At 37.8% G+C, this 72089-nt stretch overlaps 4 protein-coding genes and 1 pseudogene across 5 annotated transcripts; all 5 read right to left on the bottom strand.

Moving 5' to 3' along the window:
- Positions 1-1857: 1857 nt before the first annotated feature.
- LOC308260084 (clathrin interactor 1-like) lies at positions 1858-3687 on the bottom strand (annotated as a pseudogene). The gene has a single exon. The product of its transcript is annotated as a clathrin interactor 1-like (transcript).
- A 10961-nt stretch (positions 3688-14648) lies between these two features.
- LOC308265408 (olfactory receptor 5G9) lies at positions 14649-15593 on the bottom strand (the record flags this gene model as incomplete). The annotated part of the gene is made up of 1 exon (XM_080699088.1): positions 14649-15593. One exon carries the CDS (start codon positions 15591-15593, stop codon positions 14649-14651), a length of 945 nt encoding a protein of 314 aa, XP_080555214.1.
- An 8592-nt stretch (positions 15594-24185) lies between these two features.
- LOC308265397 (olfactory receptor 5G25-like) lies at positions 24186-25130 on the bottom strand (the record flags this gene model as incomplete). The annotated part of the gene is made up of 1 exon (XM_080699077.1): positions 24186-25130. One exon carries the CDS (start codon positions 25128-25130, stop codon positions 24186-24188), a length of 945 nt encoding a protein of 314 aa, XP_080555203.1.
- An 11572-nt stretch (positions 25131-36702) lies between these two features.
- On the bottom strand, positions 36703-37647 carry LOC308265375 (olfactory receptor 5G25-like; the record flags this gene model as incomplete). The annotated part of the gene is made up of 1 exon (XM_080699039.1): positions 36703-37647. One exon carries the CDS (start codon positions 37645-37647, stop codon positions 36703-36705), a length of 945 nt encoding a protein of 314 aa, XP_080555165.1.
- Positions 37648-53906: 16259 nt separating this feature from the next.
- Positions 53907-54851, bottom strand: LOC308265382 (olfactory receptor 5G3-like; the record flags this gene model as incomplete). The annotated part of the gene is made up of 1 exon (XM_080699050.1): positions 53907-54851. The coding sequence occupies one exon, from the start codon at positions 54849-54851 to the stop codon at positions 53907-53909; it is 945 nt and encodes a 314-aa protein (XP_080555176.1).
- Positions 54852-72089: the final 17238 nt, after the last annotated feature.

Below are 72089 nucleotides of genomic sequence, written 5' to 3' on the forward strand. Positions count from 1 at the left end.
AGCTGTTCCAGGGTTCCGGTGTGCCCCTGGCGACCCCTGCCCAGCACCCAGGGTCTTACTGGGCCTGGTTTCTCCAGGGTTCTGGCATGCTACGCGCGGTCCGGCCCGGGGCCCAGAGTCCCGCGACCCGGGCCCCGGCTGTTCCGGCCTCCAGCGTGCCCCGGACGACCCCTGCCCGGAATCCAGGGTCTTACTGGGCCCGCTTTCCCCAGGGGTCTCGGACTCTTGAATTTTTAAAGGCTTCTTCTCGTTACCCCATTTGTGGTCTATTCTTAACTGGGAAAGATGATTCTAACTGTCTCACACAAAGTGTTCTTGCTTGGCCTCCTGAAACACTAGATATTTCACTTTTAAAACCAGCCATAGCTAATTGGGTGATGTGTTCATGTATGCCTACACAAGTCTTTTATCCCATTAAGATGTATGACTACAATGCACCAATAAAAATGTGTGTGTGTTTATTTTTTATTTTTAATATATTTTTATTGGTGTATTATAGTCAAACATCTCAATGGCATACAAGACTGTGAGGATATACAAACACACATCACCCAATTAGCCTTTATCCAATTTCCATCCCATTCCCTCCCCCTCCCTCGATCCCATGCTTGATTTAGTAATTAACTTTGATATATTTGTTTAAGTACACCATGTGCTTTAAAGAGATTCCATCTTCCCCCATCCCATCCCTGCTGATAGGTCATGTTAATTGCTCCTCTATAGAGCCCTTTCTTCATCTAGATTTACTCCTATTACCCATTTCTTCCTAGATTTTGCATATTAGGGAAAGCATCTGATTTTTTATTTTCTGTGCTATTTCTCTGTGTATGCCACAATGCAGGTTCCGATCTCACACTTGAAAGCCCCAGCACTGACCTGGCCACCCAGCAGACTCTGATCCCAGCCTTGGAGGCCCCAGCACTGGCCTTGCCTTAAGGCAGGGTCCTATCCTCGCCTCGCTGGCTCCAGCAAGCAGGCTCCTCACCACATGGCAGGCTCCAATCTCAGCCTTGCTGACCCCAGCACTGGCCTTGACACATGTCAGGCTCCAATCCCAGCCTCAGAGGCCCCAGCACTTATCTTGTCTCATGGCAGGCTCAATCCCGGCCTCGCTGGCCCTGGCACCAGCCTCACCCCTCAGGAGGCTCTAGTCCCAGCCTCGGAGGCCCAAGCACCGGCCTTGCCTCATGGCAGGCTCCGATCCCAGCTTCACTGGCCCCGGCACCAGCCTTGCCTTAAGGCAGGCTCCTATCCCGGCCTCACTGGCCCCAGCACAGGCCTCACCGCATGGCAAGCTCTGAATCCAGCCTCACTGGCCCTGGCACCAGCCTCGCCACCTGACAGGCTCCTACCCTGGCCTCAGAGGCCCAGGCACTGGCCTTGCTGTACATCGGGCTCTGGTCTCTGTCACTATGAGCAGGTCATCTACAGATGTTCCCTTTTTTCTTCCTTTTTTTTTGGTGGTACTGGGGAGTACCATAGCCTACCTCTGATAACATATGCTGGACACCTAGAACTCATGACAGTGGGAACAACTTGTCTTAGCTCTGTTTTAGGTTTATTGTTAATATTTGCATTGGAAAAGCCTGTGGAGAATCAGTTGCCTTTAGGATTCTTTTAATTGTGATTGTCTGAGTCTTTGTAGAATTTTTTGTTAGCTTGGTCATTAATAACATAAGTCTCAAGTACCTTTTTGGTAACAAGGCCAATTCAAAAAATTACCAAATACCCATACCTATTACTGTTCCCCAGAAGGAGATACTGCGTGCCAGTTACTGGGAATGTTGGCCATGCAGCATTCCTGCTAAAATGAGCCTTGCTCAATTTTAGACTGGGAAGAAGGCTCAGCAGTTTGGCCTACATAGTTCCAGAAGCCATGGCCATGTTGGGCATGTCCATCCCCATCACACCTGTCAAGCCCATCTCAGCAGTGGACATCCCTATGTTCATGTTCATGCCCAGCATGTTCTGGTTCATCATCGGAGCATTTCCAAGAGGGGCCATTACTATGGTGCCCGTCATCACACCAGGCATGCTCATAGGCAGGGGTCCCTTCACCCAAGGGTTAGCTTGTGGCTGGGTGGGAAGCATGTTTGGTGGAGAATTGAGGTTCATAGCTCCAAAACTTTGAGTCATCCCATTTAGAGGCTGCTGCATATTCTGTTGTTAAATCATGGTATTAAGCAATGGCTATTGGGGTTTAGAAAGCTGAATACCAGGTAGTAAGTTTTCTAGGCTGATGTTCACACTGGTTCACACAAGTCAAGGGCAGGTTTTTGCTGACTGACTTCTGGACCATATCTGTATTCTGTGATTTCAACATGGGCAAATCCTGTCAGTCCTACAGTGTTAGTGCTCTCATAGAGAAATTCATACTCTGGGAAGATGCCATGGCTGTTTGAGATGAGATGAGCCCATAAGATCAAAGAGACCTGTAGAATTTGAGGCAGCTGGAGGTGTGCCTAAAACTGGCTGTGAGCTGATGATGAGATGCACTTCTGGCTGGGACATACCAGTGAAGAGCTGGCCACTGGCAGCCATGGTGCCTCCTGACTGCGCTTGGTTGAAGGCAGTCCAGTCACCAAAGTCTTTTTTCCCACCTGTGGTTGCTGCTTGGGAAAAGAAACACAGCCTGATCCAACACCTCCTTCTCCTGTTGACTGGCTGATACCATCAAACGGATCCACAAGATCACCAGACGACTTGCTGCTGGGCACTGAAGGCTTAACCGAGGTGTATGGGTTGAGGCATTCTGCTCAGGATTTGCTTTGGCCCTGTGTAATCAGTGGCTTTGGAAGGATTTGCCATGTGGGTGTGTCTAGTTGTGGTGGTCTCTGTGGCCTGTGCGATGTGGATATGCTTTGTCATCACGGTCTCCTCTTCATCTTTGAATTCACCTTTGGGAGATCTGCCTCTTTTCCTTACTTTTCCTCATCACTGTCACTGCATCTTTCTGGGGAGGCTTCTCTGTCTTTCCTCCGGAACTTTCTGATGATGTCATAGATCGTGGATCCAATTTTATCACTCAGTTTACCCAATTTATCACTGAATGGGAACGCACTCTTGTTTTATCCCACTCTTCATCCCATTTTTATTTGGGCTCAGGATCATATCCTTCACTGTATCTAAGTCCTCCAACACTGTCTGAGGAAACCCCAACATATTTGTCTTTGTTCTTCTTTGCTTTCTTTTGTTCTTCAGGAAGCCTGTCATCATCCTAGGCAAATTCAATAATTTCTTCACTTTCTGGCAGATATGTATACATTAATCCTTGCCATGCTCATCTACAAAGTGGTAATTTTCCAGGGATAGCAAATCACAAATGTATTCTCTGGCACTGATAACTACACGCTCTGATCCATTTCTTAGGAGGTAAGCTAGGAACAGCAATGACTTATAAACTCTTCTCCAATTCTATTTTCTGTCTTTTAACATTCGAGACCAAAGCATGTTCATAAATTCTGGAAATTGTTCATACATAAATGTAGCCTTCACAATCTCCCCCATGAGTTGTCTAGAAGGTCCCCAAGGATCATCATCCTAGAATTTAGACTCAATCTCTGAATAATTTATACCCACATTGATGACTTTGTCCACCAGCTCCCACACCTTCCACATGTCAACATCTTGCCCTGCAGTCCAGGCTTCCTCCTCTCTGTCCAGTTCCCCATGGATCCCAGAATTCATCAGCACCAGGGCAGGTCCAGGCTGGAGTTTCCACCATCTACCCTGAATTCTTCAAGTCAGCTCTTCTCACTGCTTCTTTTCAATATAGTACTTGAGACCCTAGCCAGAGCAATAAGGCAAGAAAAGGAAACCAAAGGAGTACAAATAGGAAAAGAAGAACTCAAACTTATCCCTATTTGCAGATGACATGATACTACTTAGAAGACCCAACAAATTCAACCAAAAGGCATATACACTGATCAGCAAAGTGTCTGGATACAAAATCAATCTTAAAAAATCAGCTTCCCTGCCGGGCGTGGTGTCATACACTTGTAATCCCCGCACTTGGGAGGTGGAGACAGGAGGATCGCGCAGGTTCAAAGCCAGCCATGCTGGCTTAAGAGACCCTGTTTCCAAATAAAAATATAAAATAGGTCTGGGAGTGTAGCCCAGAGGTAGAAGGGATTCCAGGAACGCCAGTACCACAAAAAAAATCAGCTTCCCTGTATTACAACCATAAACCCACTGAAAAAGAAATCCAAGAAACATTTCCACTCAGGATATTTCACACACAAAAAAATTAAAATACATTGGAATGAACTTAACCAAGGAGGTAAACAACCTCTACAAAGAAAATTATAAAACACTGAAAAAAGAAATTGAAGAAGACCTTAGAAGATGGAAAGAGTGTCCATGTTCTTGGATAGGCAGAATAAATATTATCAAAGTGGCCATCTTTCCAAAAAAAGTGACCTACAGATTCAATGCAATACCCATTAAATTACATAGGTTATTCCTCACAAATGTAGAAAAGTCAGTCTTTAAATTCATTTGGAACAACAACAAAAAAAAAAAAAAAAACAGAATAGCCAAAGTAGTTCTCAGCAACAAGAACCATGTAGGAGGCATCACAATAACTAACTTTAAACTATACCATAAAGCCATAGTAATAAAAACAGTATGGAACTGGCTTAAAAACAGACACATAGACCAATGAAACAGAACAGAAGACTCAGAAACAAATTTATATACTAACAGCCAATTGATTTTCAACAAAGAGGCCAAAAACATATGCTGGAAAAAAGATAGATTCTTCAATAAATAATTGGCAAAACTGGTTAACCGTATGCATAAAATGGAAATAAACTGCACTTTCTCACCCTGCATAAGGGTCAATTCAAGATGAATCGAAGACATGGAAATCAGACCAGAGACCTTGCAGCTTCTTGAAAGTGGCATAGGTACAACACTTTAACACATAGATTCTGGTAAAAACTCTCAGCAAGACCCCAAAGGCACAAGAAATTAAAAGGCAGATTGAGATGTGGGATTGCATGAAGAGCTTCTGTGAAGCAAAGGAGACTATTAAGAACCTCAACAGAGAGCCAAGAGAATGGGAGAAGATTTTTACTATACTCCTCTGATAGAGGACTAATATCTAGAATATACAGAAAACTGAAGAATCTCAGCACAAACAAAACAAGTAACACAATAAAAAATGGGCAAGTGAACTGAATAGACACTTCACAAAAGAAGAAATTCAAATGGCCAATAAATATATGAAAAAAATCTCAACATCATTAGCAATCAGAGAGATGCAATCAAAGCTACCTTGAGACTTCACCTAAAATAATTTTTAAATGCAAAAACTCTCATAAGAAAAAAATCCCATAAGAAAAAATTGCATAAGACTTTGAGTCACCAATAGTACACTGACAGCTCCTTAGCCTCACAGAGGGAGCACTGACCTAAACCAATTGTTCTTGACCTGACAGTGTAACAGACTCTCCTTTGGAGCTTCGGGCCCTATTCTAAGATAATACACCAAAAATCTAGTAAAACACAGGTGATTCCAGTCAAAGTTACAGTCATAAACCCTGGCCGAGCCTCCCAGTGCTTTTCTACACCTTCAAGTTCTCACCCTCTCACTCCAGCTCAGGTTTAACATGGCAAGCCAAATGGGGCCAGGAAGAGCCTTTTGAGCACAGGATGATATGTTCATAGTTCATCTCAATGCCTTCATCTTCAAGACCTCACAAGTCCCACCACAAGCTCCTTCTCCACCACTATCTCTCATCCCTTTGTACCTGCTGCAGTTCTGTCTCATGGGGCTACTCATTATTCCCTCCTCTCAACCTCTGATCATGTTATTACATCTAAGTGGGACCAGTCAAAATGGAACCTAGTCTACAGGGTAGCTCATACCCGACCCTTCATATACAAAGCCTTTCCCCCCTGATATCCATAGTCCAATGCAGTATCTCCTTCTAAATTTTGAATGTGGTGAGCTCACATGGTGAACTTATCAGTGCTATCTTCTACTACAGTAATTCTGTGGAGTCTTACTATCTCTTGTAAGAGTTTGACCATAGATGGAGTTCAAAACTTAGATAGAAGATATTAAATTACTGTATTTGATAACCTCATATAAAATTCTTTCATTAAGAAATTACATTTTAATGGAAAACTAATTCTAAATATATGTAAAACATTTCACGAGGAAATATATCAAGAAATTTTTCAGAAATAATAAGTGTAGCACAAAAGACCCAAGACACTAAATAATGCATTCTATATAAGTAAGTTTTAGAGAAGGTGATGCTGGCACCAAGAAACTGAAGATATACAATTGATGTTATAATGCTATATGTGTCTAAATAACAGTATATGTGGCAAAGGAAGAGGTTTGAGAAACGGAAAGAGTTTTAAAAGCAAGACTCATTTTACATCTGTTCACCATTTCCTCCCATATAGCGCCATGCAAATCACTGCACTTTTATGAGCCTCTGGAGTTCTTTTATGACCATAATTCCCATTTTGCAGTCATCTTGAAATAAAGTTATCTTTACAAAGGTTATATTATCTGTCACTTAAGAGTTTTATAACATTATCTGTTTTTAAGGAGTGTCCCAGGAGCTCAATTGATATTAGCATTTTTAATTTACCACTATTAGTATTAGAGAAACACTAAGTACCAAGAGTAAGGAGGTTAGCCTTTAGTTGTTTAATAATTTATATTAAGGTAAAATATAAATATAAAATCATAGATAAATGAAAATATTTGCCAAATATTCTAATCTATGTATGGTCAACATGCAAAGATGAAAATACTAATGAAAAATTCTGTTTATTTTGAAAATAACAAAGGACATACTAGAAAAATGTTTGCAGCTAATATTAAAAGGCCTTTTAATGTTTTTTGTGTTGATGATGTAAGAATTATAATATTTGCAAAGTTAATAGCTCTGAACTAGGAGTTTCTAGAATATGTGATACAGTTCTGTTATGTGCCACTGGGAAATTATTTTCTCTTTATGACTTAGTTTCACAATACAAGCAATATGAATGTTAAAAGTAGATCAATGATTTTCAGTGTTTGTGTGCCATGAATTTTAGCAAATCTGATAAAATAAAAAAAACTCTGATACTTCTCTGTGGAATAAATGCGCATAGCCGCAAACACATACTTATCTAAAATTCATTCTTAGACTTTAAAAGCGTTTAGCAAGGCTACTGGTTTAACAATCCTTCAATTGCTAAAGGAAACATTAGCAAACAATATTGTTCGGGATGAGCTGTTGCTGCCATCTAGTGGTCATACGTAGTCACAACTCACAAAGAAACCGTTCTCTCTCCAGGAATACTGCCTACCTTTTATTTGAACGGATCCTATTTTCCCTAGACCATTTTAACAGATAACTAGAGTCAGAGAAGAAATGAAAATATATTTTATTAACAATGTAAATTTTTGTGTATAAGTCATAAAACAAAGCTTAACCTTTAATATTCTGGAATAGGACTAATAGTCAAAGTTAGGTTTGTAAAAATTCAGGATATAAGATCATTTTGAGGTAATGTCTATTAACAGAGAAATTAAAGAAAAACAAATAGGACCTAAGGACTAACTCTTTAAAACTGGCACCTGAAAAAAACTAAAGCCTGATGTGCTCAATTGAGTTTTGTAAACTACTACTAAACACCTACTCTGCCAGACACTATGCTAGACGCTCATGAAAACAAAGCAGAATCTCCTCAAGACAACCAGCAATGGTAATAAATAATTCCCCTATTTTTATCTAGTAAAACGTTGTGAATTTTAATCAGTAGCAGATGATGACCATAACAATGATCATACAAATTTTAGATTAAATCATATAGATAACAATAATAACAGAAACATCATGCCTACCTTAATACCTTATTTAATTTTGTTTATAAAATAATGTCCTTCAATTAACAATTTTATTAACAATTTTGCTTAAATTATCTGTAATTTTAAGTATGGTTCTTACTTTGAATTTTCTAATATGTAACCTCAGAAGGATAACCTGAAAATAACTGTGTTATTTAAATATCTAAATTTCCTCTCTCTCTTTCATCTAAAATTATTGAAAGTGGATTTTAATAGATTATCTCTCACATCGGTAATGAATAGGAAAGTGAAATAGGGTCTCTCTCAAAGCACAAAAATAATATTTGATGCAGGAGAGGAAGGCAGTCAGAGAACACCAACATGCTGAGCACACTATCAGATCTGTGCTAGTGGCCAGTCAAAAGCAGGATTTGTTTCTCTTTAAGGGTACTAAACATGCCAGACATGGTGTCACACACCTATAATTCCAGTACTTGAACGGCTGAGACAGGAGGAACACAGTTTCATGGCCAGGTTCAGCAACTTAGTTAGACCCCCAGAAAATTTCATGAGACCCTGTTTCAAAATAAAAGATAAAATAAGGTTTGGGGTGTGACTCAGAGGTAGAATACTCCTGGGTTTAATCCCCAGTGCCAAAGAAAAAGGTATAAAAGAGTATCAGAGAAGAAACTTCTAACTTCAGTATCTTACTTTTATTCTATTTCAATATAATGAGGCTGAAAGACCAGGCCAATAGTCTTTCCAAGGTGATATATAGATGCACTTCTCCCGACCCTACCTCCAACACAGAAATTTTAATTGGGTTTGCCTGTATGCAAAAGAAAACCTAAAATAAGAGAAACTAAGCAAGTGATTTTCTTAAGACAAATTTGAGACTAGACAACATTGGGCTGATATGGCTGATACACAGTGCGAGGACTGTTTCTTCATGGTACAAGATGACTGGTCAAGTTCTAGCCATAAGTCTGCATTTGGGGTCACAGAAAGGAGACAGGTGGCAAGGGAAAAAAAAACTCTCATTTGAATATCTAAGGAGACAGCTGAGTGTGGTGTAACCCTAGTACTTGGGAAGGTTGAGACAAGGAGAATCTCAGATTCAGGACCAGCCTCAGCAACAATTGTTTGTTTCAAAATAATTAAAATATAAAAAGGTCTCAGGTATATAGCTTGGAGGTAGGATGCCTCTGGGTTCAATTCCCTGTATGAGAAGAAAGGAAGAAAGGAAGAAAGGAAGGAAGGAAGGAAGGAAGGAAGGAAGGAAGGGAGGGAGGAAGGGAGGGAGAAAGGAAATTTAAGAATTTCCAGAAGTGTCTCTCACATCTTTCATCTAAAAGTCTCTCCATCATTATGTAATTTCTTGGCAACAGCCATCTAGAGGAGAGGTTGAACACAGTAGTCTTTTATTTTGGTTGTTATATATTCAGCTAAAAATGGGACAAGAGAAGAAAGTAAGATGGAATTCTTCTGTAATAGTTTATGCCACAGAGTGAAGCATAATTTATGTGGCCTCTTCCCTTCTCGGTCATTATTTTCCTAGTTGATTTTACTAACATGATGGTATTTGTATAAAACCCTACAGGGACCTGAGTTAGAATCCCCCGCAACTCTGTGTTAGCTGCTTAATCCTGCTACCATTCAAGATGTACTCCACATTTTTTTTTTCTGTACTAGGGATGGAAGCCAGGGACATTCTACCTCAGAGCTACACCCTCAGCCCTGTTTTTTATGCTTTATTTTGAAACAGGATCTTATTGTGGTCAGACATCTTAATGAGGTATAAGAGGTGGAGACATACATGCGCCCATCACTCACCAATTCCCGCCCCATTCCCTCCCCCCCCCCTTCTCGTGTTTGGCTTAGTGGTTGACTTTGATGTGTTTGTGAGTCCACATCATTAGGCTCTTCTCTTTTGTCTGAGTCCTGGTTTCTGGCTGACCTGCCTTTATTTACACACCCCTCCCCCTACACGAAGGAAGGAACTTGGCCTTTTTGTTCACTGCTTAAAACATAGGATGAGGATTCATCGCGTACAAATTTATTAACATAATAAAAAAATTGGGGGCAACTAAGTCACCCTGAGAAGACTATTTAATAGACAATTTATTTTAAAATGCTTCAATTCGTGATTTGACTTAAAACAGGTTAAAATATCTGATATAAAATCTTGCTAGAAAAATATATTGTATGCATGCACATAGAAAAATATAAGAACATGAGCACAGTCTAAGAATCTGCGGCCTGTGTTATCTGTCTCATGACTACAGATCACCATGGATGCCAAGGTCCAGGGCTCCAGGCGCAGGCTGTAAGACTGTGACAGGGATGAGTCACACTGAGACTCAGTAACACCCTGGCCTGACCTGGAGGTACCTAACCTCCTCTTGCCTGGTCTGAGGTGTACAGAATCACTTCACTCATCCCAGCACAAATGTGGGGCTCATAGAGGCCCCTTTGAAACCCAGGCTGAAACATCTCTGTAGATCCCAATAACTTGCATGGAAATATAACATGGTTGGATGCTGATTAGACAACTTAGGTAAAAGAATTTTTGTTTTGTTTTTTCTTGTGTTTTGTGTATGTGCATGTGTGATTTTAAAGTTGCTGTTTTTCCTAGTTCAAAATCATAGAAAAATCTACCCAATTTATGAGTATATCCTATAGCATTAAATTTAGAAATGAGAAATTCTACTGCCAAACATTTATGCAGAGATGGGGGAAGTTCACAGAGCAGGGAATGCTCCGGTACTTTCCTTGGGTGCAGAGATCCAGTGATGGACCCAGGAGGAAATTTGTGTGGCTCAGACATGAAGAAGTACAACCTCCTGGAACCAGAATCTGACTTCTCAAGCATGAGGTCTTGTACTTTCTTTTTTCGCACTAGGAATTGGTTCTGTGGGCATTGTACTTCTGAGCTATACCCTCACTCCATTTTTTTATTTTAAAATAAGATCTTGCTAAGTTTCTGAGGCTCTCACCTCAAACCCGAGATCCTCCTGTCTCAGCACCTTCCAAGTACTGGGATTAGAGGCATGAGCCACAACACCCAGAAGAACTTTTATTTTATCTTATCCAGAAAAAAAGGGAGCAGAGACTGCAGCCAAAACGGTAGAAATGAAAGTCCTGATTCGCCATCTACTCCTCTGTTGTTAATTCAGAAGTTTTGACCTAGAATCATAGAAATATTTCAGTATCATTGACTTTGCCTGAAATATCTTTTTCTCCTATTTCCTACACTGACTACGAATTTGAGTCCTTTCCTTTGTAGATAACTCTACAAGTTATAGGACTCACTATCAGAGACATCAAAAAACAGAACACTGGCTCTTTGTTAGAGAGAACCAAGAAAATTCACTGCACATAATTGAAAGATGAAGTAACTATTTGCTTTAGAATAGATATTACATATCATAAAAGCAAGAGAAGGAAGTCATGCCTTCCAGCAGCAGCAGCAGCAATTCTCACAATGGTAATTAAGAAGTACATAAAGGCCTGGCACAGTGGTATACACCTGTAATCCCAGTACTTGGGAAGCTGAGACAGGAGGCTTGCAGGTTGGATGCAATAACTTAGTGAGATCCTGTTTCAAAATAAAAAATAAAATAGGGCTAAGATGTAGCTCAGAAGTAGAATTCCTCTGGGTTTAACATCCAGTGCCACAAAAAATAGATTAAATTAAATAAAAATATAAAGTATATCTCAGCCATAAAAAATAGATTAAATTAAATAAAAATATAAAGTATATCTCAGCCATAAAGAAGAACAAAATTATTACATCTACAGAAAAATGAAAGGAACTCGAGAATTTTAGGCTAAGTGAGATTAGCCAGTCACAGAAAATGAAGGATCATGGTTTTATTCTCATATGTAGAAGCTACAGAGAAATTTAAAAATAAAAAGGACTGCAGGTAAATGAGAGATACCAGTAGAACAGTTGGAAGGGATTGAGGGAGGGAGGGAGGAAGGAGGAAAGGGAGTCCTGATGAAGGAAACAGTTCACATGATGCTATGTTCATAGATGAAATTGTAAATAACAATTTTAATAATATGGGGAGGAAGAAGGAGCTGGATGGGCTGCAGAGGGAACACACCAAGTGCTGTGTGCACGTATGTTCCTGTGCCTCTCAACCCCATTATAGTGTACAACTACAATGCACAATTACAGTGCACCAATAAAAGCACATCAGAAAACAAAATAGCTAGATGGTAAGGCCGCTGAAGTTTACAGGCAACTCCAGATTAACTCTACAACTAAACAATAACAACCTCGTGGTGAGGGCATAAAAAATCTCTTTGTTACTTTAGTATTTTATGCAATTTAAAGTACCTTAGTAAAATAGTGTTAAGCACCAATGTTGAATGGGGTGTTGCAATATTCAATGGTGAACTGTTGGTATATTTAGTAGAAACAACAATAAAGAAGAACTGGAAATCTACAGCTATCATGAAAGATGATGATCGCAAACTCTAAGCATAGAGCTCTCCCACCACAGTAATAAACTATCTGAGTGGCAAGGTGATGACATAAAGCACTGGATGCCAGTGGATATATTGGTATATATCATGAATGACAAGAGGACCCCATCAGCCACAAAAATCCAAAGAACCTCTGCTCTCGGGCATAGCCCACATCTTGATAATCTTCCTTTTAGCAAAATAAATAAATAAGTAAAAAGTCACCACATTTCACTATGAGAAGTATACACATGCTCATAGATTTCTCACCCTATCCTCCACTTAATTGTTTCAAAAATAACTAATATCAATTAAATGGAATAACTTCCTGAACCGCAACATGAATCCTCTGGGCACTATTTCTTTCTCTGTGTTTTTCTAGCTCATGACTCGGTCCTTCTCTCTTTTTTTTTTTAATTTTTTAATTATTATTTTATTTATTTATTATTTTTTTTTTGGTGGTACTGGGGTTCCTGGAAGCCCTTCTACCTCCGGGCTACACTCCCAGACCTATTTTGACATTTTTATTTGGAAACAGGGTCTCCTAAGCCAGCGCGCGTGGCTGGCTTCGAACCTGCGCGATCCTCCTGTCTCCGCCTCCCAAGCGCGGGGATTACAAGCGTGCACCACCACGCCCGGCTGGTCCTTCTCTCTTGAACAATTGCAATATGAAGACATGGTCGTCCCTCATCTATGTATTGTCTTCACATGTCTCGGACCCCAGTTTCCTGCGCAGCCTGGTCAATCCCTCTGAGTTCAACCCATTCTAGTATAAGTCCCTGGACAGTGCTACTTTTAGAATAAATGCAGTATTCAAAGAAGGTTCGACTATTCCCAGAGGAAAATAAGAATCCTAACAGTTATTCCATTCGTGTAGCCTAAGAAAACAACCTCATTATGCAATCCGTATGAGCAAGAACTTTAGCTAAATATACACCCTAGGTTTTGTTTATTACTATTTAGACATTTATCTCCTTGCCTTTTTTCCTCCCTCCCATGTAGATTTTAACATAATGTAGAAAAAAGTTGTACATTTTTATATCATGCCCAACTATCAAGCAATAATAAACCTACAACCTCAGTTTTACCAAGCAAATACTTTTCAAACATTAATTTATCTTCCCTGAAAATATTTGTAATACACCTTGAATTCTTCAAAACATTTTCAAAGAGGGTAGAAACATGTTAAAAATGTAATTAAATGCCATCTCCCCTATTGCATTTTAAAACAACAAAACCACAAAAAAATACTAATATGAAGATAGGCTATAAGCTTCCTGTTATAATTTTTCTCTGACTTAACACCCATTGCCTCTAAAATTATTAGAATTTTCTCATTTTATTTCACTCAGTTTTTCACTTTATTCTTAATTTCTATAGTAAGCTATGCTTGTTTATTTTTTATTTAAAAGAACTAGAAAAAAACTAAATATTCATACAATAAAGTAATAGTTGGAAGAACACAGATAAACATCTGAAAAGAATTACCCGGATTCGCCTCTGGGTAGAAGACTAAAATTACAGGGTTTTTATTTTTAGAGTTGTTCCACTGTTGTTCCTCTATATTTTCTTTTATTTCTACAATGAGCATGTCTTTTTAATTTTAGAAGATAAGTATAAGTAAAACAGACATAAATTTAAAAGAATATGAGAAATTTCTTTAGCTAAAAAAATCATGTGTTGAGCTAAGTAACCTGTTTTGTTTGATATTTTCAACCCTGTTTTATTTGATATTTTCATTCTTTTCCCATAGGAATGGGAAGTATACATGTTGCGGCAAAGCATCATAGCCGGTGTGGACATTATTCCATCTAACAGTAAAACAGTGTTAGTAGCTACGCAGTCTTTACACGCATTCTATTTTATCATATTTCCAGCAACGAAGATAATCTGAGGGAAGGAGAAATATTCTGACCCTGTGAAATACTGGGGATTTTCATCATATATATGAACATGGTAAAATGGAGCTTTAAAAGTAGGTGGTAAAATAAAAATTATATGGAAGGATAGAAATATAATACCCCCCCAATTCTATAAATGCCCTTCCAGTCTTAAAATGGTTTAACATCTTGGAATGGTGTCCAGTAAGTAGTCTGCCATGTTTGAAAGCTTTTCCTTTTCCCTATCTCATTTCTGGTGGGAATTCTTTTTTTTTTTAATTTATTTATTTTTTTAGTACTGGGGATGGAGCCCAGGGGCATTCTACCTCTGAGCTACATCCCCAGCCTTATTTTTTTATTCTTTATTTTGAAACAGGGTTTTACCGAGTTACAAAGGGCCTCACTAAGTAGCTGAGGCTGGCCTCGAACAGCGATCCTCCTGCCTCAGCCTCCCAAAGGCTGGGATTACAAGCGTGTGCCACCACGCCCAGCAGAATTCAATTTTTGATGAACGACTTCCCCTTGGTGATCATCCTACCCATGGCAGCTTTCACTTCTTTATTTCTCAAGCTGTAGATAAGGGGGTTTAACATGGGGATCACTGCTGTATAGAACACAGACACCACCTTATTGAGGTCCAGAGAAGAGATGGCACTTGGCCTCACGTAGATGAAGAAGAGAGTCCCGTACAAAATGGAAACCGCTGTCAGGTGAGAAGAGCAGGTGGAGAAGGCTTTGCGTCTCCCATCAGCGGAGCGGATCCTCAGGATGGCAACAAGGATGTAAAAATAGGAGATTATAATGGTCAGGCTACTGACGACCAGTACAGCTCCAGCCACAATGAAAACTAGTAATTTATTGATCCGAATGTCAGCACATACAAGAGAGAGAATGGGAGACATATCGCAGAAGAAATGATTGATGATGTTGGAGCGACAGAAAGGAAGTCGGAAAGCAGCTGTCGTGTGGGTCATGGTGTTCATGAAACCAGCAGCATAGGGTCCGGCCACCAGCTGCATGCAGAGTCTCTGTGACATGGCGACTGAATACAGTAGGGGGTTACAGATGGCCACATAGCGGTCGTATGCCATGGATGCCAAAAGAAGACACTCGATGGCCACGAAGAAGCCAAAGAACCACTGCTGCAAGGCACATCCCAGGAAGGAGATGGCTTTCCTTTCAGCAAAGAAGTCAGTGAGCATCTTGGGACCCACCACTGAGGAGAAGCAGATGTCCACAAAAGACAGGTGGCTGAGAAAAAAGTACATGGGCGTGTGAAGGCGGGAATCGACACGGATGAGAATGATCATGCCCAAGTTTCCTGTCATAGTGACCAGGTAAAAGAGCAGAAAGAGCAAGAACAAGAAGACCTGCAGCTGAGGATGGTACTGTAAGCCCAGGAAAATAAATTCCGTGATTCTTGTAGAGTTGTCATCAGCCATCAGTTGACAGTGGTCTCTACTGTGAGGAAAACAAGCATTGATAATGCGTATAATCTTCTAAAATGATAATGTCTACGATGTACAGTTACAATGCATGTGTAAAATTATATTGAAAATGATAAAATAAAATTATAATATGATGCCTGGGAAAAGAGATTACAAGTAGAAATTACTTAGGAAGATTATTTTATTAAAGCCTAAATAAAATGTTAACAGATGAAATAAAACACTCATAAGTGTTTTAAAAAGAAAATTGAGATTTAACTATATACACTAAAAGAAAAAGCACTGCTATTATTTAGCAAAATGTTTAAGGAATTTGATATAATACTGTTTTTAGAAAACATTTTCAAGCTAAAATAAAAACTAATTTAATGAAAATATTTTTCCAGTAAATATGTGTGTGCAGTGGTAAAACTTTAGAAATAGACATCATATAACAGAAACCATACAACAATGCCCATAACTTATGTGTTTAGCATTCACTAAGAGCTCGTAAAATTCTAAAACCTAAAAAATTAATTATGAGACTTATAGAGAAACTTTAAAAAAATTCTCATTATTTGTATACAGCATAGTTATCCACCCAGGAACCCTAAAGGAATCAAGTAAGACATTTATTTATTTATTTATTTATTTATTTATTTATTTATTTATTTATTGTTGATGGTACTGGGGTTCCTGGAAGCCCTTTTACCTCCCGGCTACACTCCCAGACCTATTTTATATTTTGGAAACAGGGTCTCTTATGCCAGCGCGGCTGGCTTCAAACCTGCTCGCTCCTCCTGTCTCCGCCTCCCAAGAGCGGGGATTACAAGCGTGCGCCACCACGCCCGGAAATTGTTCTCTATTTTGAAACAGGGTTTCAAAGTCACTAACGCCGGCCTGGAACCTGCCATCCTCCTGTCTCCGCCTCCCAAGCGCGGGGATGACAAGCGTGCGCCACCGCTCCCGGTAAGTAAGACATATTTTTAGAGAAAGAAAATAGTTCAACAACATAATAGATCAATATGAAAAATAAAAAATAACTACATGTTATAATAGGAAAATCAAATATCATTTTAATTGATAAAATAAGCACAAATAAGCCTAACAGGAAATCTTTAAGATTTGTGTGAATCAAAATATAAATATGGAACTTTTACTGGAACCAAAGAAATAAGAAGCTAAGTGGAAAAATACATCTTAATGAATCAAAAGTCTCAGTTATAAAGTAGAATTTCCACAAAAGCGGAAACCGCCCAAAATTACAGTAATATTCAATTTGTGCCTCGGAAATCCACAAAGTGTTAAGAAGCGTGAGAAACTCAAAACCTTGATGAGGTGGTGAGGAAAAGCGGAGAAAACTTACACATCAGGGGCGGGGCCCTCTGCGTGGCAATCTGCTATTAATTATTATTTACTTTTTAATGAACATATCGAATGACTGGTGAAAGTTCGCCACTTAACCTCTGCCCTGAGGAGACAGAGAGAGGAATCAACGACACCCAGGTGGCCACTATGGGTGCACACTTGTCATCCCAGCATTTGGAAGGCTGAGACAGGAGGCTGGAGGTTTGTGGGCAGCCTCAGCTATCGAGTGAGGCCCTCTGCAACTCAGTGAGACCCTGTTTCAAAATAAAGAATGAAAAAGAAGGCTGGGAGCATAGCTCGGAGGTAGAATGCCCCTGGGTTCCATCCCCTGTACTGCCAAAGAAATAATGAAAAACTGGACAACGTGAAGATATTCTCCAAAAGAGTAAAAGGCAAAGAAACCTCAGTATCATCACATTTAAAGACACTACATGGAAACATAAAATAAGGCAGTTTTAGGTGCACAAAACATAATTATTTTTCTGAGACATATGAAATTAGGAACATTTTTAAAACCTCTAATTATTCTTTAATTATTTAAATTTGAACAAATAGGCCGGGCGTGGGGGCGCACGCTTTTAATCCCAGCATTCCGAAGGCTGAGACCGCAGGATCCCGGTTCGCGACAGCCTCAGCTATTTAGTGAGGCCCTCCGTAACTCAGTGAGACCCTGTTTCAAAATAAAGAATTAAAAATAGGGCTGGGGCCGGGGGTGTAGCTCAGAAGTAGAATGCCTCTGGGTTCCATCCTCAGTACTGGGTAAAAAAAAAAAAAAAAAAAAAAAAAAAAAAGAAAAAAAAAAACTGTTAAGAGGTAGAAAGTCAGGAACAATTGTAAAACTACGCATCTAGAGATTCAGATTTCTAGAAGTGTAAAGAGATTTCTAGAAGTATAAAGAAGTCTAAGAAGCCTCATCCTTTAAGAAAACTGAATCCCCAAACTGTCTAATGAAAGACCAGAGAAATGTTGGAAAATTTTAAAATTATTTTCTATCAACGTGATGCCCAGGTAATGTGAGACAAAGAATAAAAAATGTGTGTTATTTGATGAAGGAGATAGTCTGAATAATGCTATATTCATATGTGAAAGTGTCTCTCTCTCTCTCTCTCTCTCTCTCTCTCTCTCTCTCTCTCTCTGCCAAAGAGGAGATTTTACTGATGATTTGCTTATAAACAAGGACAGCTCAGGGGTCATGTCAGCACTGTGATTACAATTTAAACAAATATAAATGAGTCTTGCATCAGTTTGACTCATCTTTATATAGTCCATATAGCACATATTCCTTGAATATACACAAAAAAGTTGTATACTTTAACCTCACTCTGATGTATAATTACAACACATCGCTAAGAGTATAAAAATAAGAACTGTTCAGTATTTAGGACTTACCAGAATTTGCCTGAGTTTCTTTAAAAAATAGTCAGCATATCTGATATCCATACAAGCCCAAGTAAGATACATCAGGTTATCCTAATTTTACAGAGTAGGCAAGTGAAAACTGGTGTATCTGAGTCCCAAAGCTAGGATTTCTAGAGAGCTATGCGGTTGACACTGCACTGTCTGGGGTCAGAGCCTCTAGTCTTTCGTCAATACCATTCCCCCAGAATGAAACCTCTGATCTCTCTCCTCCCCATTCTATAGGGGGGGGTCGATGTTTGCCCAAATACAAGAGCTGTCAAACGTCTGCAAAGTCTGCTCTCATTTTCAGGTCCCTCATTATCTGGCACACCTGAGGACTTGAGTGTGATGATGCTGACCGGATGCAGGATGCTCATGGCACCACATCTGGAATGGGAGTCCCAACCACTGCTCTGCGCATTCCCTCAGTAGCAGTTTAAGGAAGACTGAAGTTCTCTGTGCTTGAAGATAGATGCGACTTGGTCCTAACCTCTCCGTGCACCTTTCGGAAGTTCACAGTACTTCTTGCTAGATTTTAATACAGTATTCAATCCACTTGTGATCTGATGATAAGATCCCTCTGTGTCACCTTTTACATGTTAGTTGTTTTTGTTTTCCTATACACCTACTTAATTCATTTTGAACTTCTCCCAGCATATACAGGGAGACAGAAATGGATTGATTTTAAAGATGACATAAACCTACTTTCTAACAGCCCCTTTGTTCTTTGCAGATGACAAAAAGAACTAAAATTAAAGGGGAGCATAAACTGTACTGCTTTTCAGCGCACGGTCCATCCTCCAGCCTACCTGTGCCAATGCACAGGGAAGGTTGGACTTTCCAGTAGTTATTCCAGTTTTATTCTTAATCTGTTTCCCAAGAAACTAGTAGGATTCCACTCTGGGGAAAATTAAGTGCCTGCCTCATTTGCCTTAAAGTTCTCAGGAGCAGTTACATCATTTTTTATTCTGAGAGAACATATGTCCCCAAAGTATGTCATGCCTTGGGAATTATACTGATGGGAGAGAAGTTGATTAAAGTGTTCTTACTGCCTTTAAATTCTGTAAGAAAAAAAAAAACTCCACTGGGATCAATGTATTTGTTTTCTGTGTTTGACTGAGATATATCCTTTTTCTTTACCTACTTCTTGGACAAGTAAATATTCAAAAAGCGAAGTTTTGTATAATGATGTTAACAAACATTGAGTTTCCCCAAAAGAAGTACCATAAATTTCCTGCAAGTGTCAGCAGTATGTCACCATGGAGGATCACAAAGACAGTTTGGACTCTTATGCCCCAGATGTTTTCTGTCCATTAGAACTCTGAAACAAACAAACAAAAATGAATGTAGACAGAGACATTTACCCAGGTGGGGGTTACCTTGTAACACTGAGGATAAGTGAAATCAACTCTAATTCTACTGCCATTTCCAACATTTGCCTTTAAAAATCGCCATCCATTTATACATGGCTATTCAGTAAGGTTGGCAGAATTTTCTAAAACGTTTCTGCAAAAATGCCCTAAACTAATGCCTAGGACCTGTGGACATGACTGTGTATTGCTCACATGATAACGTTGTTTGGTAGAGTTAGCTGTGAAAGAGGAAGGTTACTAGAGTGGGTACAGAGGTTACTCCAGCAGACAGCAGAAGGAGAAGTCAGCGAGGCCTGCAGGGTGAGAAGGTCCAGATGGGTGTGTCACTGCTAGTCTGAGAATGGAAGGACACAGAACAAGACACTTGTGGGAGTCTTGGTATCTGGAGAGGCCCCCTCGTGGACAGACAGTAAAGAACAGGCACCCCCCCACCACAAGGAGCTGGGCTTCCACAACCATCCAACTGAGCGTAAAGATGTACGCCTCTACAAGGTGTTCAGAAAGGAATCCAGACCCCTCAAAATGATAATTTCAGTGTTGTAAGACCCTGAGCAAAAAATCCAGCCATGAGCTACCAAGGACTTCTGGCCACTGAGACTGTAAGGTAGCAAACTTATGTTGTTTTAAGCACTGGGTTTGTGGTGATTTTTTATGCAACAGAGACTATACTCCGCACATTAATCCTCAAAATAAACATAATAGTGTTTTACTTGTAGATTTATCATGGATATCAGAGATAAGTCTGTGAAGCACAGACTATCTAGTGTGATGCTTTGGAGATGTTCAGTCAACGTTAGTTCTTAGTTGTATTCAACAAACAGAAATGGGTTTACTGATTACCAAAATAGAGTAATTTAAGAATGACTTTGGCCTTTTGCTAGGCCTGGTAGCACACCTCTGTACTTCCAGGACTTGGGAAGCTTAGACAGGAGGATCACAGATTCAAGGCCACCCTTAGCAACTTAGCAAGGCACTCAAAAACTTAGTGAGATACTGTTTCAAAATAAAAATAAAAAAAGGCCTGGGGGTGAAACTGAGAGGTAGAATGCCTCTTGGGGTTCAATTTCAGTACTAAAAAATGACTTTAAAATCCCCAGTTAATATTAAAAGAGCTAATTTATTATTTAATCTACTCTCTAATCCTAAAATATGCTAAATAATAAATTCCAAGTTTAAATTTTACTGAAGAACTTAATAAAGAAAATAAAAACAACCATTGAATGCTTTTGTAGGCAAAAGTATGGGCAATATGCCAGTTATTCAGTTAAAGCCAAGAGAAATTGGAAATTCGTGGGACATACACTGGGTAACTCATGGCAGCAAGAGGAAGAAAATAAGCAAAAAAAGAAGCATTCAAAACAGGGCAAGATTGCCAGGCGTGGTGGTGCACGCTTATAATTCCAGTATTTGGGAGGCTGAGATAGGAGGATCACGCAGGTTCAAAGCCAGCCTCAGCTACTTAGTGAGGCTTTCAGTAATTTAATGAGATCTTGTTTCCAAATAAAATATAAAATAGGTCTGGGTGTATAGACCAAAGGTAGAATGCCCCTGGATTCCATCCCCAGCACCACAAAAAAATGAAAAATAAAAAAAGGACAAAATTCAGAACAGGACTAGGCATCTCTGTGGTAGAGACTAAATAGACAGGGTTCTCACTGGAGATTAATGAGCATTAGCCATATGTTTCCATCTTATTCTGCAGTGGAGGGTAAAATAGTATGAGCTTAGGTCAATGCCCATGTTATACAGTAGGAGGTGTAGTTGCAACTCCTCCATAGCTGTGGTCTATGGGTGACACACAGCTCTCCAAAATGAAATAAGGGTATATCATAAATATTAAAAAATGTAAATATCTATAAACAAGGAACAAAAAATATGCAAAGTATGAGAAAATCTCTTTTCCAGAAAGTTAAATGGAAACCATATTATTACAACTGCTATATAATGTTTGATGGAATCTAAAGAAGTTAATTCACTATTAAAATTTTCCTTTTTCTGACTATTCATCTCATCTCAGACTGAAAGTCAAGTTATATATTTTAAATATTTTCCTGCTTATTCAATTTGATTTTTTTTTCATTTTTAGGTTAAGTACAGGGAATCTTAGACAGTTATCTGCTTGAAGCAATGTCTATCAAACTCTAATACTTATAAAAGAAAGAATTTAGTATTGACCATTTATCTATTGAGCACTTAATATGTGCCTCACTGTGTACTCTACTGACAAAGCAGTGAATATATGTTTTGGCTCTCGGGACTTTTATCATCCACTAGAGAGAGACAAACAATAAATAAATAAGTAAATGGATAATATTTGAGCAGTTTTTAAGTATCCCCAAAAGTAAGGATAAATGATTATAATATGATAGGAAAAGAGGCTTATTTTAGGCAAAGAATCCCAGGAGACTTCTTAATTATATGATACCTGAGCATAGATTCAGATGAGATAAGGAGTGAATTTGGAATACTGTTTCAGACAAAAATAATTAGAGATCAGAAGGGCCAGGTAACACCATAGGTCCAACTGTAAAGAGATCACATTGTAGATAAAAGTGAGAGAAAGGAGGAGAAAGGAGGAGGAGGAGAAGAGTAAGCGGAGGAGGAGAAAGAAGAAGACGAAGAAGAAGAAGACGAAGAAGAAGAAGAAGAAGAAGAAGAAGAAGAAGAAGAAGAAGAAGAAGAAGAAGAAGAAGAGGAGGAGGAGGAGGAGGAGGAGGAGGAGGAGGAGGAGGAGGAGGAGGAGGAGGAGGAGGAGGAAGGGGAAGGGGAGGGGAGGGGGAGAGGGAGGAGAAGGAGGAGGAGGAAGAAGACGAAGACGAAGACGAAGAAGACGAAGAAGACGAAGAAGACGAAGAAGACGAAGAAGAAGAAGAAGAAGAAGAAGAAGAAGAAGAAGAAGAAGAAGAAGAAGAAGAAGAAGAAGAAGAAGAAGAAGAAAAATAGGAGGAGGAGGAGGAGGAGGAGGAGGAGGAGGAGGAGGAGGAGGAGGTGGAGGAGGACAACAAGAACAACAGCAGCAGCAGTAGCAACAGGAGGAGGAGAAAAAAGAGGAATTTGGAGAAGGAAATATTTTGCTGTGGAAGCTGAGAAAAGAAAGAGAAGGAGAAATAGGAGAAAGAAAGGACAGACCAAAATAAGGTTTTAGAGTTTAAGAATACAAACATATTTATTATAAAAATAATAATAGACATTATTTATTTTTTCCTGAATTTTGTGGGTCTTCTTGAGGAGATTTCTACCAGGAAATCTCTACCTATATGTTAGATAAAAAATTGTTTTTACTTAATTGCCTGTGTTTCACCTCTGCTAGTCTACAATTTTCATGAGGACTTTTATTCCCACATAACGTGCTTAATATTCAGTGAATCCTGGCACATCATAAACACACTTAAAAATGTCTTAATTTAAAATGGCATCATTCTTCAGTTGCTTTCTTTTTTAATTGAAGAACATCTTACTAAATTTTACCCCAAATCATTGTTTGACACCAACCATGTCCCTGGAGGAAAGCATGGTAAGAAAACAAGAGAAATAAAAAAGAGTTCCTGGATGTTAGGGGCTATTGAAAGCTTTCAAAGTCTATGAAAAAAATATAAAATGCCTCTTAAAGAAGGTCTAAAAATAAAAGGTACAGTGTGAATCTGAATGAGCCTGATATCTGTAGAAAGAATATGCTTCCCTTATTTTTAAATACATGCAATGTTCCAGTAAAGAAACACAGAAAAAGGATTTAAATAATTTAATCCTGCAAAACTAAAAACAATAAACACAGAATCATATTACAAGGTCATGGGAATTGGATTGATCTTTCTTTGCCATCAAGGTCATAGTCTCTCAAATGGTAATTAATATCCTGCCTACAACACAAAAATCAATAACAATAATAACACCTTGTGATGCATGCTGTACTTTACATACACAAATCATATAATTAAGTAGCAAAATCATAACAAGTTGTTAGTATCACCAAAATATACAATGAAGTAAAAGATTGTCAAAACATGTCCACTCCAAACTTAATGGCCTTGGTGACACTCTAACAGACTAATGATATTTCTTGCTGTCTATGTTTTAAAAGAAACAAGATAAAGCTGTCAGAAAAAATGGGGGAATTAATACCCAGTACAAAGCACTTAGTACTGAGGTACTATTAAATTCCTTGTTCATGATTCTTCAACTTATTCAGGATTTACAAAAAAAATATTGAATTCACAGACATAAAAATTGACAATGTTTTCTGAATTCGATGGGTCTTAAGTATCCACATCTCAGTTTAATGCTCAAAACCTCACTGTTGCTAAATAACAAAGCTAAAATAATAAAATTGCTAACTAAAAATATTATAAGATTTATCAAAGACATAGACAATAAAGACAGAATCTCATATTAAGGGTTCTCATTACCTAGTCCAGTGCTACTGGCTCCATTAGATATTATGTCCCAATCTGTGGTACAATTGTAGCCTCATTTACTTGACAAAGAGAGATTTCTTCCTCTCCAAAATTCTTCTGAATGAGTCTTTGACCTCCTTGTTTCTCAGGCTGTAGATGAGTGGGTTCAACATGGGAATCACCGCAGTGTAGAATACAGAAATCACTTTATTGATATCCAGAGAGAAGCTAGAGCTTGGTCGCACATAGATGAAGAAGAGAGTCCCGTATAGGATGGAGACAGCCGTCAGGTGAGAAGAGCAGGTGGAGAAGGCTTTGCGCCTCCCGTCAGCTGAGCGGATCCTCAGGATGGCGACCACAATATACACATAGGACACCAAGATGATAACACCACTGAGGACTCCCAAGGCTCCGGCCAGGATGAAAAGCAAAAACCTATTGACCTGAGTATCTGCGCAGGCCAGGGAGATCACAGGAAGGAGGTCACAGAAGAAGTGATTGATGACATTTGGACCACAGTAGGGCAGGCGAAAAGTGAAAGTGGTGTGAGTCATGGTGCTGATCAGGCCCAAAGCATAAGGTCCTGCCACTAGCTGCACACAGACCCGCTGGGACATAATCAGTGTATACAGCAAGGGCTTACAGATGGCCATGTACCGGTCATAAGCCATGGCGGCCAGAAGGAAACATTCAGTCACTACAAACTGACCAAAAAACCATATCTGGGCAGCACAACCCAGTAAAGAAATTACTTTTTTATCCACAAAGACATCAGTCAACATCTTGGGAGCAATGACAGAAGAGGAACAAGTGTCCACAAAAGACAAGTGGCTGAGAAAAAAGTACATGGGGGTGTGTAGTCGGGAATCCATCCAAATAAGAGCAATCATGCCCAGGTTTCCCAAGAGAGTGACGAGGTAAACAAGGAGGAACGTCAGGAACAGGACAACTTGGAGCTGGAAGGAATTTGTTAAGCCCACGAAAAAAAACTCAATTACTGATGTTTGATTTCCATCACCCATTTCTCATTTAATCTGTTGAAAGAAAAACAAAAACTTTCTAGGTAATTTCATAAATAAAGACTTTTAGTTATAGATCTGAATATGCTGCTCAGAAGCCTACAGACACCGTGTTTCAAAAACAACAAAAAAATTAAAAATGGTTGGGAGTGTAGCTCAGAGGTAGAATGCCCTTGGGTTCAATCTCCAGTACAACCACACCACACACACACACACACACACACACACACACACACACACACACACACACACCTGGAGAAAAAAAAAAGACAGTGACACTCGCAGTTATTTATCCCCAAGAAATAAAAACTTATGTATATTCTACAACCTTTACAAGATTGTTTATAAGAACTTTTAATGTAAAAAACACAAAGCCACCACATGTCCTACAATAACTGAATGGTCAGTGATACAGCTATGCCATGACAATTACTCAGCAACAAAGAGAAACAAACTATGATAAAGGCAACAACTCCGGTGGTTCTCATGGGTATTGTACTGAATTGAAGCAGCCCAATCCCAGAAGATCTCATACTCTGTCAATCAATTTAGATAATACCCTCAAAGTGGAAAGAGTAAAGTGATGAAGAATATAGTTGTTACAGATAAGCGATAGCGGGAGAAAAGTTGATGGTAGAACTATAAAAGGTATGTGTGTGTGTGTGTGTGTGTGTATATATATATATAATTTCACAATGGAGATATATGTGGTGATGAAATGGTGAATTCTGATAACAGTATGTTTCAAAGTCTACAGATGCCGGGCGTGGTGGCGCACACTTGTAATCCCTGCACTTGGGAGGCTGAGACAGGAGGATCACACAGGTTCGAAGCCAGCCTCAGCTACTTAGTGAGGCTCTCAGCAACTTAGTGAGATTCTGTTTCCAAATAAAATATAAAATAGGGCTGCTAGTATAGCCCAGAGGTAGAAAAGACACTGGATTCCACCCCCAGTACCACAAAAAGAAAGTCTACAGATGTAATTAAATGATAATAGAATTTGTCTTGGTCAGCCTTTTATTGCTGGTACAAAGTACTTGAGACAAACAACAGAAAGGAGGAAATATTTATTTTTGGCTCAGTTATTTAAAAGTTTCACTCCGTGGTTGGCCAGGTTAATTGCTTTGGGCCTGAGAGAAGCAGAATATCCTTAGAAAAAAGGCAGAGGAAGAAGGCTGCTCCATTCTTGGCAGCCAGTAATGAAAAGAGAAAGAAGCAAAGAGGACTGGAAGGAGGAGTAACCATATAGGAGACCCCAGTGACTTTCTTCCTTTAAATAGTACCCAACTCTAGAAGTGTCTACTCCCTACATTAATGTCATCAATAATGACATAAAATCTATCAATGGATTAATCCACTGATGAATCCAGAGCCCTCAAAATTCAATCACTTCCTCCAATCTCCACCTTGAGCCCTGTCAGATTAGAATCCATGCTTCAGAAACATGCGTCTTTGGGGAGCATTGCAGATCCAAGCCCTAAATGAGCCATCCACACACACCATACTAATGTCACTCCCTGGTTTCCCTGTTACACTACAGTAGCCTGTGGTGTAACCCATGGTAAGGCTGAGTCTAGGACACACAGGACTTCTGTGTACTCTTTTGTGTTTCTTTTTAATATGTAATTGTTTCAAAATGAAAATTTAGAACAAAGAAAAAAGGATGATAGAGAAGAAGGAAGAAGAGGAGGAAGTGCAGGGTAAAGAGAAAAGGAAAACAGAAAGGGGCATACATTTTGGGCATTGAAGTTTTCATTATTTCAACTGCCAAGTCAAAAAAAAAATGCTCATGATATTTGCAGCAGGAGAAGTATTGAAAAATAACCAGTAAATCTCAACATTTATTTTAAAAAACTTTAAAATGGTTTTGGTTAATTGAATATTAATGAAATGAAAAACTTTTGACTTCTGGTAGTATCAAAGCAAGGAAAAACAAAAAACCTGGAGGGATGTAATTTAAGATTGGTCAGTAAAACTATACCTTAATATTAAAAACTTTCAACTTTTTTTTACTATATTCTATAGATAGGAAAGTCATTTCTGGTCATTTATATGATAGTTAATTTTTGTGTGTGTGTGTGGTACTGGGGGTGGAACCCAGAGCCTTTCTACCTCCGGGCTCCTATTTTAAATAGGGCTGGGAGTATTTTATATATTTTATATTTTATTTTAAAACAGGGTCTCACTAACTTGCTGAGAGTCTCACTAAGTAGTTGAGGCTGGCTTCAAACCTGCGCGATCCTCCTGTCTCAGCCTCCAGCCACTGGGATTACAAGCGTGCGCCACCACGCCCGGCATATGTTTGTTATTTATTACACAAAGAAAATGAAGCGAAGCATTTTCAGCATCAAAATCCAATTAGGTCAGCCGGGCGTGGTGGCGCACGCTTGTAATCCCAGCGCTTGGGAGGCTGAGACAGGAGGATCACGCAGGTTCGAAGCCAGCCTTGCCTGGTTTAAGAGATCCAGTTTCCAAATAAAATATAAAAATAGGTCTGGGAGTGTAGCCTGGAGATAGAAGTTCCCTGGGTTCCATCCCCAGTACCACCAAAAAAAAAAAAAAAAAAAAAAAAAAAAAAAAACCAGTTAGGTCATTGAAGAATATCCATGTAGTTGAAATTAGAAAATACACTTCTTTGAACTCAGTCAATTCATTCTGTAAACAAAGAAAAGGAAGTACATAAGCCACTGATAATTGCTTTCTTAGACTTTGTAGTTCACTTTAAGTCTTGGATGTAACTTTAATTTCTAACTATAGAAAAAACAACCCTAGTCAGGCATGGCGGCGCACACTTGTAATCCCCGCGCTTGGGAGGCGGAGACAGGAGGATCCCGTAGGTTCGAAGCCAGCCGCCCTGGCGTAAGAGACCTTGCTTCCAAATAAAAATATAAAAAATAGGTGTCTGGGAGTGTAGCCTGGAGATAGAAGGGTTTCCAGGAACCCCAGTACCACCAAAAGAAAAAGAAAAGAAAAAACAACCCTATTATTTTCCCACCTTATTCACTCCAAGGATTTTAATAAGTAAAAGCTATGATATCACATATGCATGTGACTTTGTGCACAAGCAGAAGGAGATGGTAAGTAAGCACATTCAAAATTTTATTTTCTATTTGTAATACCTGAGCTATGGAGAACAAAGACCTGAAAATCCAAGGCCTCTTACTCCTGTTCTACAACCCCACAAATCCTCCGGCACACTTCACCATGTCTATCCCAAACACTTAAGTCGAAGCCAATATAAAGAAGAAAAATCACAGACTAAATATTCTGTTTGCACTAAATCATTCTTCCTGCTGAGCCTAGTGATAATGTTTTCCTGTGTTTTTCAACTCCCTTTTGCATACCTGGCCAAATGAATATAATTTAGAAAATAAGTTAACTTGCCTCTCTGAAAAATGAAACCCAATACTCCTTGCCTTTCTGGGCCGTGCTGTGGAAACATATAACCCTACGATGTAGATTTGTCTTTCTTCACCACTTCTGGGTGTTGAAGAAAATAATGCAGTGACATCATCCTCCAAAACATGCCTTCCAATGACACCTTTGTAAAATAAAAGTGTTCGTTAATTATGCTGCAAATCTAGTAGGAGAGGTTTTTCCAAACACCTCTGAAAAAATTGGAACCAACTCTCTCAGAGAAACAGAAGCTCAAGAGACATGGTCCCCTAAGGGAAATACTACAATGATTAAAGAAAATAATTACAAGCTTTTTTCTTTTTTTTTTTTCTTTCTTTTTTTTTTTTTTTCAGTCCTGAGGATGGAACCCAGGGGCATTCTGTCTCCAAGCTACACCCTCATCCCCAGCCTATTTTGAAACTGGGTCTCACTGAGTTGCAAAGGAGCTCACTAAGTAGCTGAGGCCGTCTGTGAATCACCATCGTCCTCTCTCAGCCTCCCAAATGCTGGGATGACACGCATGCGTCATCACACCCGGTTTGAAGGAGTTTGGGCTCAACTGCAATTGTACAAAATAAGACTTTCTCCCTTTGAGACTACTTTCGTCCTTGGAAAGTCTAGTGTTGAGCCTTCAACTGCTGTGTGATAAACACTAGGACATGGCACTCTGAAAATTCAAGAATTCTAAAAGACAGGCTTGCTTTGGAGAGATTAGCATGAGCAGGATATCTGAGTACAGAGCAGCCTTATGAATCCCAGATTGGTGTTGGAATTACTGCAGGGGGAGAAGGGTAAACATTCAAAATAATTTCTTAAAAAGTAACCAGAAGACAGGTGTGATAAGGCACACTCGTAATATCAGTACTTAAGAAGCTAAAACAGAAGGACTGCAAGTTCCCAGCTAGCCTCAGCAATATAGCGAGGCTCTCCTTAACTTAGTGAGATCTTATTGCAAAATAAAACATATGGCTGGTAGTGTATTGCAAAGGTAGAATGCTCCTGGGTTAAATCCCCTGTACTTCAACAAAATAAAAAATAAAAAAAAAACCAGAAATCTGGGCATGGTGGTACACACATATAATCCCAGTACTTAAGAGTCAGAGACAGATATCAAAGGTTAGAAGACAGCCTCAACAATTTAGAGAGACTCAGCAATTTAGCGAAACTCTGTTTTCAAATAAAAAATATAATATGGATGGAGATATAGCTCAGAGATAAAATAGCCCTGAGTTCAACCCCCAGTACCAAAACAATACAAAACAAAATAAAGTAAACTAAGAACTGGGCATGGTGGTACACACCTGTAATCCCCATACTTGGGTAGCTGAGACAGAAGGATTGAAGTTTAGACGCCAGCTTCAGCAAAATAGCAAGGCCCTCAGCAATTTAGCAAGACCCGTTTTTCAAATAATAAATAAGATAAAAAAGGACTAGGGTGTTGCTTGAAGGAAGAATTCCCCTAGGTTCAATCCCTAGTAACACCACACACACACACACACACACACACAACTAGAGAGACTGAAAATTGTCTACTGGAGGTGACAAATCTCAAAGGCAGGCTAAAATACAAGAAAATAAAAATAAAGTGGACTGGGCTTTCTATCCAGAAATGGATATAAATTGGAAAAAAAATTGGACAGCTACATTTTAGGGAGGTAAAGAGTAGTCCAAGCTGTCTGTTTGAAAATTTACAAAATTTAAGTTTGATCACTTTCAAAAGAATGGCCATTTTGATGATATTTATTCTGCCTATCCAAGAACATGGAAGATCTTTCCATCTTCTAAGGTCTTCTTTGATTTCTTTTTCAATGACTTATAATTTTCTTTGTAGATGTCTTTTGCCTCCTTGTTAAGTTTACTCCAATGTATTTTATTTTTTTGTGGAAAATCCTGAATGGAACTGTTTTCTGGATGTTTTTTTTTTTTTGCAGTGGATTTATGGTTGTATACAGAAAAGCTTCTGATTTTTTAAGATTAATTTTGTATCCAGACACTTTGATGAATTCGTTGAGAAGTTTTATAAGCCTTTTGATTGAGTTTGTTGGGTCTTCTAAGTATAGTATCATGTCATCTGCAAATAGTTAAAGTTTGAGTTCTTCTTTTCCTATTTGTACTCCTTTGATTTCCTTTTCTTGCCTTAATCCTCTGGCTAAAGTCTCAAGTACTATACTGAAGAGAAGTGGTGATAATGGGCATCCTTGTCTCGTTCCTATTTTTCAAGAACCTCAACTGAGAGCCAACAGAATGGGAGATTTTTGCCAACTACTTCTCTGATAGAGGACTAATATATAGAATGTACAGAGAACTCAAGAAACTCAGCACAAAGAAAACAAATAACTCAATCACAAAATGGGCAAATGAATTAAATAGATACTTCATGGAGAAATAAATTCAAATGGCCAATAAATACATGAAAAAATGCTCAAAATCATTAGCAATCAGAGAGATGCAAATCAAAACTACCCCGAGATTTCACCTAACTCCAACTAGAATGGCAATCATTCAAAACACAAACAACAACAGATGCTGGCAAGGATGTGGAGAACTGGGAACTCTAAATCATTGTCGGTGGGATTGAAAATTAGTGCAATCACTTTGGAAAACAATATGGAGGATCCTCAGAAGAATGGGAATGAACTTACCATATGATCCCGCAATACCACTTCTGGGTATCTACCCAAAGTACCAAACTAATGCATGTGTATCTATGTTCATAGCTGCACAATTCACCATTGCCAAAGTATTGAATCAGCCAAGATGTCCATCTTCAGATGAATGGATTACAGAAATGGGATATATACACAATGGGATTTTACTCAGTCATAAGGAACACAATAACATCATTTACAGGGAAATGGATAGAACTGGAGGACATTATGCTAAGTGAGATTAATTAGTCACAAAAATAAGGAATTGATGCTCTCCCTAATATGAGAAAGCAAGGGAAAAATAAGTCATAGGAGGAACTCTAGATGAAAAAGGAGATTCTATAGATGAGCAAATAAGGATACCTGAAGGGATGAGAAGGGCAAAGGGGAAAATTCTCTAATGCACATGATGTACTTTAAACAAACATATCAAAGTCAGTCACTAAGCCAAGGATGAGAAGGAGGCAGGAGGAGGGAATGAGGCAAGAATTGGTTAAGGGCTAATTGGGTAATGTGTGGATATATGCATATATGTCTTAAGATATAGGACTACAATTCACCAATAATTTTTTTTAAAAAATTCAAGTTTGAAAGCATAAGTTTGAACCTAAATTTCACATATATTATAAAAAATGAGTTTTGATTTTTTTATGGTAAATGATCAGGAGTCTCTAAAGTAATTTCAGAAGGAATTATTTGTTCACATAGCATTGCCACAGGACATTCCTCTTGTCACCAGTGGTGTTCACTACAGGCAGTACATTCCTTAAAATGCTTTGAGAGAATTAACTTCTACATATGGCATAATAATCCATGAAATTCATTAGTAGAGACCTGGAATCCCCTCCCTCTCTTTTGTCAGTCCATTTACTTTTCTTTTAAAACTAGCAAAGCAGGATCCTACTCTGGAATCTTCAATTTCTTCATTCCTTCTGCATGAAACATGTTTCTCTCCATGTATCTGCAAAATTAACTTACTTCCTCATATCACTAAGATTGCTGCCGAAATATTTTCTTCTGTGGGAATTATAATAATAACTAGTTTGGTTCTCTGACCTTTTCTCTTTCTTTATCATCCTAAATTTCAAATAATTTCTCTAACCACTCTCTGTAAAGGAGAGTGGTTACCTTCTCCCTCACTCACTTTCTCTTTGCCTAGTTGTATTGTTCTTCAGAGAAAATGTCATGACATAATATTGAATTCTTCTTGCATCTTCCCACCTCATAAGAAAAAGCAAAGATTATAGACAATTTCCCATAGCATCGCCCCAGCTTGCAAATAGTTTATGTTTGCTTATTTTAATATTTTATTGATGCATTGTAATTATACACCGTGATGAGATTCAAAGTGATACAAGCAGAAAGGTACACAGGTCTTGATATCACTACCTTCAGGTCCTGCTCTGCTACTGATCCCTCCCCACACGTTACTGAGATTGGTATTGACACCTTCATACTCGAACAGAATTATTGGAACTGTTTCCTTCATCAGTTCTTCTTCCTCTCCCCACTTTCCTCCCCCATCCTCTTCTACCATTCTATTAGTCTCTTTTCTCAATTATCTAAAATCTCTTTTGTTTCCTATTTTCTGTCTAGCTTCTTCATATGAAAACAATCATTAAACCCTTGCTTTCTGCTACTGACTGATTTCACTGAGCATATTCTCTACTTTCATACATTTTTCTGCAGATATCATAATTTTGTTCTTCTCAATGGCTGAGTAAATATTTTTTCAGGTCTGGAGATGGAACCGAGGGACATCTGACCTCCAGGCTACACCCCCTGCCCTATTTTTTAGTCTTTATTTTGAAACAGGGTCTACACTGAGTTGCGGAGAGTCTAAGTACCTGAGGCTGTCTGCAAACCACGATCCTCCAGTCTCAGCCTCCCGAATGCTGGAATTACAAGTGTGTGCCACCACACCCAGCTTATTTTTTTGATTTTGAAACAGAATCTCCCTAGTTTAATAAGACTGTCCTCAAGCCTGAAACCCTCCTGTCTCAGCCTTCCAAGTACTAGAATTACAGGAGTGCACCACCAAATCCAGTTCATGTTCCTAGTCTTAATAGTGACTTTGGATATATAAAATTTGGTTTTGAAATGGTTCAAGGTATTAACATTTTCTCTCAAGTTCAGTAGTTTTTTTAGTCTGGTTAAAATATATTTTTCTATCAAAAATGTCCTGCCACAAATAATAAAGATATATCTAGTTAATATGTTCTGCATGCTATTCTTACAGAGTATGCTGCTTTGCAAAAAATGATAAATGAAAATCATATTGCCAGAACAGTTATATAGTATTACGTGGAATAAATCCTAAAGAAAAAAGTCCATTTACTACTAAAACATGAACATTTTTATTTGTTTTTGTTTTTGTTTTTGCTTTTTATTTATTTTTTTTTATTTATTTTTTTTTTTTTGGTGGTACTGGGGGTGGAACCCAGAGGCTTTCTACCTCCGGACAATACTCCCAAACCTATTTTATATTTTATTTGGGAACAAGGTCTCACTAAGTTGCTGAGAGCCTCACTAAGTAGCTGAGGCTGGCTTCAAACCTGTGCGGTCCTCCTGTCTCAGCCTCCCAAGCGCAGGGATTACAAGCGTGCACCACCATGCCCAGCAAACACCAACATTTTTAAATTATCTGTTGAATGCCAAACTCAAAGTTAAATCACACATATATTTAAAGTTTGTATGTATACTTATTCAATCTGAAGATTTTTTTTTTCAATTTGTGCTTAAGCCATTCATATAGGGAATCTCAGGCATCTGATTTGAACCAATGTCTGTCAAACTGTAATGCTCATTAAGTAAATAATTTAATGCTTGTCATCTGTTAAGTTTTCCATGAATACAATGAGCCCCTGTTATACTCCCCATTGTATAACTGAAACACTACTTCAGCCAGAGGAAACAGAGTGCAGAAATAATACATAAGACATTAGTTCTAATGGAAGAAATCACATATTAGGATCTCCAAAATGGTGCAAACATAGTTGTATAGCAGAGAGAGAGGGGAGGGAGGAAGGGAGGGAGAAAGGGAGGGAGGGAGGAAGGGAGAAAGAGAGGGAGGGAAGGAGGGAGGGAGGGAGGGAAGAAGGAAGGAAGGAAGGAAGGAAGGAAGGAAGGAAGGAAGGAAGGAAGGAAGGAAGGAAAGAAGGGCAGAAGGGAGGCTGCCTAATGGACAAATCAGAGTTTAGAGTTTAAAATACAATTACTTAAATGTTTTTCTTGGCTCTGTTTTTGTTTGTTTTGGATTCCATTTCTGGATTATTGGAGTTATTTGGAAATAGAATAGAATTAATATAGAAAAAAAGTCTGCCTTAAAAGATCTTGTTTGTTGCTTTCACAACAGTTACTTGTTGAGAAGATAAGAAGAATATTAACCTATTCTCAAATGTAGTAATGCTTTGTAGCGCTTATATGGCTCATAGTGATTTCCTTCTCCCAAAAAAAGCATTACATAGTCTCCTACTTTCAGCCTCTTCATTTCAAACATACCCACATTATATGATGAAGTAAAAATAATACCTTGACCATAGGAAGAAACTAACCTGCACACATGGCTCCACCTCCTAGAAAATCCAGAGGTCCCTTTTATTAGGTTGTGGGGGAGGGGCTTTTCTCCATTTGTGATGCAAATAATGATACTCAGGCTTCCTGAAAAACCATACCAAAGAACAGGTATTCTTCATCTTTTTCAAACACTAATGTTTTTAAAGACATTTTTCTTCTCATATTTTCTAAAATATGACCTCATATTCTATCTTGGTTTCTGAAAAATTTTTAAAGAAATCTATATAATTAACTTTTAAGGTTTTTGTTTAATCGCTTGATTTTCTACTCTACAAGAGTGTAACTTCCACGGTAACTTTTATGCATGTATAATACCTTACGTTCATAATACCCCACGATATGCCTGTAACATATTAGATATATCTAAGAACTATTAAATTTAGTAATTGCATCATTCTTTGATTCCATTTCCCTTTTCATAAATCAGCATCTTGATGAGTTTTGCCCAAATCATCTTTGACACAAACAGCCTCTCTGGAAGAAAGCATTGTGCTGGGGAGAGTCACCAAGTGTTGTGTGCATGTGTGTTACTAACAGTATAAACTATGTTATGAAATGAGACTGTAAGGCACCAAAAAGTATAAAAAAACAAGAACTTTTTATTACATTAGAGGCTATTTACATCTTTCAAAGTCTATAAAGAACATCAAATTCCTCTCAAAGAAGGTCACCAAATAAAAGGTAGAGTGTAAATCTGAGTGAGTATGACATCTGTAGAAAGTAAATGTGCCCCTTATTTCTTAGATGAGTGCAATGTCCCATTAAAGGCGTACAGAAGGACTGAAAGAATATTATATGGGAAGGGAAAAACACAGGATCAAATTACAAAATTATAGGAAATGGATTGATTCTCCAGGGCTATCAGGTTTGGGCTCTCTAAACTGGTAATGATGGTCCTGCCTACCATACAAAAAAGCAGTGAAAATAGTAACACCTGCTACTTTACAGAAGAACTGCAATGCATGTTGTATTTTCCATGCATGAATCACATATTTAAGGGACAAAATCCTACAAGTTGCTATGATTGCCACAGTGCACAATGAAGCAAAAGATCATCAAAATATGTCCATTTCAAACATGAGTACCATGTTGATATTTCAACACAATAACACCATTTACTAAAGTCTGTTTTAAAAGAATCAAGATAAAGCTGGCATAAAACTAAGAGAACTTAGTACTTAGTACTCAGTATTTAGGTATTATTAATTTCAATGTTTATGATTTTTTTTCATTTACTCAGGATTTAATAATGAACACTGATTTCACAGTCATAAACATTGACAATATTTTCTGATATGCACAAGCTTTGTGATCCATTCGTCTTAGTTCAAGTTCAAAATCCAATTCCTGCTGAGTGATGAAATTGCTCCCTAAAGATTTTGTTGGACTCATCAATGACATGGACATTAAACAAAGAATCTCAAAACTGAGCATGGTGGTGCACACCTGTAATCACAGTATGTGGGAGACAAAGACAGGAAGATCACAGGTTCCAGACCAGCCTCAGAAACTTGGCAAGTCATTGCTTCAAATTTAAGAAAATGGACTAGGGTGCGGCTCAGAGGTAGAATGTGTATGGTTTTAGTCCTCACTATAAAGAGAGACAAAAGCCTGATGTGGTGGTGCACCCTTGCAATCCCAGTACTTGGAGGCTAAGACAGGAGGATCACGGTTCACGACCAGCCTCAGCTACTTAGTTAGTCCCTCCTCAACTTAGTGAGACCCTGTTTCTATATGAAAAATAAAAAATAGGGCTGAGGGTGTAGTTTGGAAGTAGAATGCCCCTGAGTTCTATTTCCAGTATTGCAAAAAATAAATAAATAAAATAAAATAGAGTGAAAGAGAAGAGGAGAGGAGAGGAGAGGATCTCAAACTAAGGGTTTCCATTACTCAGTCAAGTACTTTTGGATCCATCAGATATTATGTCCCAATCTTTAGTGCAACTGTGGTCTCATTTACTTGACAAAAAGTGATTTCTTCCTCTCTAAAATTCTTCTGAATGAGTCTTTGACCTCCTTGTTTCTCAGGCTGTAGATGAGTGGGTTCAACATGGGAATCACCGCAGTGTAGAATACAGAAATCACTTTATTGATATCCAGAGAGAAGCTAGAGCTTGGTCGCACATAGATGAAGAAGAGAGTCCCGTATAGGATGGAGACAGCCGTCAGGTGAGAAGAGCAGGTGGAGAAGGCTTTGCGCCTCCCGTCAGCTGAGCGGATCCTCAGGATGGCGACCACAATATACACATAGGACACCAAGATGATAACACCACTGAGGACTCCCAAGGCTCCGGCCAGGATGAAAAGCAAAAACCTATTGACCTGAGTATCTGCGCAGGCCAGAGAGATCACAGGAAGGAGGTCACAGAAGAAGTGATTGATGACATTTGGACCACAGTAGGGCAGGCGAAAAGTGAAAGTGGTATGTGTTATTGTGCTAATTAGGCCCACAGCATATGGCCCTGCCACTAGCTGCACACAGACCCGCTGGGACATAATCAGTGTATACAGCAAGGGCTTACAGATGGCCATGTACCGGTCATAAGCCATGGCGGCCAGAAGGAAACATTCAGTCACTACAAACTGACCGAAAAACCACAACTGGAGAGCACAACCCAGTAAAGAAATTACTTTTTTATCCACAAAGACGTCAGACAACATCTTGGGAGCAATGACAGAAGAGGAACAAGTGTCCACAAAAGACAAGTGGCTGAGAAAAAAGTACATGGGGGTGTGTAGTCGGGAATCCATCCAAATAAGAGCAATCATGCCCAGGTTTCCCAAGAGAGTGACGAGGTAAACAAGGAGGAACGTCAGGAACAGGACAACTTGGAGCTGGAAGGAATTTGTTAAGCCCACGAAAAAAAACTCGATCACCAAAGTTTTATTTCCCCCATCCATTTCTCATTTAATCTGTTGAAAGAAAAATAAAACCTTTCTATGTAAGTTCATAAGTAAAGACTTCTATTTTTCATCTGATGTATCCATGCATCTTTTAAGTTGCATAGGATAGGCTGACAGTCAACTTTCTGTCACTCGGGTCCCGCTAAATCCCTGTTCACCATTTGGGTTCTTCTGAGTTATTCACTGGACCTCTCCAGGATTTTGGTTTTCCCTTTTGTTAAAAGAAGATATTTGTGCAGAAGCAGAATTTTACTCTTAGAAGTGACCTTTGGGAACTATCTATAGCAAGTCTCCTATCTTGAGTTAACTATCTTGAGACACCTGACTTTAAGTTTTTACAGAAAGACATTTTATGAATTCAGGTTGATACCCACCCTAAACTAAGGTCAATTGAGTGTTAGGAATGTAAATTCCTTAGAGTCTGTATAAATAGTTAATACTGTCCAAAAAATGACTACTGATATTTACATTATGGAAGGAAAGGATGAGAAAAGAGAACTTGGCTTTGGTTGAAGAATCAAACAACTGAACAAAATCTCCTCTGGCATCCTTTCCCTCATCTACTTGCATTACCTCATATTATTGGTACATATTACTATTAATATAATTTGTCTACACTGAATTTTTATCTCCATCAAATAAGGGATCAATTCACAATCATTGAGTAGGAGCTGTGATCTATTCATTGTTACCAGGTACATGAAAAAGAAGATTATATGTTTTAAGAATAAAAAAGCATTCATGGGCATTTATCCCTAAGATATAAAAACTTACATCGACACAAAAACCCATACTAGATTTTGTAGCAGCTTTATTTATGACATCAAAAACTTTAAGCCAACAAAATGTCCTATAATGGGTGAATGGTTAAACTGTGATACAGCCAATACCCCGAACATTACTGTATAACAGAGTTGAACAAACTATGACACCAGCAACAGCTTAAATGGTTCTTATGGGCATTATACTGAATTGAAGTAGGCCAATCTCAAAAGTCACATTCTCTGTGAATCCACTTAGACAGCATCCACAAAATGTCAAAAGTATAGAGATGAAGAACATGTTACTTGTATAGATTCGAGACAGTGGAAGAGAAGGTGGTGGGAGAACTCTAAAGAGTTAGAAAATAGAGAGCTTTGTGATGATGGCGTAGTGAACCCTGATAGTGATTGTCTTTAAACAAAAACTAATGTACATATGTAATGAAATAATATGGAAATTTTGTTAGTCAGCTTTCCATTTCTCGGAAAAAAATATATGAGAGAAACAACCTAGAATAGGGAAGATTTATTTGGGGTCAAAATTTCAAAGGTTTCAGTCCATGCTTGGCTGGCTTCATCAGCTGATGAGACTGGAGGTGGCAGAGGAAAGCTGCCCGTCTCATGGCAGCAAGAAAGCAGAGTGAGGAAGGCAAAAGGGGCCAGAGATAAGAATATCCCAGTGCAAACACCCAGTTACTTACTTTCTTCAATAGGCAGCAGCTCCATGTGTCTACCTATTACCTCTGCTAACATCATCAGATTATCAATATGTCATTGGATCAATTTACTTATGAAGTCAGAGCCTTCATGATTCAATCACTTCCCAAAATACTCACCTGAACCTTGCCACACTGGAGACCGAGTCTTCAGCCACGAGCCTTTAAGAAACAGTTCAGATCCAAAACCTAACCGAACTGTCCACACAAGCACACCATGTCATTTTCTGGGTTTAATGTTTCTCTGCAGTGGTCTGAGATACAATCATTGGAGAAACTGAGTTTAAGATACACAGGACCTCTGTTTCCTGTGTTTGTCCTTCTTTTGAATATATATTTATTTTATAAAAATTTTTTAAATGAATAAAGGGATTGAAAAAAAGGAAGAAGGGGGTAAGAGGGGATAGTGCAAAGAAAAAAGAAAACTGAGGAAGGGTAACATACATCTCGAGCCTTCAAGTTTTTTATTACAATTTTGACCACCAAGCCCCACACAAATATTTATGGCATTTGCAGCAGGAGCAGGGTTGTAAAAAAATCAAGTAACTTCTAACCCTGGTAAAAAAATATATTTTGGCTAACTGAAGATTAATTACATAAAAACTTCTGACTTCTTATAATATCAGAAGGAATGGTGCTTAGAAAAAAAATTTGGTGGAGTCTAATTTAATATTTGTCAGAAAAAAACATAAAAGATTTCAATATATTTTGCTGTAATATATTCTATACATAAAGTTATTTCTGGTTATTTATACTTTCATTATTTATTATACAAATAAAATGGAAACAAAGAATTTTAAGTTTCACAGTAAAGTTATGTCACTGAAAACATTTATACAATTAAAATCAGAAGCCGGGCGTGGTGGCGCACGCTTGTAATCCCTGCACTTGGGAGGCAGAGACAGGAGGATGGCGCAGGTTCCAAGCCAGCCGCGCGTGCTGGCTTAGGAGACCCTGTTTCCAAAATATGTAAAATGTAAAAATAGGTTTGGGAGTGTAGCCCGGAGGTAGAAGGGCTTCAAGGAACCCCAGTACCACCACCACCCCAAAAAAAATCAGAATGTACACATTATAAACTCAACTGATCCCTTCTGTAAGCAAAAATAATAAAATATATGTGACACTGACAATTGTTTTTAGAACTTTGCATTCAACTTGAAATCCTGTATGAAACAACAATTATTGATTTCAGTAAGAGGCCCTACTCAGTCCAAAATTTCTAATAGACAAAACTATGATATCCCATATGTATGTAACTGTGCAGGAGCAGAAGGAAAAGAAAAATAAGCATATTCAAAGGTTGTTTATCCAATTATACTATCTATGCTAAGTGAAAAAGTTAAGGCCTGAAAATCTCAGACCTCTTACTTCTGTTCTATGAGCCCATAAATCTTCAGCACATTTCCCTGTGTCTATGCCAAAAACAAAACCACAATGTATACCTAAGTTAGGTCCAAACAAAAAAAAAATACCCAGACTAAATATTTTATTTTTATCAAACTTTTCTTCCTAGTGAGCTTAGTGAAGATGTTTACACATGTTTCTTAACTCATTTTTGCATACCTGGCCTCCTGAACACAATTTAGAAAACAGTTAACTCACCTCTCTGGAAAAGGAAATCACAGACTCTACCTGCCTGGTTCCTATAGTGAACTTAAATTACTCTAAGAAGTAGACTCTTCTTTCCTTGCCACTTCTGCAGGTATTAAAGAAGATGATATGGTGATACCATCTTCCAAAATGACCCTTCCAATAAGCACATTTTTAATAGGTGTTCATTAATTAGGAGAGGGTTTTCAAAGATCTCTGAGTAAATTGGAAACAACACCTTCAAAGTAACAGAAGCTCAGGAGATCGAGTCCCATAGGAGCAATATTGGAGTTATTATTTAAGAGAATTGGGGGTTGAATCAACTGCACTGCGTATAAGAATCTCTATTCCCTTTGAGACTCGCCTCTGCCTAGGAAATTCTAGTTTTGAATTGTCAACTGCTACATTCTCAGCACCAGCTCCAGCCACTGTGGGGATTTGAGAATTATTTTTGTTTTAAATTTTTATAGTACATTACAATTACACATATTAATGGTATTCACTCTAATATATTCATATGTATGCATATATTATAAATTGGTCTATTTTGTTGTCCTGCGCCTCTCTTTTTCCTGGTCTCTTTTCTCTACTCTTGTCTGCTTCAGGATTCTGCTCAGCTTTAGAGATTTGTCTTTCCCAAGACCATACCTCTGCAGGGACAGACCCAGTCAAGTGACTGAGTAAGCATGGATACAAGTGCCTGCCCCTCTTTATTTACTGTGGAAGAACTGTGGCTGTCGATTCATGTTCTAGGGTTCTGCTACATTTCTATAGGGCTATGGGCTATGTCAGGTCTGCTTCACAGTTTAACTTCCTCATATGCCTAATTCTACATTCTTTCCCTAGTATTTGCTAGTGTTAATCCCCAATACACATCTTACAAACCAAATATCTTTTCAGTTTTTGCCTCTGGAAAATCTAGCCTGTAACGGTATCAAAACTGGTCTGTGAAAATGGGTGAAATTATTGAGCTGAAACTGAATCAGTCCTATCAAGGTGATAATAAGAACTTCCAGAACTGTTGGTAAGTATGTGTCAGAGTCCTTAGAGAAAAAAAAATGGCCCAATAGTTTGATTTTTTTAATGTAATGCTTTTTATTTATTGGCTTCTCTAAAATATCCCCAAAATGTTATGGCTAATGAAACTTTCTAAGATAAAATATTACTCAACATTCCAAATTTCTACAAAAATAAGTTAATGTAATGCCTTTACTTCACTCTGGAGGAATCAACATACACACATTACCTTAAATGGTAAGATCAAACTACAAATATGCAATATGGATCATAATTCTGTTCATGCTTTCAAATTCCTGATGTTGTTTTTGAACACTGAATGCTGGATTGAAAGCCAGTCATTGCTCACGAATTGATGATGATACTACAAATCCTTCACATTTTTTTTAAATGTAGTCTATCCAGGTATGATGGTGTACAATTGTAATCTCAAGACTCGAGGGGCTGAGAAAGGAGGATCACAGGTTCACAGCCAGCCTCAGACACTTTGCAAGGTCCTCAGCAGCTTAGCTAACCATGTTCAAAATAAAATATCAAATAGGAATGAGTGTAGTGCAGAGGTAGAATCCCAATGTTACCCTGGAATTTGACTGGTTTGTTTGAAATGAAGAATGTGTTTTTCATGTTCTTAGGAAGTACATATGATTTGAGCATAAGAAAATAGAACAATAGTTTTATATATGATAAATTGGGAGATAATACTGCTGTCTCCATCAATATTTTCACTGATATAATCCAAGAGAACTGACCACACAATTTAAGAGGAAGAAAGATCTATTTGCTCATAGTTTCTTGGAGACTCTTGGTGTAGTCCATGTAAGGCCAGGTCTAGGAATCTCAGAGCATGGCAACTGGAAGCAGAGAGAAAGAGCAGGGCCCTTCTCAGAAAATGAAGGCTGAAAGCAAGAGAGCAAACAAGCAAGGGAACAAGACAAACAAGCAAACAAGACAAAAGCTCAGTGGCTAAGGCCACACCCCCAGGGATCTACCTTTTCCAGCCACAGCCCACCTGGCAGTAAATCCATTACAGCAGACTTATCTACTGATGAGATTACAACCCTCATGACTTACATCAACTCTGAAATTAATACACGAGCTCTTCAGGGGATATTTTATATCTATAACATAACAATTATTGTTTTATTGCTCCAATAATAAATGGTAAGTTTAATATATTATTTAAGATATTAGAATGAAATAACTCTATATAGATATTGAAATTGATGCCTACTGCTAAGCTACTGATACTCTACAATACAGAATAGTAACAAGCAATTGAAAGCCAAGAATGAGATCCAAAGGGTCCCTTGGTTACAGGCAATGAAGCTCTCATCTCTTTCAGAGGTGGGAAGAGACCAAGCACCAAGCTCAGGATTTAATAACAACAGTGGCTTAGCCTCAAAGACAGTACCCAAACAGGGAAGTTCTATTATGCCAAGGTTAAGACATGAAATTTTAACACTAGGATGGAGACCCTGAGTAGAGGTCACTGAAGATACTGACTCCTCTGGGCCTGCCTATATACATGGCCTGTCCCTTCCAGCTGAGAACTAGCATTCCAGAATTTATAAGGAAATGTAGATCTCTCTCTTCCTCTCTCTCTCTCTCTCTCTCTCTCTCTCTCTCTCTCTCTCTCTCTCCTCTCTCTCTCTCTCTCTTGGTTATCCTGGGCTCTTTTCAGAAAACCTTCTCCTATTCTATGGACAGCAGGTCTATATTTGGAGATAAGTCATAGTATAAGCAGAAAGAGAAGAAATGGAAAAAGGTAATATGCTCCCAAACTTCACAGTTTAATTAATATATGCTAGCAAAGAGCCACAGAATATGTGTAGGACTGGATGATTAAAAAAAAAAAAAACCTTGATTAAAGAGTCCAGACAATAAAATTGAGTAGGGAAGAGTTTCTGAGTTGAGGATACTGTTCAAGGGTACTTAAATACCCAGTCAAAAACCCTGGGAAATGTACTAAGACCTTTGTCAGAAAAACTCCTGAAAGCATGAAAATAATATTTGCTGCTGGGTATTTTGACATATGCCTATAATCCCAATATTTGGGAGGCTGAGATAGGAGGATCAGACTTCTAAACCAGCCTCAGCAATTTAATGAGATTCTCAGCAACCTAGTAAGACTGGATTTCACAACAAAAAAATAAAAAAGGGCTGGAGTGTAGCTTGGAGATGGAATGCCCCTGGGCTTAATCTCTAGAATCACAAAAAAAAAAGAAAAAGAAAAAAAATATGACCAATGTTTACCAAACCTAAAAAAATAAGAATAATAATGCATACAGAGTAGAGATGTATTGAAAAGTTTATGAAGGTAGGAAATGTAGAATTTGTGGGTAAAAGGCTTATCAGATGGCTAATTTCCAAGGAAAGACCTAGAGGTCACATTATCCATCAAGACCCATAGAATTTGATGCTCAAGAGGGCACCAGTAACCAGTAATATGACTAGTGCTTACTCTTCCTCCCAGGCCAGGGCTGGCAGGTAGATATAGTGTTTCAGAATGCTGGGGTTAGTTGATCACCATGAGGATAACAAGGCCCCTGGGTAAGGCCGGTAGACAGTGCTAGTCCATGTGGAGGTGAGAATGGAAAATTTAAACACTATGAATATTTTGCAGTAAAAGCATTTAACAAAATTCAGTATCACTTTATGAGAAGAAAACTAAGAAAATTATAGTTATAAGGCACTTACCTCTGTCGGGGCCCACTCGGCTGGACCGAGATGGCACTCAGGCTTGTTGCCAGCGTGGATTCAAGATGGCGCCTAGGCTTGCAGCCAAGTCATGAGACTCACAAGATGGACGTCTCCTTGAGCATGCGCAGTGTGCCATGCTACGTGCTTGCAGAATGATCAGTGACGCAGCACCTCGTGCTACCACCAGCCTGCCTATTAGAAAGTCAGAAGTGTGCATGCCCTAGCTGTGGTAGCTTGGGGTTGGTAGGGAATAGAGGAAGGGATTTTGATGCTGATATATATTGTGCTTGTTGTACGCATTGTCAGACATATTAAGAGACATATTCAGAGATATTATGAAGAAGAATTAAGGATCCATTAAAGAAGAATTCATATTTCAGCTGAAGAGGTGTCTGTGTCGTTCTCTAAGCCCCTGCGGGTCGGAGTCTTAGGGGACGATATACCTCAACAGAATAAATATTATATGACAAATCCAAATACAACATCATACTGAAAAATAGGGGATATGGGGGGAAATTGAAAAATGGAGCAAAATTGAAAGCATGTCCTCTTAAATCTAGAACAAGTCAAGGACATCCACCCACCACTCCTTAATACAGTACTAGAAATTTTAGCCAGAGCAACTAGGCAAAAGAAAAAAAGGGAAGAAAATAGAAAAAGAAATTATTTCTACATGCATATGATAGGATGAAGTTCCACCAGTAAACTACCAGAGCTGATAAATTCAGCAAAAATGCAAGAAAGAAAAAAGGGAAACAAAAAATGAGCAGACTCTCTATACACCATATCTGACTCTTGATGAAGGTGCCAAAAAAATACACTGGGGAAAAAGATAGCCTCTTTAACAAGCGGTGCTGGGGGAAACAGATATTCATATGTAGAAGAATGAAACTAGACCTCTACCTCTCGCCCTGCAAAAACGTCAATACAGAATGGATAAAAGAATTTGTGCATGAGAATCTTTGCAATTGCTAAAAGAAAACAAAGGGGAAGCAGTTCAACATAAAGGCACAGACATCGACTGCCTGAAAAAGACTTTTGTAACTCAGAAAACAATAATGAACTGTAAAGTAAGGTTACATCAAACGAAAAGCTTCTGTACTGCAAAGGAAGCAATGATTATAATGAAGAGACAGCTCAGAGAACAAAAGAAAATCTTTGCAAAGTATACTTTTGACAGAGGTTCAATATCCAGAATATATAAAGAACTCAAAAAATTTAACTCTCCCCAAACAAGTAATCCATTCTTTAAGTGGGAAAATAAAATAAAATGGCACTTCTCAAAAGAAATGCAGGTGGCCAAGAGTTATAGGATAAAAGTGTTCAAAATCTGTAGCTGCCAGAAAAAATGCGAATCAAAATGACACTGAAATTCCCACTTCAATCAGAATGACAGTCATCATGAACACAAACAACAATAAATGCTGGTGAGGATGTAAAGGAACTTTATTTGTTAGAGATACAATTAATACAGTCACTAGTGAAATCAGTATGGAAGTTCATCAAAAAACTATAAATAAAACTACCATATGATCTAGATATGACACTCCTTTCTCCATATTTACCAAAAAACATTAAAGTTAGCATTCCACAATGATATATGCATACCCATGTTCATTGTGGTACAATTCACAGTAGCCAAATTATGGAATCAACTGAGGTACCACCAATAGGTAAATGGATAAATAAAGTGTGGTGTATATACACAAAGTTTTTTTTTCAGTCAAAGAAAAACAGTTATTTATAGGAAATGGATGGAATTGGGGAGGAAAATGTTAAGCAATATAGGCCAGACTATAGAAGTAGTGCATGTGTTTGCTCTTTTGTGAAAACTAGAAGAAGGGAAAACAGGAGGGGGGGGGACATGTCATAACATAAAATGTCATTGCTTCCTTAGTGCAGAGGAAGGGAATCCAGGGGACAATTAAAGAGAGGTTGAGGGGACATAATGAGGAAAGAAATTAATCAAATTGCGTGTATTTATGAATATGCCACAATGAAATCCACCATTCTAATTAACATGAACCACCAAAAAAATAGGTCTTTAGATCTTCTGTTTTTTAAAGTTCAACTACTTCCTTAAGATATTAGGACATTCTCTGTTATTTGGGCCACTGCAATCAATAATAATTATTTTATTGTCACATTGTAAGTTACTAAAATATTATGCCATGTTTTTTATCTTATTGAGCAGAGTGTCTCATAGTTACACTTCCAATCTAGAAAAACTGTGTGAATTTCCTTCACAGAACTATTTTAGAGATGTCATGGTTTCTGTTCCAGAAACTGCTACAATAAAGGAAATATCACAATAAAAAGAATCATAAAATTTTGTCCACATATGAAAGCGTTGTTTACACTGTACTCTCATCTACTAAGTGTGCTGTAGCATTATGTCTAAAAAATGTCCATGCTTTAATTAAAATTCCTTTAAAATTCTCGCAATTATCTGAGCCCTCAACAAGTCCTGATGTTTTTGCTAATGTAAGGTCTGACTTCAATGTCAAGGCTTCTGACTGATCAAGATATCTTTTTTGTTCTTTTTTGCCATACTGGGGACGGAACCCAGGGGCATTCTACCTCCGAGCAACAGAGCAACAGGCCCAGCCCTATTTTTTATTCTTTTCTTTGAAACCCAGTCTCACTGAGTTTCAAAGGGCCTAAGTCGCTGAGGCTGTCCACAAACCACAATCCTCCTGTCTCAGCCTCCCAAATGCTGGGATTACAAGCGTGTGCCACCACATCCAGCAATAGCTTTTGATGAAGTCTGGGATGGCTTAAAAAGGCAACAAAAAGTGTTTGCAGCATTAATTGACTCTTCCTTTCAGAAAGATTTCTCTACAGCCGGTGATGTTGCATCGTGTCCTCAGTGGAACTTCTTTCAAAACTGGAGTTAGTCGCCGAAAACTTTGCCACTTCTTTGGCATCTGAGCTTATGTAATATTCCAAACCCTTTGTTGGCCTCTCAGTAATGTTCATAGCATCTTCACCATGAGCAGATTCCATCACAAGAAACCACTTTCTTGTCTCATCCATAAGCAGCAATTCCCCCTCTGTTAACGTGTGATTGTGACATTGCAGTAAGGCATTTGTGTATTCAGGCTCCACTTCTAATTCTAGTTGTCCTGCTATTTCACCACATAGGCACTTACCGCATTGGAGTGCTAATCCTCTCAAATGATTCCATGAATGACTTATAAAACAACTTCTTCCAAATTCCCATGAACATCAATTTGTGCAGAGTGTGTGTGTGTGTGTGTGTGTGTGTGTGTGTGTGTGTGTGTGTACTACTGGGCTACTGGGGACTGAACTCAGAGGCTTTCTACCTCTAAGCTATACCTCCAGCCCTATTTTATTTTTTTATTTGGAAACGGTCTCACTAAGTAGCTGAGGGTGGCCTCACAGCGAGCATTCTCCTGTCTCAGCCTCCCAAATACTGAAATTATAGGCATGCACCACACCCAACTTAATGTCAATATTTTGACATCTTTCAAAGAGTCCCAAATATTAATTGGCATCTAGAATTCTGGCTCCTCTTCAGAAGGTTTTGTCTCACTTTAACTCATATTCATCAGGATAACCACAAGGTAGCTAGAGCCTTATGCAATTTATTTTTTAACAAAAAGATTTAAAGGTTAAAATTCCTCCTTGACTCTTGAGCTACAGAAAGCATGCCACGTTAGCGCAAAACAGCATTAAGTTTATGTACAGCTCCACCAGAGCTCTTAGGTGACTAGATGCATCGTCAACGGGTCAATGAGAAGTTAACCATTTGAAACGAGCCTTTTTTTTTTCTGAACATTCGGTCTCAACAATGAGTTTAAAATATTGAGCAAACCATACTGTAAACAAATGTGCTGTCATTCCGGATTCCTCGTTCCATTTATAGAGCACAGACAGAGGGAACTGCTCTGACCAGAGGATAGGAAAAGATTTCTATCTCTTAAGTTTTCTAACATAAATGATCTTAGAAAAGGGAGGTTAGGAGACTACAGTCAGGAAGAACTCTTTCTAAAGTTCAGTCGAGCTGAAGGGAGCTAGCTATAGGGTGGTAGGTCAATAAGACACATATACATTGCAATGCAGCTATGGGGCCAATTTGCTAAAGTGGTAGCACCACACACCTGTAAGTAGTGTATGAGAGCCAACATTTATCATTTTAGCCATTTTCATGAGTATATCATGGTATTTCATTATATGTTTAATTGTCCCATGCCGGTTAAGAAGGGACTTGAGCAACTTTGGAATATTCAAGTATCTTCCCAGATATTGTCCCTGAATCATATAGTCTATTTATATATTTCATATCTAAGTCAGCTGTGCACATTATATTTTTCCACTCTTTGGCTTACAGTTTCACAGTTTTAATGGTTTCTTTTGATGTACTGAAATTTTTTTAATGTGGTTCAGAGGAGAAATATTTTCCTTCAAATGTAGTTAGTGATTTTGAAATCTGATTAAAAAATATTTTCCTACCACAAATCATAAATATGTTATTATCTTTTGCATAATTTCTTTTCTTGCCTTTCACACCTTGATCTCCAGTTCACCTGGAATCGATATAAATGTGTGTTGTAAGGGTAAAATTCTATTTATTTTCATGGACCCAATATAGTTTTTTTAAAATCCTAACTTTCCCCTCTATCCTTACCATAAATAGCTTATGCACAGCATCTATTTATTCTTTAATGGAAAATCGATGAGCATACATTAGCTGATGCATTTATACGCTTTATTCTGTTCCAGTTGCTCTTTGTTTATTTTTTATAATGTCTTAATTGCCATACATTTGTAAATCTATATCTAATAGAGGAAAACCTCCCACCTTGATTTTATTTTTCAATATTAGCTTGGGTGCTGGGCGTGGTGGCGCACACTTGTAATCCCCGTGTTTGGGAGGCGGAGAAAGGAAGATCACGCAGGTTAGAAGCCAGCCGCGCTGGCTTAAGAGACCCTGTTTCCAAATAAAAAAATATAAAATAGGTCTGCGAGTGTAGCCCGGAGGTAGAAGGGCTTCCAGGAACCCCAGTACCACCAAAAAATAAAAAATTAATTAATTAAATAATATTAGCTTGGGTATTTTGGTCCTTTGTATTTCCATGTAAAGTTTGGAACGCTCTCCATGTCTGAGGAAGATTCAAGCATGTACTCAGTTACGTTGCTCCTTCAGTCCTGCGGGGCATGCTTGGATAGCTTCTGTTATTGTATTTCAGTCTGCCCTGGTGATTTGCCATCTTCACAGAAGCAACATACAGCATTTCTTTCTTAGACCTGTTCTGTCATTCCCTTCTCACTTGTTGAAATACTGGAAACCAAAATTCTCTCTATTCCATAAGGTATGTCTTAATGATAACCACATGCATACAGAAAGCCTTTTATGGTTCTATGCAATTAAAAGAAATCGCTCCCTTTAAACTACATCATCACATTTTTCTTCTCTTCTGTCTTTCATGGGCTTTATTTTCTACTCTACTAGTGCAAGAGCCACATCTTTATGAAGTCAGTGGGTAATGTCAAAGGTCCTACAATACAGAAGCTTCTATGTTCTGAGTTGTTGAGACAATGAAGATGATAGACAGAAATTACTCTCTGCTCAAAACAATTCATAATAATTGTTTCCATATTTTCAAATTAAAATATACTAAAATTATCAGAAAATGTTTATCAGAAAAAAATTTGCAAAGAAGACTCTCTTTCCAATGTACACTTTTTTTTTGCAGTACTAAGGATTAAATCTAGGGACGTTCTACCTAAGCTCTTTTTATTTTTTTTATTTTGAAACAGGGTCTTGCTAAGTTAATGCATGAACCTCAAACCTGTGATCCTTCTGTCTCAGCCTCCCAAGTACTGGAGTTATCGACTTATACCTTGTATAAGTACATAAAAATAAGTATAGCATTCTTTGGCTCCCTTCTCCCTTAACAGAATGGAATTTATCATTTTGTTTTGTTTTACCAACTCACTAAAGACATGAAGACTGTAATGTAGGTCATCACTCCCAGCCCTCTGTTTAATTCAGCTGTCTGACTAAAGAACTCATATGGCTTCTGGAGAATAACTAGAGATGTCCTCAGGTTCAACCAAGGAACAGTCCCATTCGGGATCAAGTAGTTGATCCCAATGGGAGCCTCTATAAGGCCTCCGGTACATGGTTTACACTCAGCAATTTGGGAAATATATTCTTTTCTATATGGCTAGAAACAAAGGATCAGAAATAATTTGCATTCATGTGAAGATGAACATTTCCATTTGATTTTGTTTCAAGGCTATGTTAACTCTCCTACTCCTCCTTCATTATCTCAAGACATCTGTCGTCTAAAGCATTCCTCAAAATACCATGCGAATCCACCACATTGATAACATCATTCTGATAGAGTAGGTAACACAAACAGTTGCTAGATTATTAGAGGTCTTAGTAAAACACACTTGCTTCAGAAAGTATGAGATCCACTGTAATAAGATTCAGGAATTTGACACTCCGGGAAAGCTTTTACAGATCTTGTCCGAGAGCACGCCTTCCAGCATGTAATTCACAAAGAGGCACCGCGTCTTCGTAGGTCTCCTTCATTTGGAGGCAACATATTCCAAAATAGAATATTGTCCCAGCCAAGTATCAAATAGCACAGGGGTCTGACAGTGGTAAAAGGGATGCCAAGTGGGAAAGGACACAGATGTGACACAAGAGCCCTGCCACTTACACCATGTAATTCAGAAGACTTATGACACTGAAGGTTGTGGCGATGGGAAAAGAATTTATTAAGGCCACAGTGAGAGATAAACTCAGGCCCTGGGATTCCGGAGCGAGTTCATGCTGTCTCCAGCCATGAATTTTATGGCATTTGTGAAACAGATCCTGGTCTGTTTCTCCACCCAGATAAGAAGGAATGCTCGCACACAAAGCAGCATATGGCCACATATCCAGGCCTGCTCGTAACCAGCAGGGTCTTGACAGATCCTCTAATAAATAAAGTCACACAGACACAGCAGCAATGTGCCATAAGGTGAAATAGTCCATCTGAATTGATCCCAAGTAGAACCATGAATAAGGAACAATCTATATGCACATGAATAAAAGCTTTCCATTCCTACCTCTGGTGCCACTCCATTGATGTAATCGATGTCTACAGGATTCTTCCCATACTCACACATACAGTTATACATAGGCAAATTTTATTAATTATGTAGAGTTTTGCCTTTTTATGTGTGTTACTGAATTTTTTTGATTATTATTTTTTTTTTGCGGGTCTGGGGATGGAACCCAGGGGCATTCGACCTCCAAGCTACACCCCTTGCCCTATTTTTTTTTTTATTATTCTTTATTTTGAAACAGGGTCTCACTAACTTGCAGAGGGCCTCACTGAGTAGATGAGGCTGACCTCGAACTTCAATACTCCAGTCTCAGCCTCCCCAAAGCTGGGTTTACAGGCGTGCGCCACCATGCCTTGTGGTACTGAGAATTTAAATCAGAATTCTACCTCTGATCTACCTCAGTCCTTTTTATTTATTTTTTTTTATTTTAAAACAGGATTTCACTAAGTTGCTGAGGTTGGCCTCAAACTTGTGAGCCTTCTGTCTCAGTCTCACAAGTACTGGGCTTCCAGGTATGTACCACTGTACCCAGCTAGAATTTTGCCTTTTAAAATATATAATAAGTGCTATATATGGATCTACAATTTGATTTTTTTAACCTAACAGTGATTGCATAAAATAGTTCTCTCCAGGTCAATCCATGAATACCTAATTTGTTCTTTTTATTTGCAGCAAAAGATGTCACAGAAAGGTTATTCTTTTCTTTTTTTCTAACAATTAATGTTATTTCCTTTAACTTTCTTTGCCACTACAATATATCTTTTTGGGAACATGGAGTATTCTGGGGATTGAACATAAAAGCATTCTAACTCCAAATTACATCCCCAGCCCTATTTTTTTTGTGTGATACTGGGGTTCCTTAAAGCCCTTCTACCTCTGGGCTACACTCCCAGACCTATTTTATATATTTTTTTATATTTGGAAACAGGGTCTCTTAAGCCAGCGAGGCTGGCTTCAAACCTGCGCAATCCTTCTGTCTCTGCCTCCCAAGCGCGGGGATTACAAGCATGCACCATTACGCCCGGCACAGAGGTCAGCTGCAGAGACTGACCTTGAACCCACAATCCTCCTGTCTCAGCCTCTCAAGTACTGGAATAACAGCTATGCACCACCACGCCAGGCTTATATATAATCTTAAGTATAAATACACTGGTATTTATATTTCTGGGATTGTGGTCTAAATATCTAAAGTAAAGTTTTCTGGGTAAAGAGTTGAAGTTAACGGCAGATAAGGAGAGTTTGGAAAGATGGGTGCCAAACAGTTCAAGAGAAGGAATAATTCCTGATGCTCCTCATTACAGTGTGGTGACTACACTTCATAATAAACCCTTATATATTTTATGAAGATCTGGAAAAAAGGAGCTTGAAGGCTCCACACATAAAGAATTAATAAGGAGGAGACATGTTAATTGCCTTGAATTTATTAGTACAGGCTATTATGCAAATGCTGAAATATAACATTGAATCCTATTAGCATGTAAAATGATATATATTAATTAAAAACAGTAGATAAAAGCATATATATTTATCACTTTAAATGGAATCTATCCCCTATCAGTGAAAAAAAATAACTAAGTGTACATAACCAAAGAAGGACCTCTCCATGATTAGAAACTATTAATGTTTTATGTGCAATGAAAGGCATTCTCTGGGCATTATAAATTTACCTCATTTACCTGAGCAATAGTTATGTAATAATTATTTTTATTTTTGGCAATTTGAATTTCCAGTTTTATGACTTGCCTATATTCATTGTCCTATTTTTTATAATAGATTTGAGGCTATTCTTTGCATATTTAGGGATATTAGCTCATTATTGACATAGGCATACAAATACTTTCTATTGCTTTATTTTTTAATATATTTTGTAGTGTTTTGATTTTTTATTTATAATTTTTAGTTTTCATGTCTAAATTAAAGAGTATTCATACACTCAGGATTGTACAAATATTACTCAAGTTTTTTCCTAATACATTTTTCTAATACATTTTTGAATTTATATTCTTAATTCATTTCTGTGTTATTTTAAAATAGTAATCTGTCACAGAGACAGAAAAGTGTTTAAGAATTCTGTTTTTGTTTGGGTAGGTACTGGAGATTGAACCCAGGTGCATTCTACCACCAAGCTACACTTCTCTTCAGCCCTTTTTTAATTTGAAACACTAAGTTGCTGAGGCTGGTCTTGAATTTGCAAGCTTTCTGTCTCAGCCTCCCAAGTGCTGGTATTACAGGCATGGGCCACCATGGCAGGCTTCTCTATTTTTAAAGTAATCTATAAACAGACAGAGCTAGGGCTCCTGCGCAGCCTTTGATTCCCAGACCAGTGTTGTCATGAATATGTATTTTGCACCAACATCTGTGATACCTCGCAAAGAGAATTCTCTTACCTGCCTATTAGGAAGTGTTTTCTTTCCAACTTTCTCCTAAATGCATCTTTCACCTCCTTGTTCCTCAAGCTGTAGATGAGGGGGTTCAGCATGGGGATCATGACAGTATAAAAGAGAGAAATCACTTTATTAAGATCCATGGAGGAACTTGAGCTAGGTCGGACATAGATAAAGAAAAGAGTCCCATAAAGGATGGAGACAGCTGCCAGGTGGGAAGAACATGTGGAGAAGGCTTTCCACCTCCCATCAGAAGTCTGGATCCGCAGGATGGCCACCAGGATGCAGATATAAGAGACCATGATGATCAGACCACTGAGTACTCCTATGGCTCCAGCCAAGACGAAAAGCACCAACTTGTTGATCCAGATATCCGCACATGCGAGGGAAAGCAATGGGGAAATGTCACAAAAAAAGTGATTGATAATATTAGGACCACAGAAGGGTAAGCAAAATGTGAAAGTCGTATGGGTCACGGTGCTTATAAGAGCGACGGCGTACGGTCCTATAACCAGCTGCACGCAAACTCTCTGGGACATAATGAGTGTATACAGCAAGGGATTACAGACGGCTGCATACCGATCATATGCCATGGCAGCCAGGAGGAAACATTCTGTTGCCACGAAGAGACCAAAGAACCACATCTGTGTAGCACAGCCCACAAAAGAGATGCCCTTTTTTTCTGCAAAGATATCACGCAGTGTCTTAGGGGCAATGGAAGAAGAGGAGCACATGTCTACAAAAGACAAGTGACTAAGAAAAAAGTACATAGGAGTATGGAGTCTGGGATCAAGCCATATGAGAGTGATCATCCCCAAGTTACCTCCCAGGGTAACGAGATAAATAAAGGACAGCATGATGAAAAGGATGATCTTCTCATGGAGCTGCTCCGTGAGGCCCAAGAAAAGAAATTCTGTCACTGCTGTCTGATTCTTTTCTTCCATTGGTCAGTTGGAATCTGTTGTAAAGGAAGCAAAAGAACTATATCACCCCCAAAAAAGTAATTATTAACAGCAATAAATACTATGTTCAACCAGTACAGATTCTACTGAACAGGTCTATAAGAGACAACGGAAATGCTGTTGAACTGAGAGATAACATTGCCAGCTACTAGCTCTAGACAGGTGTAAAAGGATTCTGTGTACACGAGAGCAACTTACACTTGATCTCTTTGGATTCTGTACCCATTCTCATCAAGAGTTCTACAATTTCCTCAGCTTATAAAATTATATTTTAAATGAGAATAATCCTCCATATTTCATCCTACTGTATAATGAGACAATAAAACCCACTTAGTAATATCTTTATTGAGTATACTATAAAAACGGGATGTCTAAATGTTAAAAGTAGACATTAGGGAAAGGCTAGTTCATATTCTTATTGCATGATTAATAATATTGTAATATTAAGACATGTGTGTATTGTCTGTTCTTTGTTTCTCTTTATAAAGGAATGTGCAAGAGACAACATACATACTTGACAAAGAGTTTATACTAGTAAAGCTTACTAAAAATAAACAATAGCCGGGCGCGGTGACACAGGCTTGCAATCCCAGCATTCGGAAGGTGGAGACTGGAGGATCGTGGTTCCCGGACAGCCTCAGCTACTTAGTGGGGCTCCTTGCAACTGAGTGAGACCCTGTTTCAAAAAATAAAGAATAAAAAAAAATTAGGGCTAGGGGTGTCACTCAGAGGTAGAATACCCCTGGGTTCCATCCCCAGTATCGCAAATAAATAAATATAAACAATAGTTGTTCGTGTTCATAAAAATCTTATTTTTAGAAGAGAAAATATATTTTCTCCATGATAGATGTGAATTCAAAAGACGCATCAAGAAAAAGAATATAAGATGAGAATACTGAGAAGAAAGGGAAGAGGAGTAGTCATTTTTTCCAGCTGTATAACACTAATAAAAGAATTTGATGCCGTGGCAGAACATGAGATGCTCTCCTTTAGAGTCAAGACAAATGTTGGCAACAATTCATCTTGGAAATTGTGTAGGAAATTAAGCATTTGTTGGGCTAAAATGACATATAATTATTTTACATAATTTCCTATATTTTGCATAAACTTCTTTTAAGGCACTGAGCCTGTAATGATTATACTAATGATATATGTGAAATGTCAAATGTGTAATGCTTTATGGAGAGGAAACTCTCAAAAGAATATTTTCTGAATGATTCATTAGTTAAGGAAAAACAAATAAAATTGTTCAAAGTTCCTAAAAGATAATTATTTAGGGTTATTTAAATGAAAAAATATTCTAGTTTATGCAACATAATCAATTAGTGCCCTCTGTAAGTAAAAGCAATGTACCTTCAGGTTATATAATAATCACTTCGTGGTACTCAATATAGAATATTTTTCAAATAATAAATACTGACTGTAGCTATTCAATTTATGATTTTTTATCATGATCATGGTTATATGCTCACTGCTATATACAGTATATTTTTGGCAATTACAAAGAAAATTCTAGATTTTTATTTAAAAAATTCATTATTCATTGCAGAAATGTTTGTCTTAATTCTCATCCAAATATGCCAAGATTAAGTGAGTGGAATAAGGAGGTAATAAAGATTGTTTCAAATTTTAGTCCAATTGCTATTTGTTTGTTTATTATTTGAATGCAATGAAGTCTTCCATAAAATAAAGATGATTGTTTCACCTTTCCTAAATCTAAATTTTTAATTCTTCATGTATATAATAATTTTTATGTAATTATTTACTTTTACATGACAAATAAAGTGTCTATATATTTCTCATGCACAATGTTATTTTTAAAATAATATACATTGTAGAATGGCTAATTCTAATACACACATAATTTAACATACCTATCATTTTTATGGTTGAGAACACTTAAAATCTCTCTTAGCAATTTTTAAGACCATACTTTGTAATTATCCGTATCTCTATATTATTTTTAAAGGCAATTCAGTCCAGGAAAAAAAACACAAAAATCAGTTGTTTAATCTCATGAGTGTAAAGAAAATGCCAAAATCTGCTGTCCTTAGAGAATTTGGGATGAGGTTATATTCCCAAAGTCCAAAGTAATACAAAACTTCCTATTATAGAAAATGCACTATACTCACTTCTTTAAGAATATCCTTATCCAGGCATGGTGGCCAGCATTTTGGAGGCTGAGACAGGAGGATTGTGGTTCACTGACAGCCTCAGCTACTTAGTGAGGCCCTTTGCAATTCAATGAGATCCTGTCTCAAAATAAAGAATAAAAAATAGGAGTATGGGTATAGCTCCAAGGTAGAATGCCCCTGGGTTCCATTGCCAGTACTGCAAAATGGAGAGGAAGGAAGGAAGGAAGGAAGAAGAAAAAAGGAGAAAGAGAGAAAGAATATCCTTGTTGTATTTCCTTTAACTATTTCAAAGGACATGATCCTTCTCTCCAAGCTAAGATGAAAGATTCAATTTCTTTCATGGTGGAAACCTTTTTAAGAGGCAAGATTTTCCAGACACTAGCTAAAGAAGACAAATCCTCTATCTCCATGAGCTTGAGCATAAGAGATAATCTTTGTCCTACACACAGATTCCCGTACTGTACAGAATAAGGGGCATTTTCTTGGAAGTGTTTAATAATTTAGAGGCAGGTCTCTAAAGAACTTAAACCTCAAGGGCTTACACCCGAAGAGACAAAATTTAAATGATCTCAGTAACAGCTGGACCAAGTTTTATTTCCTAATGGTATCTTATGTCAATGAGATGATTCCTAAGGAAAGTGTGTGTGTGTGTGTGTGTGTGTGTGTGTGTGTGTGTGTGTGTGTGTGTGTGTTTCCTCTTAGGAATTCTTCTTGATAAAGAGAGCCCTCTGTTCTGTCACTGGAATGCTTGTGGTCTGGATTCTGAAGCCACATCATTTAGGCATAAACTCTAAATAGATAGTTTACTGAGTGTGTCTCTTTGAGCAAGTTTTCATTCTAATGGTGCCTCACTTCCTTAATATCTAAAGGAAGGAAGGAAAACAATAGCTTCTAGCTCACATAGATGTTGGAAAATTCATTGAATTAGTTCATTTAAAATACTTAAAAGAGTATCCAACACAGAGTAAGTGCTTATTAATAAATCACTTATTAGTATTATTAGGTATGTATAGCAAGGTTAGAGAGTTAATACAAAGATATAAAATATAAAATCAGTACAAAGCCACATTTGCTTATCTCTAGGTAAAAATAAAAAGCAGTACCTACACTTCAAAGGAAGGTGGAGTAGATGAGAAAATTTTTTCAGAAGGAAATGTCAAGAAAGATAAGTAAAACTTATTTAAACTGAAGTTAAGCAGGAAACCATTGCAGAAGTTCTGACTAGGTGAACAGAATTAGAGAAATCTAGATGAAGAAGGAGATTCTGTAGATGAGCAATTAAAGTGACCTGAGGAGATGGGAGGGGGAAGAGGGAAATTCTCTAAAGCACATGATGTACTTTAACAAACATATCAAAGTCAATCACTAAGCCAAGCATGAGAAGGAGGGAAGGGGAGAGAATGGGGTGGGAATTGGGCAAAGGCTAATTGCATGATATGTTCATGTTATGTCTCCACCATCTTGTATCCCATTAAGATGTATGACTACAATGTACCAATAAAACGTTTTAAAAAAGAATTAGGGAAATTGAGCAAAAGTAAGGAAATTTTGGGGGTAAAAAAGTCACACAAGAGAGAAGAAAGTGAAGAGTTGGGGGAACTATCTCAGTTGTCACTTTCTATAAAAACTTGTTTATCTCATCAAGAAGAGCTGATGTTTCCCTTTAAAACCCTCAAAATATTACATTGGTAGCTCATCTTAACTCCTATTAAGTATCTACATCAGGAAAATATAATCCTCAGTATACCTATACCAATATCCAACTTAGTATATGTTGCAGCAAAAAAAATTTATCAAGGATAAAGAAAGCAATTCTGTGATGACAAAGAAGCCACTTTAACAATATATGACAATCCTAAACATTTATTCACCTAAAAAAAGAGCTTCCAAATGTAGAAAGCAATGATGGAAATAGCAATAAGTAAATTCAAAATTGGATTTGGAGATCATTTTTTCTCAATAATTGACAGAATAAGTAGACAAGATATCAGAAATAATATAAAATACAGAGGGAACACCACAAAGAAAAAATGGCATTTATGAAATATTCCAGCCAACAACCACAGAATACACTTTCTTTGCTTGTTTGTTTTGTTTTGTTTTTTGTGGTAATGGAGACTAAACTCAGAGACATTCTACTTTGGAACTACAAGCCCAGTCCTATTTCTTTTTATTTTTAATTTGAAAAGGGGTCTTGCTAGGTTGAGAGTGTTACTACTTGCTGAGGCTGTCCTCGAACCTGTGATCCTTTTGTCTCTGTCTCCCAAGTACTGAGATTACAGGCATACACCACCAAGCCCAGATTAGTACACTGTTTTTAAGTACATTTAGAATAGTTATCAAGATGTATCAGGGTAGGGGCCTTAAAAGAGTCTCAATAAATCTAAAAGAAGCTATGGAAAGAATGTTGTCTGGTTCAATGTAATTAATTTAGAAACTAACTTTGGAAAAATCTCTAGAAATTATCTAATTTTTGAAAAATAAGTAACACAATTTAAAATAACCTATGAGTAAAAGAAAAAATAAAAATTAGAGAATTTTTAAAAGAACAAAAATGAAAACTCAATACATTAAATTTAGTTGAAACAAGTAAAGCAATAGTTAGAAATTTCTAGCACATTACAGTTAAATAAAGAACATCTCCTGAAGAGCTCGTGTATTAATGTTTAGAATTTATATAATTACATCATGAGGATTGTAATCTCATTTTCCTAGTGATAACCTAGTCAGATAAAGTGTTGTTGGTAAACAGATACTTTTGTCTTTCTAATTTGGATGCATTTTTTTCTTGCCTAATTACTCTGGCTAGCACTTCTAGAACTATGATGAATCGATATTATCTTGTTTCTGATATTTGAGTAAATGATTTGAGCACCATTGCATATGATGAAATTTTGGAGCTTATCATAAATGGCTTTCATTGTAATAAGGTACATTTCTTCTATAATTAGTTTGCTGAAAGTTTTTTATAATAAAAAGCTGTTGAATTCTGTATGATACCTTTTCTGCTTCTGAGTATATCATATGGTTTTTGGCTTCCATTTTATTAATATAGTATCATGTTTATGGATTTGTCTATGTTAAACCATCCACAATTTCAAAGACAAATTACATTTGATGAAAGTGACCAATCCTTTTAATTTGCTATTGAATTTGGATTGCTAGTATTAGTTAAGAATGTTTGCATCTATGTTAACTTTGGGTATTTGTCTAAATTTTTCTTTTCTTATAGGGTCCTTGTCTGGCCTCGATACCAGGCTGTCCTCGTAAAATGAGTTTGAAGGTATTCATTTCTCTCCTAATTGTTTTCAGTCTCTATCAAATAATAAATAAGAAGCATTTTATGTTCACTTAAACATAGTGGCAGCATACATTAAGAGTCTTGCCCTTGGGTATTTTAACTCTTCTGCTTTCAGGCACTTTGAAGCAAGTTTCATTGAACAAGAATTCACCCTGCCAGTGAAGGAGGAAATAACCTAAGCTAAAAATATACTCCAGCTTCTGATGTTACAAATGGCTTGGATGTCTGGTCAGCTACCTGGAAGAAGCAATTTTGAAATATGAGTCAACAAGATCTGGATAAAATGCCGGGCGTGGTGGCGCACGTTTGAAATCCCCGCACTTGGGAGGCGCAGACAGGAGGATCATGCAGGTTCGAAGCCAGCCTCGCTGGTTTAAGAGACCCTGTTTCCAAATAAAAATATAAAATGGGTTTGGGAGTGTAGCCCGGAGGTAGAAGGGTTTCCAGGAACCCTAGTACCACCAAAAATAAAAATCTGGATAAAACATGCATGTATAGTGAATGAACTTTTATGTACCTATATAATGTATGCAGACCTTTCTGTCTCATGTTGGTGCCAACCAACATCATTCCTTTTAGAAGTCACTGAGTGTGTGCACAGGAGCCCCCGACCAGTTGATGGCAGCCAGCTTTTGTTCACAGTCACCTCGATGCTGTCACAATTAACTCATGAATAGAGTAATTAACCACGGCAGCCAGGATGAAATCTATGCATAAGCCCAGTAGCATGGGCTCCATCTCAGCAGGGCTTATTGAGAGGTATGGCTAACGATGCTGATGTTAATGTTCATCTTGCCAACAGAAGAAACTAATTCTGGGCCACTGATATGACCACACTTCTGGAGCAAACTAGCAAGCCGCATCGTGTTAACTTGATTTTATCGTATCCCACACACTGGAAGAAGCAGTATTTTGTTCTTACTGGAATTAACACAAATTCATATAGGATTATCCTCACAGCCCACAATGCTCTATCCATCATCATAATCTGGAGCTCGCAGAGTGTCTAATTTATCATTGTAGGATTCCACCTAACATCATCTTAGACCAGAGATAAGAAAGGAACAACAAGCGCATGGCCATATAACCAATATGCTCTCCTTCACGTTACGTCATCCAGAAGCTACCAACTGGCCAAATGTTAAAATAGCATCACAAAGAGGTAGGATAACAATTTGAGGATGATAGCATGATTAGGATATTGTTTTTCAAGATGATCTATATAGTTGAAATCAAACGTCATCATATGCTCCGCTCTGCCCCTGATAGCTACAACATATTAGTGTAGAGCCAAGACATAGAAGCAGAAGTATCCCTTATTGCAATTACTCATGGAGACTGGCTTTAGTTGGGGCTGTTTTCGGTCACTGAAAATTAAAGACTGATGGACAGACACCACATTTCTTGTTTGAAGACATTCACTGCCACCTGTGGGGCTGCTCCAAGTGCTGACTAATTAATAGCCCCCAAGAGCTTTCTTAAGTGCAAGACTGATGAAAACCATTGCATAAATATCCCACCTCCCTTGCTCCTTGGGTGTGTGAGCTCTGAGATACATATTTTATACCCACCTCCAGACTCTACCCAGCTATGCTAAACCCCAGGTGCACACAGCAGCAGCTACATTTTATTGGCCATGAGATTTTCCCTGTATAATTTCCTCACCCCTATATTTTCTTTTCCTTCACTACCCCAATAAATAATTCAAACTTGACTCCTTTTCCAGGTTTTACCTCTCAGAAAAACAAGCCGGGAAACCCACTTATGAAGCAGCCTTTAAAAACCTGTTAATGACCAAATAACCAAGAGGTGGCAGCACCTCCACATACAAAGAGATAGGCATATTGCCAGCTTACCCCTGCAAACATTTTTTCTCTGCTCAAAATCTCAACAGAAAACTTAACACTTGACCATCAATATCCTGACCATGCCAGCATATCTCATTTTTTCTGTGTACGCTCAAATATCCTAATTACAAACTCTGTTGACAACCCGGAACAGAATTCCTCCTAATACTTTGCTCCCCAAATCTTTATTATTCGTTAATGAATTTGCAGAACCAAATGCAGCCTTTTCAGAATTTAAGGAGCATCACTGCATTTAAGATTTACTTATGAAACCATTCCATTGTTAATCAAGAGTATTTTTCTGTGTGGGCTATTCATTGTAGTAACATTACGGCATCTCATCTTTACGCCCACAGTACCTTCTACCTCTCCCCCTAACATCTATGCATAGGAGGAAATCAGGATTACCTACTCTGAAAACAATACTATAAACAAGAAAAAATAATCGAGAACAAGTATACAAGGGAAACATACCAAGTGCTGTGTGTATGTATGTTTCTATCACTCCAAACTTCATTGTGTTGAATAATTATAGTGCACCGATAATAAAGGTATAGTAAAGAGCTCTTTAATATACTATTGCTATTAATTTACTATTACTATTTACTATTACTAGTAAATGTACTATTATTACTAGTAACTTTAATTTACTATCCCTATTACACTGGGGAAAATGAGATTAAAAAGATTAATGGATTCTGTTACCAACTCAGATATATATATATATATATATATATATATATATATATATATATATATATGCTATATTCTAAATATGTATATGTATATATATTATATATGTGCTATATTCTAAAGATATAGGAGATTAATTAGAAGAAGAGTTTGCAGAATGAACCCATAAAAAAAAACTCTATAAATAGAATAAGAAGTAAGATCCAGGCATGGTGGTGCATGCTTGTAATCCCAGTACTTGGGAGGCTTGCGGGTTCGAAGACAGTCTCAACAACTTAGGGAGGCTCCTGCGACTTAGTGAGACCCTGTTTCCAAATAAGAAATAAAGTCAGGCTTGGGGTTTAGCTCAGTGGTAGAAGGGCTCTGGGTTCAATCGCCAGTGCCAAAAAAAAAAAAAAACAAAAAAAAACAGAGTAAGAGGTAAGAGTAAAGAGAATGTAAGGTAAGGAACCCTGCAGTGTCATTCTTATTGCACCTGACTTAGTTGTTATTTAATATTCAAATTATAGTGACAACTCTCTTAACCACTTCCGTGTACACAAAGTAAGTTTCCCAACAGTATACGACACCCCTCACCCATGGAGATTTTTTTCTAGAGTGTCAAAATGAATTGAGCTCATGCAAATTTACATGTCTATGAAACTACATATATAATAATGCCTGGCACAATGTCTTTATAAATTATTCTTTTTTGAGCTCTTGGGGGACTTTCCAGTACCCTTATCCTGCCATATTCTTTGTTTCAACTCAGCACCCATTCATTTATTTTCCCCGAGACTAAGATTCTATACATGAAAACCTAATTATATCCTGGACTAGAATTCCTCAACTCAACCTTCTCTCATGACACCTACAGTCCATGGGACTTATCCTTCAAACATTAACTTATTTGCTTTGGAAGATTTCTAGAATATATATATATATATATATATATATATATATATATATAGTGTCATTTTTTCTTCAAAAAGATGAGATGGAGTCATCTACCCATTTTCAATACTTGATAAAGCCTACTTATTTTCATGTAGTCTCTGTCCCACTCATATAGGCAATCAAAAGTTAGATGATATCAGAAATAATACCAAGGTAGTTGGGAGCAGTGGAGTCTGCTTGTAATCCCAGTACTTGGGAGGCTAAAACAAAAGGATCACAGATTTCAGGACAGCCTTAGAAATTTAACAAGGCCCTCAGCAACTTAGTGAGACCTTGTTTCAAATTTTAAATTATTTTTAAATAGGGCTGGAGATGTATCTCAGAGGTATAATGCCCCTGGGTTCAATCCCTAGTATTAGGGGAAGGAAGAGATGGAAAGGGAATGGAATCAGTCAATTGGTAAAATATATTCCAAAAGGAAGCAAACTTGTAATATTGTCTTAAGTCAAATAAAATGACAACTAAAAATCTCACACTTTTTCCCCTAATTCTAGTGTGACTGGTTAATCATCCATGCCACATTTCCAGTTTCATGTTTGTCAAGACAGAAAAAGATGGTTGACCTTAATGATTTCACACCAAATTCTTACCTTTCTGATCAAGTATCATCTGATGATTGATTTATTTGTTGTCACATAAAATATTTCACCGAAAGGAACTCCAGAAATGATAGGACTCAGTCTCTCACCTTACAAATAAGGAAATGGGAGTTTTATCCAAGCATTCTGACTCAGGGTCATGCGATTATTTGGTGGCAGAACTCCAGGCAGACCAGAGTGGACACTGGTGCTATGCTATCAATGACTTCAATGCAAATAATGAGATTTACTTGGGCATGGAATAAATTCCAACTTAACTAAAAGATTATCCACTGGCTTTCCAGGTTCCAAAGTGGATTTTTGGTCATAACAACACATTTGACATGACTTTTTGTCATTTTTTATAAAGTTCCTGGGAACTTTAAAAATATATGCAAATACCTGATCCACTTGACTCACCGACAGTCTGGCAATTTCCAGCATGCCATGATTAAAAGAGCATTACTTTAGCTTAAGGTTTTACCCACCTGTTAAATTAGGAATGCAAACACACCTGTGAGGTATGTTACCAGGCAGTCGACATTTGGGTAACTCTTCCAAATAAAAGTATTTCTTTCTTTAAAGAGCTGTGTGCTAATTCATTGATTTCTTTAAGGTTGCATTTAATGAGTGCCTACTCTTATCAGAGACTGTGCTGAGAAATGGAAATGAATTAGATCTGCTGTCTTCACCTATTTCACAGTGTTTCAAGAAAGATTTAATAGGACAGGATGACTCATAGCCATCTTGTAAAAGGTGCTTTTGTTGCTGTGGAGGACTTAAAATTAATTTTATTTCACAGAAATGGGTAAGGGTGATTTAGGAAGGTATCTTAAAACAATTCACAGAATGTATTGATGGGATAATGTTAGAAAAATTATGAGGACAGTCTATATCTATGGGAGATGGGTAGAAGGTAATGTAAAGGTGGGGAGGAGAACAGAGAATTAGAAATTTGGAATGGTCAAAGGATGACTTTGGCCAGGCGTGGTGGCGCACGCTTGTAATCTCCATGCTTGGGAGGCAGAGACAGGAGGATCATGCTGGTTCGAAGCCAGCCTCGCTGGCTTAAGAGACCCTGTTTCCAAATTTTAAAAAAATATAAAAAATAGGTCTGGGAGTGTAGCCTGGAGGTAGGAGGGTTTCCAGGAACCCCAGTACCACCAAAAAAAAAAAAAAAAGGATAACTGTATCTATTGTCATTTGACCTAGTCCAGTTAAGCAAATACTTAAGATATGAGCTGGAAAATGTGTAAAAAAACTTTAATAGTATTAAAGTCCAGCACACAAAGCTAACATCATGGATTGATTCTACAGGTTTGATAACTGAAATGTCATGAGATGCCACAAGTTATAGTCTTAGCCAAAATAAAGGATAGAGAAGAAAAAAGAAAGCAAAATCATCAAAAAGGCCCAAGACTTCCAGACCCAACTTTCAGAAATTCTTCTCAATTGATTAGGATGCTCTTAAGGTTAATCATGCGTTACCAAGATGCATACAAGATAATTTGTACCCAAGAGAGATAAAGCTTTGTCCACAGAATGGTCTTTATTACCCTCCTGATCACAGAGCCAAGAAATTGGGCTGCATGACTAAAAACAACAGAAGAAACTAAAGGACAAAGTAGAAACCAGGTGTAAACCATATTCTGTTTTTTATGACCAAAGCAAATGAACTACCACAGGTTACTCACTTGGTCTGACTCAGACTCTAGCACAGAAATATTTATCATCAATTAGGTGAATTCATTCTGATTTCACCAAGGGTCATTTCTAGTAATATTTAGGATTGCAACAGGCCAGCTGAAATTAATCCTGTATTTATATATATAACTTGTACTTTCTCAAATTAGAAGAGTATGCTTATACATTAAGTAATTAAAAGAATGATGGGAAAATATCTTTTATCTCCACTCTCTCAATTAAAATACTTCCCTTTCAGGATTTATCAAGGTTCAGACAATGTCTGATTCTTCTTGGCCACCCCTGGCTGACATTGAGTTTGGTACCTACTATTCCTTCTGGACCAAACTTAATCGTGACAATCACTAGTACATCCAGGTCATAGCCACTCTTGTCTCTCTTACTAGAGCTGGCAGAATCTCTTTCTAACTTCCAGGATCATGCTGTTCTAACCCCAAGATGGAGAATTACTGTTTATCTGTCTGCCATAGGTGAAACCTTGTGATTTTCTACAATGGTTAAGGCTGGATACTCTAGGCTTTGGTTATTAATATGGGGCTGGTTACATGTCAATCTTCAGAACCACTAGTATAAACTGCTTCCCCTCATATTTCAAAGATTCACATGGTGATCTTTCCTCTGGCACAAAGATAGGTAAGTTCAAGGATGTTTCTGTCTGTGAAATTTTACAAGGACCCCTTTTAAGGACTCTCCGTGGATTCTCAAGTCCATTAAAATTGCTGCTTCTCTGAAAGACTGACTCACTGTCCCAGAAACAAGGTTAGCCAAGGTGCTATAGCTAGAATTCAGATGACAAATTGGTTATTCAGGTCCCAACTTGAAAAACCACTGTAACATGCCATTCCCCATCCACAAAAAAGAATAACACTTGGAAGGTCATACACAAGTGAACTGAGATTTTTTATTATGCAATACAGAGTCAGGATGTATTAACTAATGTTGAAAGTTATCCCCATGCCAAAGAATCAACTGTGAATTGAATGTAAACAAGACTTGGGAACACATGAAGTAAATATTATGCACAGCAAGATGCAGAACTTAAGAATTAAATGAAAGGAGGGCCCCTGAAATTATAAGTAAGGAAATACATCCCCACCCCAAGCCATCCCAAGCCACCCCAAGCCAGTTTGGGTACATGTTAGAGATGGCACCTCCCAGGCCTCTCATCAGAAAGCCATAAAAGGGATGGTCAAAATCCTAGAATATACACTCACCCTCTGACTAATGGGAAACCCAGAGGACATGGACTAAGTTGCAATACTGGGTTTGTAGATGGATATTGATGGGTTGGTTGGAAGAGTTACTTTCCTCTTTATTCCCACAAGTCTGATCACAGAGAGGGAGACTAAATTATAATTCTTACAAACTTACTCCTAAAAAACTTTCCCAGTTCCAAGTTTTCTCAGAAACTTGGATGAATTTAGTTAGGGTCTCCAATATGGCAATTCCAGAATCATCAACTGAGGCAAACTAGGCATGCATATGACTCCACAGGAATGAATGTGGATTGATCCTGTTGAGTGTCATAGACAAAGAGAGTCATTATGTTTGACTTAAAACTTCCTTTCTCCAGCTCCCCAACCCAGGCAAAGCATTTAATCAGGGCCAGCTTAGTGCTACGTCTTCTTTATTTCTCCAAAACCAAAGGTCAGAAATTATACCAGCAGATCTGTGCAAGAAAGTAGCCAGACAAGAAAATACAGAACCCTCTCCAGGAATCTGGAATCAGAAAATGTATGTGGCATTTGAGTGGCTCATCGTGTAAAAGGCAAGAATGGTAGGAGAGTAGTACAGAAACACAAAAGAGATTGGGGATGGGATGCAGAAATGAGAAGGAAAATCTTAAGTAGGATACTGAGTGATCTTCATGTTATGAGAACTAGAAAATGATAGGTGGAGAATATGCACTTTTAATTTTAATTTAATATGTTTTTAGTTAAAGTATATAAAAACACGATTCCTTCCTTTGAAGGGCTCAAATATTTTTCAAGAAGAAAAAAAACAAGGTGTTCACAAAAGATGCATAGGTGCCTATTAACTTATAAAAAATGTGTTAAAACAAAAGTGAGACAAAACAGCCATCATTTTTGACCTATCAAAATGGCAAATGGCAGCAGGAGATTCAGAGAAGTATGAATACCCCCATGGTGCCAATTCTGGCCCTAAGAAGCTCCATGGCTCTTTGCCACATATTCCCAGAAGAACAGTAAGATACTCGGGCAATTCTCCCAGGTTTACTCTCTCTGTTACCATCTTTAATTCTCTTACCTAATAAATTTTTATCTGTACAAAAGAGGATCATTTTATTACCTACCGAGCATAGCCATTTGCTCATAATTTATGAAGCTTTGTTGTTTAATATTTATTTTGCTTTCCCGGGGAGAGTGTTATGGTTTGTATTTAGAATGTTCCCTAATCCTTAAGTAGAGAAGGCAGCCATGTTGGTGATGGGGCCTCTTTACTAAAAAAGGATCCATGGAGTGTGTCCTTGGGGACAATAGAGGTGTGGCCTTGGGGACTGTGGGGATGTTTTTGAATCTCTTCCTGACCTCCCTTTTTTACTTCCCACTTCCATGATATGAGAGCAGAGCACATGTGTTCTCTCTGTCTCTCTCTTTCTGCTCCTTGTGCCTTGACCTGAGCTCCACAGACTTCATCTAGCCAAACATGAACTGAACTCATGAAATCTCCAGAAATCTGAGCAAACACATCTCCTTTTTCTAACTTGTTGTTGTCAAGTTTTCTGGGTCACAGCAATGAGTTCCCCTGAATAAAACAAGGAGTGATTTCAAAAAAAAAAAAAATGTTCCTATGAAGAAAGCTAACTTCTGGTATTGGAGGTGGAAATGAAGATTAATAAAGCATAAGAAAGTAATCATTCTCAAATTGAAAACAAAAAGGTTGCTTGAGCATAAAAACTTAGTAATCACTGTACAAGGTAAATGAGTACAAATATTCTCTACACAAAAAATAAAAGAAGAATTTAACAGCACTATTTCAGTAGTGTTCTTGCGAGTGGAAAATTTACTCAAGTGAGAGATAAAACTATAGTGAAATATGAAAAGAGAATTTACTTTTCATGTGAGAATAAACACAGGAAACAAATGCCTCTTAGTACTTCAGAATAAAGCCATGACTTGAAAGTACATATTCTCAAATTATAAATGGTAAAGGCACTACTGAGCCTGCTCAACTAAAGTTTACAACTAAGAACAATTTACCACTGAGTTGGGAGGAGGAGTTTAAGAAAAGATTTTCCCTAGCCAGGTGTGATTGCACATGCTTGTAATCCCAGCATTCGGGAGGCTGAGACTGGAGGATTGTGGTTCGTGGACAGCCTCAGCTACTTAGTGAGACCCTCTGCAACTCAGTGAGACCCAGTTTCAAAAATAAAGAATACAAAATAGGGCAGGGGGTGTAGCTCAGAGGTCGAATGACCCTGGGTTCCATCCCCAGACCCCCCCCCAAAAAAAAAAGAAAAAAAAAAGATTTTCCTTAATGAAAGTTTGATAAAAGGAAGAACATCAACTGACTTCCTTGACATACTAGTTATTTTTGTTTTTATCTTTCCCTCTAAACAGAAAAACTGATTAGGACCAATGCATAAATTATAGACTTGGATAAATCTTCAAGGTAAACAAAATATATCTATCTGAGATAAAAATGTTTTGTCACACACAAAAAGAAAATTCCAGGAGAAATGAGTTTCTAGATTTGATGGAAGTAGAAATTAATTTATATTCTTTGGATTTCATTATCAATCTGGACTTCTCCCACCATTAATAAAATTCCACAACATTGAGAGATAACAATGAGAACTCAATACATAAATATTGACAGTACAGGAATAAAGAAAGAAGAAGAAGCTGGGCATGGTGGAACACACCTGTATAATCCTAGTACTTGGGAGGCTAAGAGACTTTTAGCAACCTAGTGAAACCCTGCTTCAAAATAATTAAAAGGAATTATAATATAGCTCAGACATAGAATTGCCATTTGTGAAGGAAATTGTGGAGTTTACTATGCACAAATTGTCTCATGAAGATTCTTTTATCTATAAATGGTCAAGATTCATGGATGGGATATAAGATGTCTATAAAACCTTAAAATTAAAAGAAAAATGTTGGATCTCTTTGCATATGTGTATATTCCAAGGCACTTGTCCACAGATTACATCAGATTATCAAATAACTCCATGACCCAAAACAAGACAAATTTGAATAATCAGAAAAGTGTCTAGATTTACTTTTCCTGAATTTCAAGACAATGTATAATTTGGTGGCTATGGATATGAATTCTAGATACAAGAAATATGCAACTGCAATTAAACTACAACAAGCATTAGTTTTGTGTCAAACTTTCTACCCTCATTTTTCTTCTTTTTAATACAAAACAAATAGTCATTGCTTCTTCAGATGACAGTTTGAGCATTACATTAAGTAATGCGTGTGAAGTGCTTAGCAAAATGCCAGAAACATAATAAGATCTCGAATATATTTTGCATTGTAATTTCTGTGCTTGACTGAAAGGTCTAAATGCTGGGAATGTGCTCTGCCATGTTCATAAGTTTACATTTCTGTCCATTCTCACTCCTCTGGTGACCTCATTCAATTCCATGGCTTTCAAAACCATCCATAGCCTGATGATTACCCATGAAGATGGCCAGCTCAGCCCTTTCTCCCAAACTTAAACTCTAAATACCTACTCAACCTAGCCAATAATTCTTGGATGTTTTAATTAATATATCCAAAACTAGCTCCTAAATTTCCTTTCTTGAACAGGATTTCGCGTGTGTGTGTGTGTGTGTGTGTGTGTGTGTGTGTGTGTGTGTGTGTGTCTGGGAATTGAACCCAAGGTTTTGTGCCTCTGAGTTACACCCCCACTTGTTTTTTAGTTTTGTTTTGAAACAGGGTCTCGCTAGGTTGTTGAGAGTCTCACTAAGTTGCCAAGGCTGGTTTTTAATCTGAGATTCTCCTGTCTCAGCCTCCCAACTACTGGGATCAGACTTGTGTACCACCATGCCCAGCCACTTACATCTTAATTAAGAGTAATTCCATTTTTTCTATTACTCAATTTAAAAAGTTTAAATCAACCCTGATTTGCCTCCTCCATTTTCATCCCATACCCAATCCATTCATCAGTGCTATCAGCTCTACCACAAAATATACCCATATTAAATTATTTCTTATTCCATATCTTTCTACTACTCTGATTCAAGCCATTAATATTTCTTTCACCTGAATTATTGTTACATAATATTTATGTCATAATAATTATTTGACTATTTTTTGCTTCCACTTTTTGTCCTAAAGTAAGTTCTCAGCATAGCAATTAAGTGATGCTTAAAGAATTCAGAAGATAGGCATGGTGGGGCAAACTTATTATCCCAGTACCTGTGAGGCTAAGAAAGAAAAATGATAAATTTGAGGCCAGCCTCAGCAATTTAGCAACCTCTCATTTCAAATAAAATATATGTATAGGGATGCAGCTCAGAAGTAGAATACCCCTAGGTTTAATCCCCAGTATAAAAAAACACAAATCTCTTATAAGAAATAATACTATCAGTTCCATCCTCAAGACCTTAATGATTCCCATCTCACCTTGCATACAATCAAAAGCCCTTTTCATGATCATGGCCTTAACTTTTTATGTCTCTAGCCTCATCTGCAACTTTTCTGCTCTTGAGGTATTATCCTTCAGCCCCACTGACCTCCTTTCCATTCTCCCAGCATTCACCAGAAATAGTATTATTGTCTGCCTGAAATTCACTGCTTCCAGATGTCCATGCCCCCTTCAAGTTTTTGCTTAACCGTCAGCATCGTAGTGAGATGTTTCCTGATGGTCCAAATTAACTTGCACGGCCTACACAATCTTCTATTCTTTCTTCCTGCTTCCCTGCTTTTTTTTTCTCCCTACATGTACCAGCAGTTAATGCCCTATTAATTTTACTTATTTGTTGTGTTTATTTTCTAACACTTCTTAAATATAAGCTCCATGAAGTTGGGCATTTTGTCTGTATCATTTTC

This window comes from Muscardinus avellanarius, assembly GCF_963383645.1.
Source record: "Muscardinus avellanarius genome assembly, chromosome: 1".
In the NCBI taxonomy this organism is placed as follows: domain Eukaryota; kingdom Metazoa; phylum Chordata; class Mammalia; order Rodentia; family Gliridae; genus Muscardinus; species Muscardinus avellanarius.